Source organism: Pantherophis guttatus, chromosome 1 (genome assembly GCF_059756535.1).
Source record: "Pantherophis guttatus breed Tessera chromosome 1, ASM5975653v1, whole genome shotgun sequence".
Taxonomy (NCBI): domain Eukaryota; kingdom Metazoa; phylum Chordata; class Lepidosauria; order Squamata; family Colubridae; genus Pantherophis; species Pantherophis guttatus.
The window spans coordinates 50,361,074-50,433,162 of NC_142063.1; positions in this window are offsets into that span (position 1 = coordinate 50,361,074).

Here is a 72,089-nt window from a genome sequence, read left to right on the forward strand (position 1 = left end):
CAAAGAAATAAGAAACTCCATAGCAGATTGAGTGGAACTACAAGGAAATCAGACGTGGGGATCTTCAAAAAGGAAGGGGAAAATTGTTCTGAGGAGCTGAGATGAAAGAAACAAAAAAATGAGTTTGGAAAATAGGAAACTTTAGGTGCAAAGGACTTGAGAATAAAAGATTGGACACAATCAGATTTGGGAGAGGGGGAAGACAGAATGATAGAGAGGACATGTCACCATTTAGAGTCCCTGGTGGTAGAAAGTTGATAACAGGCACATTTATATTGAATTGGATAGACCTGCAAAGAAGTTGAAAGGGATGCTGCTGGAAGGTTTCCGGGAGGAAAAAGTGGATGTAATTAAGTTTTATTAGTGCTGTCTTGAGAAGATCAACATGGACATCCAAGTCAGATAAAACAGGGGACCCAGATTTTTTTTTCAATATCCCGTATAAGTACCCTGTTTCCCCCCAAAATAAGGCATCCCCTGATAATAAGACCAATCGGGCTTTTAAGTGCATGGCAATAAGGCCAAGAGCTTATTTCAAGGTTCAAAAAAATATAAGACAGGGTCTTATTTTCTGGGAAACACGGTACATGAATCAAACTACTATTCAAAGCATTCCAGCCAACTGTACTAACCATTCCTGTGTGTGGTGGAAAAATCAGAGCACTCTATTACATTACCTCTGATGTCTTCATCCTCTCTGTAGGCAGCATAAGTCAATCCAGTTGCCTTTGACAGCAACCTTTAAAGCGGTGATTCTATGGGAATTAACTTAAAAGAAAATAATTCCATTACCTAGATATCACAGCATCCTGCATCTATCATCATTTAGAAAAGGACCACAATGTTACCTGAAGGAAAGGTACCATAAGGAGCTGAATAAATGCTAAATTGGTTCTGAAGGCCTTCTGTTGAAGGTTGGCAGTAGATGGTTGTAGGGTTTTTTTTTTTCTTTTAGCATTCCCAGCTATATTCAACATTTATCCATTATTATAGAAGCAACTCAATTAGTGACTCCACTGGGACTCTTGGCATAGCCTTGCTATCTACAATTTAATAGCTACCATATATCAAAGAAATTCAATTCCTAGGTATGATCAGATGTAAATGACAGCAGCCTGTAGATAAAATAAAAATCTTTAAATCATTGAATGTTACCCTAGCTCTTGTAATCTGTTCATGTTTTTCTTCATAATTTACATCACACATTTGGCCAATTAATAGTGCTGACTACATTCAAACATAACTCCTTAATTCTCTGGTGCAGCATTCATTTAAAATAAATTGTTTGTGATTGCCAATAGAAACTTGTTACTGTTATGAATGAGTGATTATCCTATCAATGCGATAAGATTAGCACTGTGATTATCCTATCAGGGTAAGATAGAGAGATTAGTTACCCTGATGACTAATGCTACATTAGGTTTGTGTGTGCATATACATATAATTCTAATTTACTTGGGAGAAAAAAAATCAAAATATACAAGTAGTATGCACGTCTTCAAAATGGCTAGCAAAATTGGAGATAACTGCTAATATTATTTTATAAACTGATGCAGAACTGACAAACTTATTCTTTAAAAATGAAACTCTGAAGCTGAAATTGAAGAGTCTTTCTTGCTTTAACAAAATTTTCTGAATATGATTCCTAATCAAGAAAAAATACATTATGCTTTATAAAGTTGAGGGATATAATAATAATAACAACTTTTATTGTCATTGTACTTGTATACATAGTATACCCATACAATGAAATTCACTTTCGAAAGACCAGGTCCAATACACATAACAATCCCCAAGCACACCCCCACCCACCACAAATTCCCCACCCCTAAACCACCCAAACATCCACACAATGGATATTTGGGTGGTTTAGGGGTGGGGAATTTGTAGTGGGTGGGGGTGTGTTTGGGGATTGTAAAAGGGAAAGCACAGGATAGGTGGGGAACAAATGAATATAAGCCATAAAATTTTAGATTCAGTAAAATTACAGATAATTTAGTTTAGTGCAAGGAAGTATTGTTTCCTAGGCATCGTGTGTGTGTATGTGTCTTTGAAATATTGTTATTCCTGGTGACTATCTGGACCAGTTCCTATAGATGTATACTTTTTTTCTGCAAGGTTTTAGGAGTGCTATGCCATTGTCTCCTTCCTAAGACAGAGAGAATATGACTGGCCCAAAGTCACTAGGTGGAAACCTGGGACTAGAAATCATGGTCTAGCCTGGTACTTTAACTACACCAAACAAGCTGAAATATACACATTTACTCTGAAACATGGATAAGAGCCATACATCATAAAATGGCCCATCCTTGATTTTATTTATCATTTTAGTATTATAAGGCTTATTTATCATTTTTGCTACCTAATAAAAAGTTGCAGACATAATTTTCCCAAGAGACAGGTCAAGTAAGATAAAGCTGTGTTCATGTACCTCTTTTCTAAGACTTTCAAGAGATAGCATTTTAAAAAGAAGCAGCTTGTATTAGATTTTTATAGATAATTGCTACCAGGTAATTTATGGATACTAAATGGCTACTCACAGGACAGAGAATATAGCTATTGATAAATTAAAGCCAGCCTAGCAACCTGTGCAGTGTCTCAGGTTAATTTAATCATATCAGCATACTCATATTATAAAGATCAAATACAAGGGAGAAAGACATAAACTTAAGATGTACATCGATGTATCTCCAACTCAGCTAGTCATTGCTAGTCATTTATTGTATATTGTATATGCACTTTCAAATAGTAAAGGGGAGGGAGGATTGGACTTATCATGGGTGTAGAAAAAGAGGCCATTTTCCTGATGGTGCTGAGTGAATCATAAACAGAAAAGAACAGAAAGAACAGAAACCATGTAAAACAACAACGAAAATAGTACGATGGTATCTTCAAACTCCTTATATCTTTCCTGCTAAACCTTGCCATTTTCATGATTTTTTAAAATATTGTGTGTAGTGTAACATGGACAGAGTAAATTAAGAATAAGAAAGAGCTGCAGCTAAACTGTAAGAACTGATACTGGATAACTTATACGATCTAAGACAAATGCTGTCTGACAAAGCACGTCCTATGCCTATCCTTTCTAGAAGAGATTTAATTTTGAAGATTCAAGATGTGTCAGCAAGAACAATATTATTTATCCCAATAATGCAATAAAGGTAAAGGTTGCTCTCGCACATATGTGCTAGTCATTCATGACTCTAGGAAGCGGTGCTCATCTCCGTTTCAAAGCCAAAGAGCCAGTGCTGTCTGAAGACATCTCCGTGGTCATGTGGCCGGCATTACTAAATGCCAAAGGCGCATGGAATAGTGTTACCTTCCCACCAAAGGTGATCCCTATTTTTCTACTTGCATTTTTTATGTGCTTTTGAACTGCTAGGTTGGCAGAAGCTGGGACAAGTAACGGGAGCTCACCCCATTACGCGGCACTAGGGATTTGAACCACTGAACTGCCGACCTTTCGATCAACAAGCTCAGTGTCTTAGCCACTGAGCCACCGCGTCCCTGTTAATCAAGCAATACCTGAGACCAAATATAACTCCAACCTCTAGCTGGCCAATAGGAAAATCTAATTAGTCTGTGAGATGGCAATGTGACTCATAGAGAATTTTTCCTGATTCTATTATTTTTTTAGTCCTTATAAAATTGACAACAGTTTACACACTATTTGTTCATGGTAAATAGACATATCTTCCTCTTTCCTTGAATCAAATTCCAATCATAGAAGATTATGTGGAGCCCTTGGTGCTCTCTGAGCTTGGCTGTTTTCTTGCAGTTATTTCATTCCAACTAGGTAAAATCTTCAGCCCTGAACTATAAATATCCTCTTCTATTGAGAAGATTATGTGTTGCTGTAGAGAAACAATTAGAGACAGATGGTCATCGTTCAGTCTTACATAGTCCCTAAAACTCATTTGAAGTTCTTCCATCCATCTCAGGTAAGGTAAACTGGTTTGCCTGAGATTTGAGAAGTGATTTTGTGATTAGAATACTCTGATTGCTTTCTGACACAAGTACCGTTGTATAAATTGACCACACAGGGAAAAAAAGCATACACTACATTGTAATAGTTGTAATACAATTGTAATAGTTCTTATAGACATGTAGAGACAGACACAACAATCATTTTTTAAAAAATGAGATAACAAGCTATTTCAAACAATCATCGCTATGAGCATCAAAGTGGATTGTGGCAACCTTTATCTGTATTCAAGTGTGACAAAATTTCCTTGTTGTTTCTTCTTTCCAAATCTCATGAAAGGGAAAGAAAGAAACTCCCAGTAAGGACATTTGAAGATAATCAAAGGCCATTTTTATCTTACTAAAGTGCAGGCAAAAAGTATGATCACCTAATTAAAAAATAATCTTAAAAGATATCCTGTCCTTTTTACTTTTCCTGATTCATTTTGCACAGGAGCCTCCATTCTGTACCAAAAAATTTGTAAAATTCACTTTAAGTCTAATTTTTCTGAGGTTTCAAACCTTCGGCAAGAATTGTTCTGGACCTAACATATACCAATCAGGTGGTGGTGGGTTATCATATTTGAAGCTAAATCAGCATGACATCCAGGTTCACATTATGCAAGATAAATTTGAAAATGAGTCCAGCCTACTTTGCGTATTTTTTTTCTTTTTGCCTTAAATAATCCGGTGTCCCTCCTCCTTTCATTTAGCTCTTCAACAAAAACAATAGCCAAATGCAGACCACTCCAGTGGTGGCCTGCAGCCTGTTTAACAACCGGTTCTGTGAGCATGCGCTTTGCGCACGCACACGAGCTTTGTGCGTGTGCCTAACATGCTTGTGTGTTTGTTTGTTTTGTTTGTTTTATTCGATTTATATACCGCCCTACTCTCGAAGGACTCAGGGTGGTGAACAGGCACAAAATAAAATACATAGATACAAAAGTTAAAAGACATAATTAAAACCAGATTAAATAATTTAGCCCGAGACAATTAAAAATCCCAATAATTTAAAACAGATTAAAATTTTGATTTAAAAGAATTTTAAAACAGGGGAGAAAATTAGGCCAGGCCGGCTTGCTGGAATAGGAGAGTCTTAAGAGCATAGCGGAAAGTGCGCAGATCCAGGATCCTCCGTATCTCTGGGGGGAGCTCTTTCCAGATAGTGGGTGCTCCCACAGAGAAGGCCCTCCCCCTGGGGGCCGCCAGTCAACATTGTTTAGCTGACCGCACCCGGAGGAGCCCCTCTCTATGAGAGCATACTGGCTGGTGGGAGGCTGCTTGTGGTAGTAGGCGGTCCCGTAAATAACCAGGCCCTAAGCCATGGAGCGCTCTAAAGGTGGTGACCAAAATACAGGCGCTCTAAAGGTGGTGTAACGTTCAAAATACAGCAATTTGAAGCTCAGCTGCTTACCTTCTAAGGCAGCCCCGGTAAGGTGGAGGCATGGAAATCAGCTGTGCCACACAAATCAGCTGAGCCAGAAAGAAGGAAATATAGGACAGGATAGGACGGGGGTGGGTGGACGGGGCCAGCTGATCATCAGAACTACCGGTTCATCCGAACCGGTCTGAACCGGCAGCAGCCCATCACTGGACCACTTCAACCTGAGTACTGGAATTCAGTATTTGTCAATGTCAGTGTGATTAGCTATTCTGGAAATCTACCCATACCCCTTTTTGTGAGTGTGTATGAGTTCAAATCAGTCTTCTCCTCTGTCAAATACATGGAGAAGTCCACACAATTACCTTGGCTGAAGTAGTTTGCCCTTACTTTCTTTCTAAGACTGAGAATGACCGTTCTAAAGTCATCCAACTGGCTTCCATACCTAAATCTCCCAGTCTCTAATCTAGTGTCTTTAACCACCATCCCAGATTGGCTGTCTTGAAGGCAATGTGAAACAGAGGAATCCCTGATTCCTTTCTTCATTTCCTATTATCTTCTGATATATTGAATCTTTTTTGAATTAGCTGTCTAAAAACACTAAATGTCCCTTTGGATGCTTCCATTCTGCAAAGTCTGTTCAACATTCATTCATTAATTTTAATTACTGCATTTGTAATAATTCTCAGCAGTACCAGGGGGGTTGATAGTGGCATCTCTTTCCTTTGGCACAAGACATAGAAGAAGCATGCCGTATGCTAAATAAATAAACAGAAGAAGCAATTCTATAAATCTGAATGATTCCATTTTAACTTCCTTGGGTTTTGCAAGTCATTTAAGGTCTTTTATCCTGTTGTATTTTGTGCCAAATAAATAGCACAATATTTCACTTAAAGACTATTCAAACCATAAGAACAAATACAAGAATAATGGTTAAGTAAAACCTTATATAAGGGAGTTTTGTTGTTGCTATTGAGCAGAATATTTTAATGCATGTAAAAAATGGGCTATTCAGAGAGGTCCTATCTTCCATTGCATGCTGATTTCATCCCTTATCTGTAGGTTTGCTGGGTTTAGAGGTGAAATCTGAAGATAGAATTGCCAGTAATGGTAATCTGAATCCAAGCAGAATTCAACATTATAGTAAAGTCCATACATTATGCAATTCATGAGCAATTCAAGACCCAAGCACCACATGACAGGGTGAGCTCCCATTGCTCCTCCAACCCCTGACAACCTAGCAGCTCAAAAACATGCAAATGCAACTAGATAAATAAGTACCACTTGGGTGGAAAGTAATAGTATTCTGTGCCCTTGGCGTATAATCATGCCAGCCACATGATCATGGAAACATCTTCAAACAATGCTGGCTCCTTTGGCTAGAAAACAGAAATGAGTTTTCTGTTGACTAACCCCCTAGAGTTAGATATGACTGGGTAGGGGAAACCTTTACCTTTAAGTATATTTTGTATTCTACAAGTCTGAAAGCATATCACTTCTATGATCTAGATACTACTGTTCATGGCCATTTTGGCCATTTTGGAGCCTTGGTGGCGCAGCAGACTAAAGCACTGTTAAGTAACACCAGCTGCCTTCAATTACTGCAAGTTCAAATCTCACCAGGCTCAAGGTGGACTCAGCCTTCCATCCTTTCGAGGTAGGTAAAATGAGGACCCAGTTTGTGGGGGCAATAAGCTGACTTTGTATAAAAAAGAACACCACTTAGGGAGGGGCCGAAAGCCCTACTAAGCAGGTATATACAAATGTATGAAGGCTATTGCTTAACACATTGTAAGCCGCCCTGAGTCTCCGGAAAAGGGCGGCATATAAATCGAACCAATAAATAAATAAATAAAATTTTATCAGTTTAAGAGTAACCACACCCAGGGCTCCTAACTCAAGAGGAGGCAAACTGTTAATATCTGGAAAATGCATTTAATTGTCTAGGGGGTAAAGGTAAGCTATTTTTGGCTAGAGACATTACAGACATTTGTTCAGGCTTGGAGAGGGTAATGTTTGCTTCTTATTTAAAAGATGTTTTAACTTAACTTTATAGATGTAAACCACAGTCTCTCTGTTTCATATCTATATGAGGCTGCTGAAGAAGCCATTCAACATTTCAGACTGCAATGTCACTAATGCGCTGATTATATGTATCTTTTCATTGCCACTTTAGGCTCAGCTGAAGTTATTGATTTAGGCTCTTTTCTGATATTCTGTTTTGATTACCGTATTTTTCGGAGTATAAGATGCACCTTAGTTTTTGGGAAGGAAAATAAGAAAAAAGCTGATTGGCAGGTGGATCGGCCTCCTGGAATACCCCCAATCAGCTGTTCCCAGAGGTGAATTTTAGCAACAGGTTCCTTGGTTGTGAGCTCTGTGTCTTAGTTTTTTTTTTTTTTTTTTGCTTTTTTTCCTGCTTCTAAAGACCTCTGAAACAGAGCTTCAGAAAAAAAGCCTCTGAAGCTCTGTTTGGGGGCTTCTTTTCTGAAGCTCTGTTTGGGGGCTTCTTTTCTGAAGCTTCTTTTCTGATGCTTTTTTCAGCCTCTGAAACCTCCGTTTGAGAAGCCGGGCGGGGCTACATTCAGAGTATAAGACGCACCCAGATTTTCACCCTCTTTTTTGGGGGAAAAAGGTGCGTTTTATACTCTGAAAAATACGGTATATATTCATCTTTCCATTTTTAAAGTTTATCCATTTTGTTTGTCAGATTATAGAAAAAGCTCTTTGTGTAATCACTCATGTGTGGATGTTATCTAGCACCTTTTCTTTATTCTGTCTGGATATGTATATGTCCTTCAAAACATTGTCCACAATGTATATGTGCTTCAAAACTTTTTAAAAAAAAATTACTAAATTTGGAATAGTAATATTATATCAGCATATAACTCCATTCCATTTTGCTTATAGTTAGGAAAGTATGGATTTGCTAAATTCAGAGCACAATATAAATTAATTTCTTCTCATGCTTATTTTAGGCTTGTTTTAATAGCTTGCTTATGGAGACCTCAAAAAAGAACATGTGGCTTTCCAACCATCCTAACTGCCTTTTGGACAACTTCCTGTAAACTTCTATCAACAAGATTGACATGAAATTTTAAATAAAGTGTGATAATATGCTTGCTTCCAGGATTTATTCATATCTGTTTATGGGCTCATGTCAAAACTCATCTAAACATGTATCATTCCCTGCATTTATTGAACAGCAAATCCATTTTTCATGTAGCTAAAATGACAATATGTCAACAAAAGAAAAATTCTCTTATGAGCATGAAATAAAAAGTGACTAAAAGTGAAATTACACCCTCCATTCCCACTTATTTCTGTTCTTATTATTCATATTCTTTAAATTTTGATGCTAGAAAGGGGTCAAATATCCAATATTTCTAAATATTACACACAAATATCAAACAGTAAGCATTGACTTCAGTTAAACTGAGTTTATATTGAATTGTGTGTCTACAGTGTCTTTTCACATTAAAATGACTCAGGAATTAACAGAAAGGAGTGAGTATAATTTATAATATCCCTTCTGTCTACAAAGATGGAAAGGAATAGCTCCTGATCAGGAAAAAGAGAATCAAGCTTATGATTCAAAAAGAGTTTAACAAACATTATTAAGTTCTTGGATACACATATGGAGCACAGAATATGAACCCAAAAGGACACTGTGAAAATCTACATAGTCACCCCGCATAAGACTTAGAATTTTAGAAGATTTTGCTGTCCATTTCATCTAAAACTTAGATGTATTTATAATATTTTTACTCTGTAGCAGTAGGCTCTCAGTAGCTTATGCATTTCAGAAGAGTGCAGGCAGTCCTTGACTTACTACCATTCATTTAATAACTGTTTGAAGTTACAACAGCACTGAAAAAAAAGTGGCTTATGATCGTTTTTTACACTTATGACGATTACAGAATCCCCATGTTTATGAGATCAAAATTTTGATGCTTGGCAACTGGTTCATATTTATGACGGTTGCAATGTGATCCCCTTTTGTAGCCTTCTGACAAAGTCAATGGGAAATCCAGATTCATTTAACAACCATGTTACTAACTTAACAACTGCAGTGAATGACTTAACAATTGTGACAAGAAAACTTGTAAAATGGAAAAAAAAAACCTCAACAACTGTTTTGCTTAGGAACAGAAATTTTGGGCTCAATTGTGGTTGTAAGTAGAGGACTACCTATACAACAAAACTTCTAAGCTAAAAAGATTATAAAAACAATAAAAAACAACACTATCAACAAATGATGATGATGTTGGCTCATTTCCCCAATAATTCTCTGAAATGTCAGAGTTTTAAATAAAAATAGGGAGGTTCTAGATGCGCCAACATTCAATGCCCACCTTTCTTAGATCATTAAAAAAAATTTCTAGGATTACTACATCAGGATGATAAAAATTGGGAAAAGAAAATGTTTCTTGAAATATTTGGATGTCAAGCCATATACAAATGCAATATGTTCGTGTCAGCAGGTCCTTGCCAATAACAAGATCCTTGCATTCTAGACCAACTGAAACTTACAAATAATCTTCTAAAGTCCAGGTGAGTAGTGATAAGGGCATAAAGTGCATCTTTGATCTCCAGGAAGGGCCACAACTTGTACACCCTCTGAATTGGGCCAAAGATCCTACTCTATCTATTTAGTAATAGCTGTGAGTGCAGGAGGATCCCCAGATTGTGAGGCTTCTCCTTCAGACACAGTGCCACACATCCAGAGACAATGTTGGAGACAACATCAGAGACATCCAAGAACCCTCATGAAAAAACAGCAGCTGTGTCTTGCTTGGTTCAACTTAATCCTATTTTGTTCCATCAAGACCCTAATAGCCACCAGACATTATAGTATCTTAATGACTATTATCAAAAATATATATTATATGATGGTATATATTTTCATGAATTGGACTTCATTAGATGCAATTTAAATATATCAGTTTACATTTATATTGGTATAATATAGAGTAAGAAAATGAAAATTTCCTTATATAATGTCAAGGCACAAAAAAGAGGAAGATTCTCCTGCTATATTAAAAATGAATGAAAAACATAAAAACATAACCCATCATTATGAAATCTGCAGCAGCCATTTCTTGGGACATTTGAGTTAGAGCTCTAATATGAAATCTTAATAAAAGTACATCCTGAAAGGATTGTAGCAAAAAGCTTCTTAAGAAGTTGCATATATTGGGGACCAAATGACCCTTATCACCTCTTGCATTCATTGGGGACAAGTCAAGCCACGGAAGCTATGATGCATTTCAGAAGAACCCAGTTCCATGCAAAGAGAAATGCTAATTGGCTTATTGTACTCCTTTGGTGAAAGTAAATTGTCCCCTTTGATCTGTGGCATGAGATTTATTTTGAAACATCAAAGTGTTCTCCAAAAACTGAACAAGGATGAAAAGCTACACAAGCACTGTATTTTCCTGTCCTTTGAGGAAAGGGGGTGAGTAATCAGTATTCCAAGTGTTGAGAGAATGGAAATTTGTTAAAGAGTTAGAAATGTGAAATAACAGCTCCATAAGGATTTGTTTTTGCCATCTGTATTATGTCAAAGCTATTCAAAAAGTTTTAAAATAGTTATTTTCAAGTCATATCCTCTACAGGAACAATAATTTGGATGCATATCCATTGACATATTTTTTTTAGTTTTAATTTTAGTATAAAGCAGACTTATTATTTTAACTTTGTGTTAAAAAATGTGGCTATTTGCCTTTCAGAACCATCTTAAAAGGCTATGACTGGTATGCAACCCTATTATTGCTTAGAGTCAAGTTTAAGGATAATCTACTTCTGTATGGGTCAGATATGGTGGAATGTAGTGAAGAGATAGATTCCTGGGGGAAGGGGTTGCATTGCAGAGAAATAAGAGATAATTCAGCCCAGATATTATGCATGAGAAAAAGAAGGTAAAGACATTCCCAACCTAATAGTTTACAGTGTATATTGCATATGGAGAAAGTAGACTTCAGTCTGGCAAGATTTTGTCTATAGGTATGAAACAATAAGGATCTCAGTTTGGACGAATTGCCATGTGTCATTCTTGGTTTGGGACTTGGTTCACCTCATTCTGATAGATAATTTTACTCCATGAGGAGAGGATTAATGTCAAACATTTGCTTCTCTGATGAGGTCCATGTGATGCAACAAATAAGCAATTCATATTGATTATTCAGGTGGGGATTCACTTCATATGTCTCTTCTGTCTGTCTTAATATTCTGATTTTTTAACACTTATAGTATAAGTATAGTACAAAAATGGGCTATAATTTATTTTTAACCATGTTTTTGTATAGTGATTTTCTAAGAGTTGTTAATGGTTGGTTTATTAATTTATTTCTAAATTAATAAATAAATTAGGAGTGAAAACTATGTCTTAACCTTTTCTCCTCCCTTGGATTATGGTTGGCCATAATCAACAGGTGGTACTTGTAGCCAGTTCGTCTGTTGGTAAATACTAACCTTTTATCAGATCAAGCAAAAGAGAAACTAAATAAATGAAAATCTATATTCAATGTATTTACAATGTTGAAGACAGGAGAATTAAACCTCACAGGAGAATTAAAGATCACAAGTGGGGGGGAATGGGGTTATTAGCTCACTGACATACAGACTTTTATTTTATTTTAGTATACATCCCTGCAGAAAATTATAGAGCATTTTGAAAAACAAAACAGAATATTTATCAGTATAAAATTGATAAAAGGGTAATGTTAAATAAAATGTCTTAGCATTCCTGTTCCACTAGCTTTAATATCTAGCCCAGCTAAAATTGTGCCCCCACATCTTGTATAAAATGAAAATATTGCTACTTGGAGCTTGTACATGTCAAACTGGACATTTCAAATTCTATCTTTCCTACAAAGATAAAGATGTCTTCCTATGCTAATATCTGCAAATTATATTTGGCAGAGAGCTGTTGTAATAGAAACATAATCATAATTGAGACAGTTAAATGGCCCCTGTACAAGAAACTCTCTCCTGTACATCTGGTACTTCTTGGAAACTCAAACAGCAGAGAATTCATTTTAATTTGTTTAATGCCATGTTCTTGTCTATAATGATGGCTGTGAACTATCCCACTAATTTCTCCACTGCCAATTTCACACACAGTGATTGCAGTTTGAGAATAGATTTCTTCAGGTAAATTCACTTTGCACTGGAACAAACCAACTTTACTGCAAGCAGGACCACCACATATAGAAGCTCTTCTCCTCTAAAAACATCAAGACATTACCTACAGCTTGTTCAATGCAAACAAGTACCTATGAAGGCTAAAATGTGTTTTCTAGCTGATCGTTTTTCAGTCCAGAATAAATTATCCAGCATGAGTAGCCTAAATCCCTTAAGACTGGTTTGTATTATTTTATTGTGGTCCAAAAATGCAAAGCTTAGAGAACCTGAGAAAACCTCTAAGAATCTACCCTTAGCATTAGTTTTTGGCAATGACTCCAAATAGACCTACCCTAACCCTATGTTCATTTTCCCTGACAATGAGATTTTCCAATGTATTTTACTGAGGTCCACATCACTTATATTTAGAAATCCTCTAAGAATTTAACTCTAGCAGTTTTTGGGCATGACACCAAATAGATCTAACCCTAGATACATTTTCATTGGCAAAGATATTTTACTGTAGTCCATAAATAACTTCACATGAAAAGCTGTCCATATCCCTTTCTTTACCAGACAGATAAGAATCTATCCCTACCATTAGTTTTTGAGCCTAATTCCAAGTAGGCCTAATCCTAACTTTAACCCTAACCCAGGATTCATTTTCATTGGCAATGGGATTTTTCCTTGTATTTTACTGGAGTCTAGAAACAACTCAGAATTAAAAAACTATCAATGTGTTTTTTTTCTTAAAAAACTGCTAAGAATCTATCCCTAGCATTAGTTTTTGGGCAAAAATCTATATTACATGCATACTTTATTTTTACTGCATTAGGCAAAAGAATTTATGGAAAGAACTGGAACAGATCTCTATCAAATACTATTAAAAGTTTTGAATATCATCTTGGCTCTAAGGAGTTAAAAGTAAGAGTTAACAAGTACAAGTGTGCAAATAAAGTATTCCTAGATAAGATCAAAAGTCAATTATGTGCTAAACCAGTGGTTGGTTTCAAATTTTTTTACTACCGGTTCTGTGGGTGTAGCTTGGTGGGCATGGCATGGCTTGATGGGCATGGTTTAGTGGGCATGGCTTGCTAGGCATGGCAGGGGAAGGATACTGTAAAATCTCCATTCCCACACCACTCCAGGGGAAGGATACCGTAAAGTTTGCATTCCCTCCCCATTCCAGGGGAAGGTTACTGCAAAATCCCCATTTCCTCCCGATCAGCTGGGACTCGGGAGGCAGAGAATAGATAGGGTGGGGCCAGTCAGAGGTGGTATTTACCGGTTCTCCAAACTACTCAAAATTTCCGCTACTGGTTCTCCAGAACTGGTCAGAACCTGCTGAAACCCATCTCTGTCCTAAACTCACTTTCCCATGTAGCCAGTATGATACTTTTTGCAGTACAAGTCCATATGTCCAACCTAGTAACTATTATCCACGTTTCCAGAAGCCAATGGTTTTCAGAGGGACTGGATGCAAATCCCACAATTTTCAGCAACCACCTGTATAAAATTCATATTAATATATTTGAGGAAAGTTGATCTCTGTCAATATTCCCTAGACTACAGAAGTTCCAGATGTATGATCCAGATCCCAGAATTCCCCAGTCATGGTCTCAATTGCTGAAAAATTTGGGAAGTATAATCCAGAGGAATGATTGGTTGAATCCATTGAGTAAATTGACTTGTAATTACAATGATAGTTTGCCCATTAAAATTAATCCTCCCATGATTGTTCCTACTGATTCAGAGATATGAAAGTTCTCATCCAAAACTTTCACAGGATAAAGAAGGTTAGTTTAAGTCAGGAAAAAAAAAAGGTTGGCAAGCTGTGGACAACAGAAAATAGTCAATAGAAAATTTATAGGAAATAATAGCTTCTTCACTCTGTGATCTTCACTGCAGTACACCAATCCCCATACTATCAGAAGGAAAAATAAATCATTTGAACTATCATTGCATTTCTTTATACTTATTGTACAGACACACATTTGGGTTAGATGAAACAAGAACATATAAATATCAGTGAAAAAGAAAAAAGAGAACATTTCTCATGTAATGATAAATGCAATAATTGTGACACATAATTGGCAATTAATTCACAACCTAAAAAAAAATGAACTTTAAAACAGTATTTTAAAACAAATTTAACAGTATTTTAAAACAAACATTAAAAATAAGGGGAAAAAACGTGAGATAGATGGGGGAGGGGGGGAGAGACTATTCTTGCGAAGAATTTAGAAGTTACCAAATAACCACCAAATTAAACTCTAATATGTAAGGTTACAATATGTTCCATGTATGAAAATTAAATTTAGATGAGGCAATATTATAATCTAATAAGTATTCTAAACTATTAAAATCTTACTCATAATGATCTGATTCACAGCCAAAATAAGCAGATGTTCAAAACACCTGCGTATCTAGATAATCATTAGTAGGATTGTGATAATTAATAAATGAACAGGTTTATTATAACAGTTAATTAACAACTAGTATTAAAATCCTTCTGGATCCCTTATTTCTTGTTCCATCACAACTTGAACTTGAAAAAAATGCTTCAACTCTAGCAGGTCTTGAATTTCCATTAATTTTCACCAGCTTGTTTCTTAAGTAGCAGATTTTTCTTCTGCAGAAGAATATATATTTATGTAAGAAAATTACAAGATTTAAATTGCCTAACCCTGTTAGAACCAGTTTCTACACCAAATTTGATTCCAGATCTGTTGACCAAAATAATAAGATAAAAAATAATAACATAAAAAATAACTTTTTCCCCCAAAATGAGTATCATGTCTTTGGAAATTCCTTAAACTATTTTGAATAGCTGCTAGAAGACATTTCCATGACTCTCAAGCATTCTTTCCTAATAAAACATTCTCTTTTTAAAAAAATTCTTACCAATTTTTCACCTCTGTCCTGCATAATTTGACATTGCCTACAAACTTAATTATAGCACCATATAATTTATGAACACGTTAAAATATACTAGTCTCAGTTACTGCAGTTTTTTCTCAAATGAACCAAAAGAGAGTTTATTGCTTTAATCCAACTTCTTATTTATATTAGACAATAACTGGGGCTGTAAGATGTTGATTGATAGTATCTGCCAAGAGATATAGATAGTAGTGTTCCCTAGACTCACCTGGAGATGACAGGAAATCTTGCCTTTCTGGTCCTGAAATTGTTCAAAAAATATATCTATTTCTAAGGACCCAGAAAATAGACTTTTGAAAAGGGAGTTGACAGTCTTCAATTAAGTGCTTTACTTTACACTGTCAATGAATCACTGACCCTTCATTGACTGATGAAGAAATATCCCTTTAAAATATCTTTAATTTCAACTACAGCGTCTTTGAAAACTAATTATCACTGCCTATCTTGTTTTAAGTTAGCATGATAGAATGCATCAGAAGTGTATCAGGTGGGCTTTGATCTGGCAAGACAACTAACTTCTCAAATCAGTTCTGACCTTTAGGACTGCTAAGAGCTCTAGGCAATTTTCTTCCATATTATACTGCAGTAGTTATATTTATTTTAATTTGGGGTCCCCATTGGTCTTGTGTTATGGGCCAAAGGAAAGATACTAAAAGTTAGCAAAGAGTAAGTACTGTAATATCAGTAACAACTGTCCTCTAATTAGTATAGCAGCTAAGAGAATGAATGGCAGAAGAGTTAATTTATTCTCTATGTGATGTTTGATAGTATTCTCTCCGCCCACCATTACACCCACCACAGCTGCTGTTTGTTTTCATATTCCTTTTTTAAATATGTGAATCACAGGCAAATACAAAGTAATATTAACGTCATGTCTAATTTAACCTTCAGCACAAATGCATGTGAAGATACCTTCTTTTTATCCATTTGTGCAATTGCTTATAGAAAACATATTTCGTTAGAAAATAAATTCTTACAGTGTCATTTCTGAATGGAGTGATAAAAAGAAATAAGAAGGCTTTGAAGGGAATGGGAATGAATAGACAATTGCAAGAATGAATATAGCACTTAATCTATTGAACGCAACCTTGTTCTTTATAATTGTAATAAAGTAAATTAAATAATGTTTGTATGTATTAGCATGGAGCACTTCAGCTGAGTGCATATCCATGTAAGGCAGTTTCAAAGTGACCAAATTCAATAGGCATCTGAATATGGTTAATAGGGCTCATATTTTACATGCTAAACCCTTAACATATATTTTCTCTTTCTGTATCTTTGGAAATGCCCTTGTTAAAATGCCCTTGTTATAATTACTAAAGAATCTTCCCTGCTCCTAGAAACAGCTTAATTGCCTCTCCCAAATGTGACATTTTGTAAAGCTGCTCTATTACTGCATACAGAATTGGAGGAGTGTGGTTTTTGTTTCCTAATTAGAAAATGGGAAACAGAAGCAGTTTCAAGTTTAACAAAGAGACAATGGTTATAAACATTATATACCCTGCATTCATTATTTGATAGAAAGGTTGATTAATTAGATACACTGATAAATAGAGTGTAGTGGTGGCAAAAAGACAGGTGAAAGATCCTATAGATAATAAAGATTAATACACCAGCAAATACCATTTGGGTAACAGGTTCCCAGTCTCACAAAGCTTCTATTTTTTAACCAGCCAGAACCACTGAAGTAGGCAAAGGTTGCATTTAGTTATAAACATTTGTGGTGACATAGCCAATTCCAGAAAGGCTAATGAATAATAAGTTCCTCCCTAAACAGTACCATTCTGCTGTAAATGTGCTAGATTTTAATAGGTTTAAAATATACATGGAGAGGGAGTGTCCCTTAATCGTTTTGTCACATTTTGTAGTTTGGTGGCCATGTACATTGTTTAAATAAGTAAATAAATAAATAAAATAAAGATACAAAGAGATGTAACCCATCAGGTTCCCAATGCTGCAGTTTCTTTCTTCCTAAGAATGGACAATGTCGTGATTTTGTTTCACTGTGTATATGTACTACAGTAAAATTCCCAATAAACTTCCACTAATATGAGTGGCAAAATTATTTTTGATCTCTAATACAGTAATAATACTGGCTATTAGTAACAAGATAAATATTGTGCAATCTTGAAAGAGTCAACATATGAGTCAACATTAGTTAACATGAGAGGGATCTTGGAGTCTTAGTGGACAACCAATTAAATATGAGCCAACAGTGTGGGACACAGCCAAAAAAGCCAATGTAATCCTAAATTGCATTACCCGAGGAATACAATCAAGATCAAGTGAGGTACTAATACCACTCTATAAAGCCTTAGTAAGACCACACCTAGAGTACTGCATCCAGTTTTGGTCACCACACTATTAAAAAGATGTTGAGTCTCTAGAAAGAGTACAGAGAAGAGCAACCAAGATGATTAGGGGACTGGAGGCTAAAACATACAATGAACGGTTGCAGGAACTGGGCATGGCTAGTCTAGCAAAGAGAAGGACCAGGGGAGACATGATGGCAGTGTTCTAATATTTGAGGGGCTGCCACAGAGGGGGGTGGGTCAAGCTATTTTCCAAAGCACCCGAAGGCCAGACAAGGAATAATAGATGAAAACGGAACAAGGAGATATTCAACCTGGAAATAAGGAGAAATTTTCTGACAGTGAGAGCAATCAACTAATGGAACAGCTTGCATTCAGAAGTTGTTGGAACTTCATCACTGGAAGTTTTCAAGAAAAGACTGGAGTGCCATCTGTCAAAAATGGTGTAAGGTCTGCTTGGGCAGGGGTTGGACTAGATGACCCATAAAGTCCCTTCCAACTCTGTTAATCTATATCTATATTCTTAAAACTGATTTTATGAAAGATTTTGTGCCTTTTAAGTAGATAATCATTATCAATTTAAAAAGCAAATCATAGAAATGATTTTTTTCCAATCTAATTGGTTTTAGGTCTTTCCTGCATTAAATGTGTTTCTAAAAAAAACAATTTATTTACATTTACCCTGACTGCAGTTTTTATATCAATCATTATTGAAATCACATCTAATATTAAGAGGGGGAGGACAGATTTTCAGATGGACCAAAAATTAAAGTTATATGGAAAGTTTCAGAGCCTGATCTTGCTTCAAATATAATATTCAGATATGAAATGGATATCATGAATATTTATTTAAAGCTTTTAAGCCAGAACAGTTGCAGACTACAGTAATTGGGAGTCGTGCAAAATCTGAATTTAACTAAAATGAATCTCCTTTTAAATATTACAAACTACGTTTACCTGAGTTCAAATCACTGTTGTGAAAATGGAATGGAAAAGTTCATTCCCTCAACTCTCTGTGTCCTGCCCAACTATCCATAACCTCCTTCTCCAACACATGAATACCTTTCATGTGTGAACATATCCATTATCCATTGCTGGGGAGAAAAAAGGTCCAGGATCTGGAATGTGACAACTTAAGAAAGATTTTTCTATATCTTTTTTTCTATACAGGTTCATTTAATTGTTCAAAAGGAACAATTATGAAATATATAGTCAGTGGATTTATCAGTGAAGGAGACAACAGCAATCCCCAGGCTTCTCTTCATCATCCCCAATGGGATTGCCATTAGTAGGACAGAAAAGTTAAATATACTGTATGTCTTCATTCTCTTCCCATGAACCACATTTAAGTCCTTTCCCTTGCTGATGGATTAATTTGATTACTGAGCAGCAGAATAGAACATAGTTTTCAGATTGCTGCTGTGCGGAATTTTTGCCTAATAATAGCATTAATGTTACATTAGTCATGTTATATGTGTTGTAGAGTTATAACTATAAAGACATGCACTATAAACGAAACGTAATTTTATATTCTCCCTATTAATAATTACATTAACTGCTGTATTTTAATTGCCCTTTTTGAAGAACATCGAGAAAAATGATTTGTAATTTTATGCTTCTGTAGTAATGGTTTCCATGCTGTGTTTTAATTCTAGATTATTATATTAGATTGTATTCATGCCTTTGACTGCTTTAAATTCTATTAGGACTGTGCATTCTTCAAAAAAATATTGAGAAGTACTTCTAACTTACATGAGTTGCTCTTTACTGTTTATTAAAGGAGTCTAATTTTTTTTTCAGGCTATTGTGTGAACCTGAAAATAAGGTGATGCTGCTTTAAATCTCCCCCTCACTCTAATGATTTCATAAAGCTGTGGCATTATTTTCAGGCTTCTGAAGAAAAAAAATAGGCTGCTTTAATGAATTACACTTACACTTCCTCTATCAGGCCTGTCAAACTGGTGGCCCGTGCACAGATATGTCACATGCAGGCCATGCCCATCCCAGCCCTGCAAAGGGAAAAAAATGTCACAATACATCATGATCTGGCCCATGATCGAGTCTGACACCTGTGCTCTAAATCATTTATGAAATTTCCTTTTACTCTGTCTTTTTTCCTACTACCACCACATCCCTTAGTATAGTGTTTCTCAATATTCACATCTTCAAGATGACGGCCTAGGGATTTGAAGTCCACTCATCTTAAAGTTGCTAAGATAGATACTGTAGAGTGATAGAGATAGAGATAGAGATGATAGAACGATAGAACGATAGAACGATAGATAGAACGATAGATAGAGAGATAGATAGATAGATAGATAGATAGATAGATAGATAGATAGATAGATAGATAGATACCGTATTTTTTGGAGTATAAGACGCACCTTAGGTTTTGGGGAGGAAAGAAAAAAAGCTGATTGGCAGGTGGATCGGCCTCCGGGAACACCCCCAATCATACCCCCAATCAGCTGTTCCCAGAGGTGAATTTTAGCAACAGGTTCCTTGGTTGTAAGCTCTGTGCCTTGCTTTTTTTTTTTTTTTTTTTGGCTTTAATTTTCTGCCTCTGAAAGCCTCTGAAACAGCTTGAGAAAAAAAGCCTCTGAAGCTCTGTTAGGGGCTTCTTTTCCGAAGCTCTGTTTGGGGGCTTCTTTTCTGAAACTTCATTTCTGATGCTTTTTTCAGCCTCTGAAACCTCCATCTGAGAATCTGGGAGGGGCTACATTCAGAGTATAAGACGCACCCAGATTTTTCACCCTCTTTTTTGGGGAAAAAGGTGTGTCTTATACTCCAAAAAATATGATAGATAGATGATAGATAGATAGATAGATAGATAGATAGATAGATAGATAGATAGATAGATGTACAGGTAAAAGATTACATTTATTTGTGCTAAATTTCATACTGACAGTTTCAGGTTAGTATTGTTGTTTGTTTATTCCATTCTTCAGTCAGCTAATATCCTTGGCTTCTTGGGCAGCTCCAAGTACATTAACAAATATGGGTGATCATAATTCAGATGTTAGACTGGCCTCAGGGAGACTTAGGTTTTAATCCACCCTCAGTCACAGAAATTCTTGAAACTCGTTAAAACCAATTAAGTGTCTTTGACTGATCAGTTTCTGAGTCCAACGTAATCCTCACGTTTCCAACTTTACATAATTCGTAGGCCCTTTTTGACTCACCATTCTTACTGCTTATTCTTTTTTTTCTTTTCAACTGCCTGAAAAACTATATGCACCAATATTTTGTAGGTATTTTAGTCACATAATTCAGAACACACACCATGTGTGTACACCAGCCAAAGTTCTGCCACTGTGGCTCCTAAAAGACTGTTAGAGCAGTTAAAAAGATTAAAAATTATCATTATGCACTTATATTTCTTTTTATTGATTCTTTAGGGGAGACTAACTTAATAACTTAGCTAGAGTACTTTTTGCTTTTTTTAGGATTTGCTCACTGTTATGAAAATAACAATCAAATGGCTTCATTGGTTCATTGCCAATAAGTTTCCTGACAAGCAGATCTGGAAAGAAAAACAAGAACCCAGTACTGTTCTAGAAAAACAGTGCTAATGAAAGTTACATTTATCTCCAATCTTGAAACTGTGACTCTTCTCTCACTATCACCTATTGTAGACTTTCAATAGTCCCTATTTTTCCAAACTACATCCTCTGTAGATGCTTGTAACTGATCTTGAAAAATACTCTGGATATACTTTTGGACATACCTGGACCTTGATTTACAACCCCAATAGGTACAGGAATATTTCTCATTAAGTGGTTTGGTTGTTAAATTAGACATTACATGACCCACACCTGAATTTATGACTTACTTCATAAATGCATGACAGTTGTCAAGCACCTAAAGCACGATCAAGTGAACCACAGGGATGCTGCTACAGCCATAAGGACAAGTAGTAAATGAAAGTCACTTTTTTAGTGCTGTTGTAACTTCCAATAGATGCTAAAAAAATTGTCCTAATTTGAGGACTATCTGTTCTGTAATTAATATATAGAAGTCATAATTAACAAACATTAATAGCCACATACATTAACTTCTTTGGTCTTCATATACAGTAACAATGTCCTGATTGATTGCTACTGTTTTATTAAGTAATATCAAATCCCACAATTTAAGAATTGACAGGCTATACAAAACCTCCTTTCATCTACCATTATAACAATTAATGCTGCATAAAAGTTAGCCACCAATTAGCTTGACCCAGTGTTCTAAACATATTACATGGAGGGAGGAAGGGGACTCCATTTTCTGCACCAAACATCATTTGAAATATGACACCAAACTCTTCATGTTATTTCCTAACTTAGTTCCTATAGTACTAAGGTTCAGGGATTGAGAAAGAGAGAGTAGCCAGATACCAAAGGTTAAAAACAGGTAAAGCTTTTACCTGCTTCCCAAACATATTATTCTAGAGAATTATTAAAATCGATCTCTGGATTCATGTCCAATAAATACTACTGCTGATATAAAAGATGTCTAGAAGGTCTAGGCCAGGAGTGAAATGCTACTGGTTTGGACCGGTTCAGGCAAACCGGTAGTAAAAAATGCTACTGGTTCAGGTGAACCAGTATTTCCAATGATCAGCTGGGCAATGATAAGCTGTGATGTGCAATTTAAATTAGCTAGAGTTGTCGGATTTCCTGCTTTCTAGCTAATCTAAATTGCATGGTACAGTGGATTTCCCCCACCCCCTCACAGGTCTAGTTACCTTTGCAAACTCAAAAGTCTCCAAAATGTTCCTTTTTAGCACTGTGCTGATGCGCCTCAGGCACACATACGTGCAAGTGGTGTGCTTGATAGCAGACTCACAGAACCAGTAGCAAACTTCAGAGGATTTCACCCCTGATCTAGGCTAGAAGGCAGTTATGAAGAACAATGTAGTCAAGAAATCATTTTGTAGTAACAAATTCCAAATGTGGAATGTTATGGAGGTTAAAACAAAAGTTTACAGCAACAGAGTCTCCCTTTGACACAGTTTTACAAAGTTTCCACAACTGAGTCTCAGCTGACAACCATAATAATTCTGACTCTCAAAAAGGCCATTTCTCCCAGAAAGCCTGACATGTAATTTGGTGTTGTTTCACAACATTTAATCCTCTGTGCTTCCATTCTTCTGCAGCAGTCCTGGACAGCACTGAAAGGTTGTAGATCCAACAAAAAGAAAAGCTGGAGATTAAAAAGTACAAGAAACGTTCATTTGCAGTTCCTAGAGTTCAAGAAAAGTGGGATAAAAACAAAATAGCAAATATAATGAAGATGCAAGCACTTCTTAACATCACATTTTAAAGAGTATAGCTTAAAATCCTTCCAACTGCATTAACAAAATTTGTAGTCTTGCATTGTTTCATAAAATAAAATTTCTTGCAAATGTTGTTCTGATTTTTTTTTTAAAAAAAATGCTTTTTATTTAATTCAGACCATACTCTGGATTTGAAAATCATTTAATTTGGTCCAAAAGAAAAGGACTATCCCAATTTTCTAAATTTAATTTTAAAACATTTTTATGCAATCACAACTATTTTGATCTGCTTTATATTGTCAGCCTTTCTTCTGATTTGTTTAGTACTCTCACTGGCCAAGTATAGTCAGACTACCTGATTTATCAAGTCATACTAAGCATTCATTCTGATCATGCTATCATAAGGTCTGAATCTCAAAAACACTGACTGGCATTATCTTTCTGTTTCAGTGATTCAAAGACCCTGATCCTGCCAAGTTTTGGGGAAAGGTGGAAGTTAGCAGCTTTTTCATTGGTTTCTTCAACTAAGAGGAACTCTGTATTCAAATTTCTCCACTGACAGTCCTAGGATTCATTTGAATTTGGTCACTTTGTGGGACTTGTCTACTTACAGTTGCTTATAAAGATGTAGAGCAGGAGAAAATAGAATTAAGAAGCCTATAAAAACCAGTAGAAGCCTATAAAAAACCACAGTATTTTTCCAAATATACTCATTTTTTTTTTCATACTCCATTTTCTTATTTAGCTCTCAGGTTTACAATTTTGTCATTCTATTTTTTTTAATATATATTAAGAATAAGAAACAATTACAATTCACAAAACATAACACTATCAGAAGCAGCAATAAGTCCACTGTAATTTTCTTCCTATTGCCCTCTAAGTTCTTGTTATAAGCCACAATCTAAGTGGGAAAGATCACCAGGCAGCTCTTCAGTGCTGAGTTCATAGTTGCAATTAGCAACTTATAAATATTTCTATGGATGGTGTGATTCAGACTGTATTCTAAATTATGTTTTTACAAAGACAATACTTTTGTGAGAGGATGGATATAATGGGAATTTAAATAAAGAGAATTGTTCTAGGTCATGTTCTATTTTTTATATTTCATTATGCAGAAAAAATACTTCATATTACTATAGTGCAGAAAAATAAGCAAAATATTTGAAGTACTGATGGAAAAATGCTCTTGAGGACTTTCAGCAAATCCTATAGAGCAGGGCTGTCAAACTCCTGGCCCACAGGCCACATGCGTCATGCCCTGGCTACACCCACACCCAGTTTAGCAAAGGGGAAAAAAGTCCTGATACGTCACTGACACTGCCGTGACGACGTGAGGTTGACACTCCTGCTATAGGGGTTGAGAAAACAGTTCAGCTCCTTTGCCCTGAAAGCAAATATGATGGACTTTGAATTAGGTTTAGAATTTCCTTCACTCTTTCTCTTTTTAATGTAAAGATCCTCTTCTAATAAGAAAATCTTGCAGAAAAGTCAAAGCAAAACATGTGTACAAGACATCAACTAGAAATTGATAGTTCCCATGTTTGTACTGATTAGCTAACTTTTGAAGATTAATATGAAAACAAGAATGCTATTTAGGCATCCAAAACTATGGATATACTTCCCATCCTCATGGTAATGGAAACAGCTACTGCCCTTGTGACACTTAAAATGTAAATTAGAATATTTGCAAGAGAAGTGCAGATTTACATAGCAAACTCCTTTCTCACTGTGCAGGTGTTGGAAGAAATATCCATCTTGTTCAGTTCAAAGCCGGGAAAAAGGAACTGGAGAAAAAATGGAGGCTGGAGGCTGATTGGAAAGAGGGTCCATTTATTGATGAAGCAGAACCACCAAGCACCAATTCTGGGCAGCTGACTACATGGAGTTAAGAGTGGGGTTTTTTTTTTACCTTTACATGTTGATATAATAAAGATCTGAGACCAGATGCTGAAGATCCCTCTATTTAAATTGCTTCAAAACCCAGCAATTCAAAAGAAGAAAGCAGTTGCTTTAGGCCTGCAGAGAGCTTACTACTTAAATATTTCATACTGCATAAGTAATATACCCCATCAATCCAGTTGATTCATATTTACAAGCAGAATTGTTTTTTTCTTTGCATACTTTGTATACTAAGGATTGTTTTAAATGCATGCTGTAAAATCTGGAGGAAAGGAAACTTAATTTGCATGATATGAGAACCATGCTTGCAAATATATTGCTTTCTTCTGCATATAGTAAAAGTATAGGCTGACCTATCTGCTTATTTTAATAAGGAAGTCAGAGGGTCCCCATACTGGAACAAAACAGCTGTTAAATGTTAATTTCATCTTGTATTCTCACGGATGAATTTATAAAGAGGATTTTACATTTGTTTGCTTGAGCTAAATACAAAACTGCTGCTTGGATCTATTACTAAGTCAATAAAATTCAAATTATGAATCACAGCAGAGCACTCTAAAAGCGAGTTCTTGATTTCAGCTTGAATCCAATAGTATAATAATAATGAAAATCCTCTGCTAATATTGTTAGCAGTATCACATCATACTGTAACTGATGAGGTATGAATGTATTACTTTCCATTTTACACCAAACTACAGAGATAATACATTGGATTAAAATTATAAATGATCCACTTAGCAAAGCACACACACCTGCCACTTATAATAAGATGTTAAGACATTTCTAAATCACTAAAATTTATTTAATGGATGTTTATTACAGATTTTGATGTCTGATAAAGCAATTTTAATCTTGCTTGAATTAGCAAAAGAAATTAGCCAAATCCTACAAATTCATATTCTTAAATAAAGCTTGACATGTCTGTCTTATTTCCAGGACTGGGCTAAGAAATTAGATGACTGACTATAGGGAATATATATGTGAAAATATAAAATATTGTAATGCTATATGCGTTAAAAAGAACAATTAAAACTGTGATTAGAATATACATACAAATCTGTTACAAGTATCGGTAGGTATCTACTAATGAGTTCCATCACTTTACAGCCTATTATTTCTGTTTATATACTGAACTAATCAAGCAAACTAAAACATGCTAACCTACATCCTAATTCATTCTTGCCTTTTATCAGCTTAGCCCTGAATAGGATAGTAGCAGTGACCCAACCCATATGGGCTTTACAGAGTAATGGTCAATGGATGGATTCAATGGAATTGGAGACATGATAGCAGTGTTGCAAAATTTGAGGGGTTCTTACAAAGACGAGCGGGTCAAACTATTTTCCAAAGCACCAAAAGGCAAGAGAAGAAACAACGGATGGAATTTAACCAGGGAGAGAAGCAACATAGAACTAAGGAGAAATTTCCTAAAGGTGAGAGCAATCAACCAATTGAACAGCTTGCCTTCAAAAGTTGTAGATCCTCCATCCCTGGAGGCTATCAAAAAGAGACTGGACAAATATTTTTCTGAAATAGTATATAGTCTTCTGTTTAGGCAAGGGGTTGGACTATAACCTTGGCAACTTTAAGACTTGTGGACTTCAACTCCCAGAGTTCCTCAGCCAGCAAAGCTCTGAGAGTTGAAGTCCACAAGTCTTAGTGTTGCCAAGGTTGGAGACACCTGGACTAGAACACCGCCAAGTCTCTTCCAATTCTATTATTCTATGTTCTATGAATTGATCCTGCAAACAGTTTGGCAGCTAATGTAATACTCGTGATACAAGTGTTAGTATACTAAATCAGCTCTATCCCATTAGCAATCAAGCTGCTTCATTCTGAAACCATTCTGTTCATTCTTATAACTTTTAACTACTGCTCAAAAGCAGCTTTAAATAAGGCATGTTACAGCAATCCAAAGATAAGGGGTGATTAGGGCATGAGTGACAGTCATAAGAGCATTCTTCTTTAAGAATAACTGCATCAGATGTATCAGTCAAAGTACGGAAAGACTCTCTTGCCACAGTCCCTATCCACTGCTATAATTTTACTGCATTCAAAAATGCATGCGTCAATGCAGTTGCATGCATCTAATCCAAAGAAGGTTTGATCACTTGATGCATTTTAATGTGCATGAATTCATTTGGGATTAAAATTACCATTGGAGTTTATACTGGCTGATTTATTAATATAAGGTTACCAAATTGCCACCTTCTTCTCTTCTTCTCCTCTTCTTAACCCCGATAGGCAGAAATGTATGGATGAGAGATACTTAGTGGTCCTCCATAATGAGGCATTTATCATGATCCACAACATTTAAATGGAGGTCCTTGTCCTCTCTGGCCAATATATAAATATTCTTCTGCAAATAATACTGTAGTATTTACCCATCAATCTGATCAAAATATTTTGCACTGTCTGACTTAATTAGTATCACAGAATCATAGATGTGTAGGGAATTCAGAGGTAATTTAATAAAAAATTTCTGGTTACTGAAGGATCTGCTGTAGCATTTTGGACAGATCAGCTTCTGGGTGAAAACTTCTAATGAAGGGAAACAGTTTCATATAGCAGTATTCTTGTTTAATATATAATTTGCCTTATAAATATATAATTATAAATTATAAATATATAACTTAATGCATAATATATCTTTCCTGTAGTCCAGTGGTGGAATTCAATTTTTTTTACTATCCGTTCTGTGGGTGTGGCTTGGTTGGCATGGCAGGGGAAGCATACTGCAAAATCCCCATTCCCTCCCCACTACTGGGGGAAGGATATTGCAAAATCTCCATTCCCTACCCACTCTGGGACCAGCCAGAGGTGGTATTTGCTGTTCTCTGAACTACTCAAAATTTCCACTATCTGTTCTCCAGAACCTGTCAGAACCTTCTGACTAGCACCCCTGCTGTAGTTTCAACCTATTGGTTGTGGTCCTGCTTTACATGGTAACAAAACAAAACTGCTCTCTCCTTTATATGACAAACTGTAAATATCTGAACATTGCTCTTCAGTTTTCTCTTCTGCAGATTAAACATGCCCAATTATTTGAATTGTTTCTCATGGGACTTAGTTTCTAATACCATCACCATCTTGACAGTTGTCCTCTGAATTCACCCCAATGTGTCAACATACTTTTTACACTATGATGCACTTAACTATAAAAGACTGTGGCTAAGAATAGTAATTAGGAATTCAACAAAGAAACTGTCATTTAAAAGCTAGAAAGAGCTCAAAGTTCTGTTTGGAGATAGGAATCTCTCGAATGTCTGCCTTGTCTTGCAGATGGAATCAAGTCTGCCTGAGGTTTTGCAAGGCTATTCACAATTTGCAAGATACCATAGAATCTCTAGATTTGTAGTGAACATCAAACAATGCCTTCATTATTATGTAATTAGAGCAATATGGTTATTTATGCCGAAATACAAATTTCTCATTCTGGCTTCAATTTTTTGTTTTATTGATAAGATAAAGGAGCCATTGAAGTGTAAAGCAGTATTTGGGACCTGCATCCTGGAATCTTCTCCCTGCAAGAGATGAGGTTGGCCTCATTGCTTCTGAATTTTCAAAAGTCCCTAAAGACCTGATTATACCAATAAACCTCTGACCCTTGTGGAAAGGTGAACTCATGTGTTGGCTCTGTCATTATTAACTTTCCTTCATCTATTGTTTTTTTTTTTTGCTTGTTTAGTTCTGCTTTTATAGTTTTAATGTTTCAAATAATTATACATTTTATTTTATTTTATTTTATTTTAATTTAATTATTTTATTTACTGTTTTATTGAATTGGTGTACAATGTCCAGATTTATTTTCTTTGAGATGGGCAGCCATATCAATTTGATTAACAAATAATAATTTTTTGTTCTCAAAGAAGCAAAGGTGAATTATTTCCTTTACATATAATTTCTGCTTTATTAACACCAACAAGTTTTGAACTATCTTTTTTTTAACTTGATACTTGCTCTACAAAATGATAAGTGATATAATTTATAATATTCTTTATAATTTTTTTAAAAAACTATAATTTAAAGCTTTGTTGCCTTGAGATTGATGTAATTAAAGATTAACATTTCCAAACTGACAAGCTGGCTTTCCTGATCATATTCTTTGCTGAGACATTAAAATTATATGACAAACTTGGTTTGATTAAGGTTCCAACTTAGGTTGATCAAATAAATCAACCTTATATTCCTTCCTTTTACTTCTAACCGTTTTGGTCTTTAGTTTGTTCAAAGATTGTCATAGGATTTGGTTTATCTTCATTTCTTTTTTCTCCCATCACACAGAGTTCTTTGAGTAAATCTCATTTGTAAATCCAATAGAAAAAAATGATCCAGGTCACTTTCTTGGTTTACCATTTGGATTCCCCTTTTAAATTTTAAAACCTCAGCCAGTTTCTTTTATAGATCCAGTAAAACATCCCTTTCTAAATCATTATCTTGACTGTCAATTGCAAATCCATTTTTGATACCGTGTCTACCTTGTCAGCTGAAATTTGTTCTACATCTGCCATTTCTTCAATAACATCTTTTGGACATAAACAACCCTTTACAGAATTTCTGCTGACACCAGGATGATGTTTTATAGTTTTGTCTATAGATCAAAAAGGATATGGAATGAAGAGACAAATGTTTCTAATCTTAAAGAGATGAAGAGTAACAAAATATGTTTATATTTGTAATAAAAGCTGGAACTCATTTCCTTATATATTTATATCTTTATATACTCTTACCTTTATTCTTTTTTGCCTTTGCACTTTTTACTTCCTTCTATTCTTTTCTTTGTTTAATTTGTATTAGATTTTACTATTATAATCAAATTACTTAATAAAATTATATATTAAAATTTACATAAAGTACATTAAGTCCTTGAGTCCACTGTTTGACATCTGAAGTATTATTTTCTTTCTGGATGATTTTTTTAGATGATACCCAGTCTCATTACAGCGAGAATTCCTTGCAAAAAGTCAAACTCCATATTTTTGGACTCTGCTTCAATATCACATTTACATCTTTAACAACTTTTTTTTTTTTGCTACAGTTGTATTAATTTAAAAGGAATCTTAAAGGAATTTGACCAAATGAATCAGAGCACCCTCAAAATTCTTACAATGCCAACACACACCAAAAAAGCTGATATCCATTCTTTGGAGAATCCAGTAAGCACCAAATGAGATTTTCTGGTGAATTAATTTTATCCATAGAATTATATTTAACAATTGTTAACATTTGGGTGCATTGTTTTTCCAGATTTTTATTCCCCAAATCAAATATTTTGTTAGCAATAATGATTTTTGACTTATTGAGAGAACAATAATAATAGAACATCTTATTTGTGTGTTAAACTCAAGTAATACTGTATTTATATTTTCCTTAGGCATAGGCCTTAGGCATAGAAATTTACTGCCAGAACATTTATTTGATCCTCTAGTATCTTCACGATAGATGAAGCTGTCTAAATCAGAAGAGGAAAATTACAGTACTTTATTTTAAGTCAGACCTCCAATCCATTATTGCCTATAATACTCCTTTGTTTTAAATTCAATTTTTCCCTCCATGCTTACCGTGTTTTTCGCACTATAAAACACATGAGACCATAAGACACATATTAGCTTTAGAGGAAGAAAACAAGAAAAAAAAATCTGCCTGTGCTTCCCAGCATCCATCTGGTATTCATCTGGCTAGTGTCCTTGCAGCAAACAGCAAACAGCCTGGTCAGCTTCAGCATGTTATTGTGGCCCCAGCACGTGGCTCATCAGGGCTCTGCTCCATTGCACCCACCACCAGTCAACTGAGCTGAGCTGCTGCCACTGCCGGGGAATGCTGGAGCCTTCGTTACTGAGCAGGTGATTGGCAGTTGGATTGGCCTTCTAGAATACTGTTGATTAGCTATTCTAGAAGGTGGCGATTGGCAATGGCGGCGGGCAGCAGCGGCAAATGACGGCGACAAATAGCAGTGGCAGCGATCCCCGCCACCTAGAACAGCTAATCACAGCATTCTGGGAGCAGATCCAACCACCAATCAGCTGCTCAGCAGTTGGATCGGCCTCCTGGAATACCGCCAATCAGCTGCTCGACAGTGAAGGCTCCAGGATTCCCCAGCGGCTGTGAATGGTGGCAGCGGTGGCAATGTCAGCAAATGCTGCTGCCACACCAACCTCTCTCCCCCTACCACAATATTCGCTCTATAAGATGCACAGACATTTCCACCCACTTTTTTTGGGGGGGGGAGAGTGCGTCTTATAGTGTGAAAAATACAGTACTTAATGAAGATGATAACTGTACAAATAAAGTTTTCTAAATGCAATATGAAAATGTGATATGAGAGAGCTATAGATAATAGAATTGCACAAAATTTCACTGGAGTCATGCTTCCATTTTAAATATTATTTTGAAACGGGGATGAAAACATCTGCTTACTTTGAGTTTATTTCTCTTGCAGTCTTTTATTAATTAGTCAATGTTTGCCTTGAACATAGTAAGTGTTAAGCATTATTCACAGGCATTTACAGGTGTAATCTACTAGAAGAACTTGCTGGCAATGCAGGAGGGCTTTGTTTGCAAATAATGTTTGCAAACCCCTTCTTAGTTATTCTTTGCAACACCTTCTTGGTTCTTTAATAGCTGATAATTGATACAAACTGTTGGAATGTTGTAAATACTTTTGTCTCTGGTTATTAGCACCTTAACTAGAAAACCTGACAATTTCACCCCAACACTAAACTGTTTATGAACAAGTTTTAAAAGCACCTATTTTAACACACGTTTAGCCCCTGCTCTAACCAAAATTAAATTTTCATCCTTGAGAAACTGGTTTAATAAAGCATGTATAATTTTTTTTCCCATTTTTGCTTTGGTAGAAAAGGAACTTTTGCTTCTCAGCATAATTTGACATTCATATTAATGATTGTAAACTCATCTTCCAGTTTGCAAAATTAAGGGGGAGAAAGAAGAAAATGAGAATTGATTCTGCTCATTTTCCATTGATCAAATGTCAGTCTATCATTACAATATAAATAATGATGATTATGTCATGTGGTTAAGATTTAAGATTTATTCAAAAATTCAGCTGCATAATAATTGTGATACTTTTCTTCTTTTTTGTAATATGTTTTCTTTTTATTTTCTTTGTTACTTTTTTCTTCTTTTTTCTTTCTATATTTTTCTTTTGTACCCAAAGAAAAAATGTGTATCTCTCAGAAGACATTTCTAGCATTGGTCTATAAATGTAGTGTATTGATTGTTTTTGTAATAAAATATTTCACTTGGAAAAAAACATAGATAAAATGTCAGCTCCATTGATCTGCAGCTTGTTGGAAAAAAGAGGTTTGGGAAGCTTATAAATGCTATAAAAAGAGATCAGGCTTGTGATCTAAGTCATTCAAAAGCTCACAGGAAAGATTCTTGTGATGATACTATACAGATTCTATATACCCCTGTTTCCCCCAAAATAAGAGATCCCCTGATAATAAGCCTAATCGGGCTTTTGAGAGCATGGCAATAAGGCAAAGCACTTATTTCAGGGTTCAAAAAAATATAAGATAGGGTCTTATTTTCAACGAAACACAGTAATATGTATTGTGTATAATACAACATTTCTTTGTTTGTTTGATTCTGTCTTTATTCATCGAACTGTGAAGGTTCCCAATCCATTAAAAAAGATAGGTAAAAGCAATAAAATTAGTTTCCACCTAACTCCAACATACCTTTTCATGGGATTTCTAGTGAAAAATAAAACAAAATGAGAACAACATCAATTCCAATAGTAAGTTAACCCAATGAATAATTGTTTAACTCCCAAATGCTTGGTAAAAGAAAACACTTATCTTAAATGGCAACTGTGCTGACCTTAATAGAAAACTGTTTCATATTGATGGAAGAACCATCATCAGCATACTGCTAATTCCCTGTTCCCAATCAGCAGACCACCTCTCCCAACAATTTTACAGAAATGTTAAATAGTGTTGGAGAAAAAGCTCTATTACATATAGACCTAGCATTCATCAAAGGCAGCCTGAGATCAAAATGCCCTGCAATCCAGCCCTCTAGATTGGTTTAGGCAACTGGGTTAGAACACAGGACCAGTGATGGATTCTCAACCCCCTTGTCCTGAAATGCCCAAAGTCCTAGTCCTGAGAATACAACCTTCTAATTCACTTTTTTTTTTTTAGCTTGCCAACTTTATAACACTTGACAGTATGTGTGTGAATTAGTTCATTGCATTTGTTTGCAAAGTGCAGACACTGAGTGCATCATATAACTTTTTCTCTCTCTGAACATCTCCTGGAATTATTCAAATGTTACATCTGGATTTGCTAAGATTTTCCATTATTTTCAATGATGGAACCCCAACTATACCATACCAAACCTAACTCCCATTAGCATCATTGGGAAGAATATGCACCAGTGGTGGGTTTCAAATCTTTTTACTATCGGTTCTGTGGGTGTGGCTTGGTGGGTGTGGCATGGCTTGGTGGGCATGGCAGGGAAAGGATACTGTAAAATCTCCATTCCCTCCCCAATCCAGGGGAAGGTTACTGCAGACTCCCCATTTCCTCCCAATCAGCTGGGACTCGGGAGGCAGAGAATAGATGGGAGCAGGGCCAGTCAAAATTTTTACTACCGGTTCTCCAAACTACTCAAAATTTCCACTACCGGTTCTCCAGAATTGGTCAGAACCTGCTGAAACCCATCTCTGATATCCACTCTATAATATGCTTATTTTAGGAGAGGCCATTAACAGCCACTCTCTTTCCCTCACCTAGAGAACTGTAACCCCATTTAACCACCCTCATTAGCCAGTGAGCACAAATAAGTGACAAGCAAAGTAGCTTCATGTGCCCATCACCTCCAACCACAATAGCAAAAATCATGGCAGTGGCAGTGATAGGAAATGTACTTGACAAAACTTAACATAATCAGCAGTTCTTGGACTAATTCCCATTACTTTCAATTTATGTATGTTTCTCCTAACCTATCCAACTCTCATTTACATATAGCAACATAGAAAGAAGCAGATTGTCAGCATCTCAGAACTGACATAGAAAAGGGAGGAGAAGCCTGAACTTTTGCCTGCTAAAGTCCTTTGAAGATTTGGTCTCCTCAGAGATGGGGAGGGGGGAGACATTCCTGTGACCTGACGAAGAAGAAATCAGGAAAGTGACTTGGAAGATAGCCAGTGAGAAGCAGAGAATTGGGGATTGGAAAGGGAGGGATTGGGGGGCAAAGGTCAGTACTGACCGCGAAAAGAGTCAGGATCAGATTGCTGTGCTCAAATAAAGAGAAAATTTCCTTAAAGATCGGCAGTTTGGAAGTTCATTTATTTTGAGATAGCATCGAAACCTGACACAGATTCTTATACAGAAACATTTTTCTTTCAATAAACACTGTGGGCAATGAATCATATACTACTTACTATCTTTCAATGGGCATTTACACATCTTAAAATTTCTTCATCAATTTTCCCTCTTTTAAACTAAATATTCAATTAAGATTTGCAATTTCATCTATTTACTCTAATTGTAAGTACTCATCAGTCACTGCATTTTCTCTATGAAATCCAATTTCCAGGAACTTTCAATAGTACCCTTACTGTTAACAGGGAACGCTGCATGTGATAGTAAAGTCTACAACTGGTATTTCCAAACGAGTAGATTAGGGTAGATTTTGATCCTTAAAAGAAGATAAATAATCTGAAGATGCACAGTGGAGCAATTACTTTAATTAGACTGCCGTTCCACATGATTTATTTCTATAGTTTTTTTTTTAATGGGCAGCAATTATTTTTCTCTACAAATGAATATAAAAACAAAATAAAAGAATGGAGTGATTGAAAAAGAATCATTGAAAAAGATTTAAATGGTTTCTGAAGATAATAGGTATGCTACTTTGTATTTTGTAAATCTTTAAGAATCCTTGCATTCCATATTGATCATCATGTTCAATAATATGATCAAACACTCTGAAAAATAGATGTAAGGTTTTCTACATAAGCCTGAGCAAAATGCTGCCTACATATAAAATAGAATAGAATAGAATAGAATAGAATAGAATAGAATAGAATAGAATAGAATAGAATAGAATAGAATAGATCCATTCCAGTCGGGTTTCAGGCCCGGGCACAGCACGGAAACTGCATTGGTCGCGTTGGTAGATGATCTCTGGAGGGCTCGGGACAGGGGTTGCTCCTCTGTTCTGGCCCTGTTAGACCTCTCAGCGGCTTTTGATAACATCGACCATGGTATCATGCTGCACCGGTTGGAAGAGTTGGGGATCGGGGGCACTGTGTTACGGTGGTTCTCCTCCTTTCTCTCAGACTGGTTGCAGTTCGTGTTGGCAGGGGGGCAGAGGTCGACCTCGAGGCCTCTTATATGTGGAGTGCCTCAGGGGTCGGTCCTCTCGCCCCTTCTGTTCAACATTTATGTGAAGCCACTGGGCGAGATCATCCTTGGCTTTGGGGTGAAGTACCATCAGTACGCTGATGACACCCAGCTGTATATCTCCACCCCAGGCCACCCCAACAATACCCTTGAAGTGATGTCCCAGTGCCTGGAGGCTGTGCGGATCTGGATGGGGAGACACAGGCTCAAGCTCAACCCTTCCAAGACTGAGTGGCTGTGGTTCCCGGCATCCCGATATAGTCATTTGACTCCATCACTGACTATTGGGGGCGAGTCTTTGGCCCCCTCAGAGAGGGCTCACAATCTGGGAGTCCTCCTGGATATGTAGCTGTCCTTGGAGGAAGAACTGATGGCTGTTGCCAGGGGGCTTTTGGTCAGGTTCGCCTGATCCGCCAGTTGCGGCCCTTTCTTGATCGGGATTCCCTGTGCACAGTCACTCATGCCCTCATCACCTCTCACCTGGACTACTGCAATGCTCTCTACATGGGGCTCCCCTTGAAGAGCACCTGGAGGCTCCAACTGGTCCAGAATGCGGCCGTGCGGGTAGTCACGGGAGCCGCATGGTGCTCCCATACAACACCTCTCCTGCGTGAGTTGCACTGGCTCCCAGTGGTCTTCTGGGTGTGCTTCAAGGTGTTGGTTATCACCTTTAAAGCACTCCATGGCATAGGAGCTAGTTATCTTCGAGACCGCCTGCTGCTACCGACGGCCTCCCATCGACCTGTGCGCTCCCACAGAGAGGGCCTCCTCGGGTGCCATCAGCCAAACAATGTAGGCTGGTGACCCCCAGGGGGAGGGCCTTCTCTGTGGGGGCACCTACCCTCTGGAATCAGCTGCCCCCAGAGATAAGGAGAATCCAAGCCTTCTGCCGTGCCCTTAAAACCTTCTTTTTCCAGCAAGCCGGGCTGGCCTAACACTTTTTTAAATGTTTTTAATTGTTTGTTATTGTTTTTAATCATTGGGCCAAATTTATATATATCTTTTTAATTGTATTTTAATGTTTGTAGTTTATGCTTTTACTTGGCTGTTCATCACCCTGAGTCCTCAGGGAGAAGGATGGTATACAAATTTAAAAATAAATAAATAAATAAATAAATAAATAAATAAATAAATAAATAAAATAGAATAGAATAGAATAGAATAGAATAGAATAGAATAGAATAGAATAGAATAGAATAGAATAGAATTTTTTATTGGCCAAGTGTGATATTTTTCTTTACATCTCTATTCTGTAAGACATAAAGTCTTGTTTTGTTCGTTCTTAAACAAAAGTGATGAGCCGTTTAAACAATATAAAAATAGTGATTCTCTGTGAAGTTTCTATTAAACTTCACAAAATAAGCTTTTTTAAATTTAACTTTGTCAGACATATCAATTCAGTTCAATGAGCAAGTTCCGATGTTTATCCTAGTGCTCTGTATTTCATATTTCAACAAACTCACTACCAAATTAAATTTAATTGCTTAAGTTTCTTCATTATCAATTTACTTGATTTGTTCTTCTATATTCATTAAGGTGACTTATGAATGAAAGTATCTACCCCTTTTGTCTTTCCTGCTTTTCATCTTGTCTGTTTTCAGTATTGAATGTTTTGTTTCAAATTTTGCCTTCAACCCCAAACCAAGTTTATAATATAAATCTAATTCCACTGTTCTTCATCACTATTGGGAAGAGCCTAATAAGAGACCTGAATTACTATATAATAATTAAGGCATCAGAGAATTCTTCAGTTAGTATTGCATCTTCTTAGTTTATATAGAATTTTTGTAAAAAATGTTTACACTGAAGTTGTTAAACATTATATAATATTAACATATATTTATTCTGCCCTTATTTGTACAACTCAAGGCAGCATACATAATACTTTTCTCTCCTATTTACCCCACAATAACCAATCTTTGAAGCAAGTTGGGCTGAAAGAGACTGAGTGACTAGCACCAAGTCACCCAGCCCACTTCCATACTTAAGGAAGGGAGGACTAGATCTTCTGGTCTCTGGGTTTCTAATTCAGCACCCTAAATATTATATTTCTCCTTTTTTGAGGGGTGGGTCATATTTTACAGCATAAACATACACCCCTCCATTGTGAAATGGAATGTTTTAGGTAATTCCAAAATGTTGACTATCCTTTCACACCATATCTCCACAATAAATTAGACCTTTCTAAAAGTAGTTTGGTGGTTTTAAGCAGGAATTCGGAATCAATTCGAAATGTTCTGAATGCCAACTCTGGATCTCCATTTGGAAGATTTATTTCTGAACACTGTTGAACTTCCTAGAATATTATAATACAAGAGTACATTTGACATGGGTGTGGACTTCTCTTAAATGTTTCATTCCCAGTTTTAAAGCTTTGGTATGCTCTTAATTTGAACAAACTGAGCATAGTGCAGTGATTAAGGCACCGGACCAGGACATATTTTAGTCTATACTTGGCCATCAAAATTCATTGGACAATGTAGTCAGCCTATATCATATGATGTTATGGGTATAACATGAACGGAGACATCCCCTTCTCCCATGTACATTGCTTTGAACTCTTGGAAAAAAGCTAGGACATCATGATCATAATCACTTTAATGTTTATAATTACTTATACTGTTGCTTCCTGAAACAAACTGCAATTGCGCACATCATGGAAGCCAGTAGAATCAGTAGATTCAGTAGAGCAGAAAAAGAAAATACCTAATTATAGGAAGACAGTAGCTGGAACCCAGGAAATTATCTGGAGATACAGCTTTCTGGCCTCATATGACATGCTACTGTTGATACAACAGCTAAATCCATGAAGAGGTCTGTTGTTTGCAAAATGGATTTATCTACAGTACAGGTGTGCAGTTCTGAAGAGGCTGAACACAGAAGCTGAAAAAGCCTTCTCTTTTTCAAGTGTATTTATCATCACATACCCATGGTTTTATTATAAATTAAGCTGCCATACAGATGAAGAAAGCTATGGATGTGTTTCCTTGGCTAATTCCATTTTTTATCATAGAGTAATTCTTCTGGCATATGTTTGTTACTCCTCAAAGACTGGAATTCAATATATAAAAATGCTTCTTGAGAATTTATTCAACTTATAATGTCAAATTCAATAAACCCAGTCTCTACATTATTCATAGGAGGGGAGGAAAAGATGTCCCAAATCTAAAGTATTTCAGTACTGTTGTGAATAAGAAAGTGTGGATGCATTATTGAAGTGTTTAAAAAGCAAATTGCTATTCAGAAAATAGAATCAACATAATGATTTTTTCATCTAGTGGATTTGTTCTAAATCCAATGGTCATTAATAACTTTAAGCTCAGAGGGATGGAGGCTGTACATGGAAAATAGTCTATGTGGTTTGAAATTGTGATTGTTAAAAATATATTGTTTGTTAAATAATTTTATATTTTTCAGTGCTAAATTAATGCAAATTAAGAAAAAAGAATACAAGACATTATAAGAAAAAAAAAAGAACACAAACATTAATAAATGCAATGCTCTTTTTGTTTTATATTTTGTACTTATACTCTGTTTTCTTGACATTCATTCTTTTTTTCCCCCAATGAATTATTACAGTACTGTTTTTTATGTGGCTGGGAGCAAATTTGTTTGATTATTATTTTAATACAAACTTATTTAAACTGCACTTCCTGAACTTATACATAAACCACAACTATTGGTAGTCCTATTTTTGTGAATTTTGCTATTAAGGAAAAAAAAATCACTCTTTCTTCTGATAATAGAAAAATATGAACATAATGCATATTCTTGGAAAAGAGTGCATAGAAAACACACATACATTTGGTGTAGTGATTAAGTGATTACATCACTTAATCCCTAGTCAAGAGACTAGGGATTCAAATCCTAGTTTAGCCATGAAAGCCAGCTGGTGATCTTAGGCCATTCAGTCTATCTTAGCCCAAACCACCTCACAGGATTGTTGTTATGGGGCAATAAAAGGAGGAAGGTGTAATGGAAATGTTCACCCACCTTGAGTTATTCGAAAAATAAAGTTGGTATACAAAATAAATAAACAAATAAATTGTAAACATTGATGCAGAACTGGATAAAATCATACTTTAGCATCTTTTGATGTCCTCTAATTCTACCCTCTATTCAGTGAAGAGATGCTCATTCAAATCTTCACTCCAGACAAATGACCGTCTAATATTTTTTTGGAAAATCGAGGTAGCTGAGTACCCATGACTTCAGAAGGAAGGCTATTCTTAACTACCCTCTGTCAGGGTTCCAAGTAACACCCCCAATGAAAAAAAACTCCAAGGCTAGAAGTTCCTCGAAGTTCCATTTTATTAGAGATGTCATATTGGCACATCTGGGAAAACCCGAATCTGAAAGCTTCCAGGTTTTCCCCACCCAAAAGAAAGAGCAAGTCCCTGCCCCAGCACCCACATGTCCATCACATGGTCCAATCAATGCACCACCCCAACTGGAGATGCCTCCCAGTCACACCACTACAGGTGCTGTGCAGGATGTCCTTGAATCTCAAGAAAAGAATGTTATTATGGCTACATATTTCTCCAACTCCATACAATCCCCCCTCTCAGTTTCCCACAGCACTAAATGTGGCAGCCCTGAAGATCCAAAGTAAAATATGGCTTCCAGGACTGACACTCGCACAGTCAGAAAGATGGAAGGATCACCTTCAGACAATTTTAATAACTGTGCAGAAAACAATTTATTCAGCCCAAAACCAAAGTTGCCTAAAAAATCCAGAATGTATTTGACCTTTTGGGATACTCATAAAGGCTTCTGTTGATTAGACTGTGCCTTGTGATGATTGTACTAGCATTGGCTAACAGCTTCGTAACCCAGACAAGGACATTTCTGGGTCTTCTATTAGTGCAGGTCTTATAATGAATACCCCTTGTCTTCTGAAGCTGAGCAGAAAAATAATAACCATTCCAAAGAAAGATGGAAAAGAACAACTAATAGACAGAAACCGCAAACTTAGGTAAGTTATGTACATAAAAAGAGCAAATTGGAATGAGTAGCTTATACCCCTGAACATTAACAGTAAAGAAGTTTCCAGACAGATGGCACTGAAGGAGGCAGCCTGTTTTTCAATTTGGTAACAGCTTTTTGTTTAACCTTGGCCTGTTTATTTTTATTTTGTCTATATTCCAAATATATTAGCAGTAAATATTAGAAAGCCTTAAGCATGGTTTCTGACTCTTCTCCAATGACTCAATAGCAATAGCACTTAGACTTATATACCACTTTACAGCATTTTTCAGCCCTCTCTAAGCAGTTTACAGAGTCAGCATATTGTCCCCAACAATTTGGCTCCTCATTTTACCCACCTTGGAAGGATGGAAGGCTGAGTCAACCTTGAGCCTGGTGAGCCTGGTGAGATTTGAACTGCCAAATTCCAGGCATCTGACAGTCAACAGAAGTAGCCTGCAGTACTGCACTCTAACCATAAAAATTATATTTCTATGACTGCTACCTATACCTTTCTCCAAATAAATGCCATTTACAATGGGGAAATGGAATGGGGAGATGGAGAGAAATGGATCCCAGGGAACACGTAGGTAATAGTGAAGCTTTAAAATCTACTGCCATCATTTTATTGGATCAGATGGAGTCCCTGATGAGAGCAATCAAGCAGAGAACAATACCCTAATCAAGGAATTACCAAGAAAAAAAGCAAATCCCGGCCAACACTGGGAAAGTAAACTACTATGTACAGTAGTGTGGAAACCTTTTGGGAAAAGTGTATTTTTGAGGTTTGATGGCTAATAACACCACTTTTTTGGAGGAGTTTCAAGATAATATTATTCCACTACTGGAATGGCCTGGGAATAGCCCAGACCTTAGCCCAATTGAAAATCTATGGAGCCAACTAAAGAAACTTGTTAGTCAGAAGTGACCCAGCAATAAAACCCAGTTAATAGAAGAAATCTTTCAATCTTGATTTCACATTATAACAGGTGCAGAACTAAAAGACTTGGTTCACTCCATGGGAAGATGTTGTAAGGCTGTAATTCATGCTAAAGGTTACCCAACTATTAACTGATACCGTGATAACTTTTGTATATCTCCTTTTTTTTTCTACGTGTTTCACTTTCTTCTTTATACTGTAACTGCTATTCTAATAGCAAATCCTTCATAAAAGTTATTGCAGTACATTCTTGATTAAATTATCTTTCCATTGATATATAATTTTATGGTAGTATTCCCCCCCCAAAAAAAGTGGTGTTATTAGATAGTTTTGGAAAATACACTTTTCCCAAAAGGTTTCCACAATTTTGGCCACTACTGTATATATACAGGTTGCCCCCGGTTTGGATCGGTTCAATAGAACCGGTAGTAAAACCAGCAGGAGGCTCTGCCCACTGACCCTGACGTCACCAGAAGCGATCTGCGCATGCGCAGAAACAAGGCACATGCGTGAGTGAAGCGATCCCATTGCAAATTGGTAGTAAAGGTAAGTAGAACCCACCCCTGGAGCAAACCTCACACTTACTAGATGTTAATGACATGGGTGATGAAATGTCTGCAAGCAAACAATCAAACTCAGAGAGTACCAAGGACTCCACAGTTCAACCCTGAGCTAAAGATAATCTCTTCTGTTGAAATATAGAAATCATTTCCTGGCAAACAGGTTATTTCCTGATATAATTTCTTGCCAAGTGACAATTCATTCAATTCAGAGCCTGTCAGAGAATCTATCCCCTATTCCTGACCAAAAAAATGTAAAATGTCTAGAGAAGATACAACAGTAGACCTATCAATGAAAATCTGGGGGTCCTATAGAATCAATGTAAGGGGGCTGCTTAGTTTACCTGCTTTGGAGTTTTTCCTAAAAATACACCAAAAATTCTTTCATCCTACAAGTCAGAATTTATATCATTGCATTAATGAAACTGCAGGGAAGAGGTTGGTAACCAAATAGAGTCCACAGGTTGCTCACATCATTATTCTTGGCTTGAAGACTATTGCAATTGCTTATTAAATTTCACTGCTTCATGGGGTGAATGTCCAAAAAAGTCAACTTGTTCATTTTATATCTTGTTCTGTCTAAGCCTTGGTATATATTCTGTTCAGTGTAAGCATCTATGGCAAGATCTAAACTTGGCAGCTTTAAAATGTGTGAACTTCGACTCCCAAAATTCATGCTGGCTGGGAAATACTGGGAGATGAAATCTACACATCTTGCAGTTGCCAAGTCTGAACACTGGTCTATGGCGCTGTAGTTCATCAATATTGATTGGTCAATAAAAACAATCATGTAATTCATATGATGAGCCTGTGGTAAATATATGTGCCTCCAATATTTAGCAGAAGTTGCTCATGGCAGGATATGTTAAGATATGTTTTAATCAAGGGAGAGAGATAGTATTTTGATTGCTTCAAGAAAGAAGTTTTAATAATTTTAACAAAGGTACAGGGACAGATAAATCATCTGTCACATAATTAACTCAAAATTACAATGGCAATAAAGGTACAGTTAAATTCTTATTGACACATTAAAATTGTGGGGAAATGTTAATATATTTAATTGGCATTTAACAAGATAGCTGCAGCTAGTTAATTAAATATCAATTTACATACTTAATAAATGCCAGCACATTTAACGATTGTGTCCACATACATAGCAAAAGGCTTATCTATGACTGGATCTCCTTGCTCTTATTTTCATTTAAACTATTGTCACCAATGTGATCGCCAAATTGTAATCTGTGCAGGCTTCTAAAACAAAAGCTGCAATTTCTTGTACATTGATAATATTCTTATTCTAAATGTGTATGTGATACACAGGCATTTTGATACAGCAAAAGAAATTATCTATACCATGTTTTATGTATTCAATTAAAGTTTTAGAATAAGCTTTGTAGCACTTTCACTTGTTCTTTATTATCTGGGTATAAAAATATACTTATTAATCCAACTCATAGTGGTAGCATTGGAGACTTCCGGCTGTAGGAATATAAATTCACTTTTTAATAAGCATAACAATCTGTCTGCTTGCCTCAGCCTTGCCTCAGTTTTTTTCTTATAAGACATAATAAGAGGATATAAAAGATACTGCAATCTTTGAAACCAAGAAAACCCCTGGACCAGATCAATTTCCTATTGAATAGTATAGAACTTTTATTGCCTCACTGGTACTTATATTATTGGAGGTCCATAATAAATAATTTAATGTTTATATATTTCCCTTAATATTTTTATGATATTTATATCACAGTAATATCAAAAACCAAGAAAGATTCCACAAGCTATAGTCCAATATATTTGCTTAACGAGAGTCTAAAATATCAACACCATCACTAGCTAGAAAATGATTGACAATAATATCATCAGAAATACATCTATCTTAATCTGGCATCTGACAACATTTGCCTAATGGTTGATATTATGGATATAGTTGGCAGATAAAGTAGAATTGGCTATTCCAATTTTGTGGGATGCTGAAAAGGCCTTTGATTGATTGACAGATTGAATATATGAAGTGTGTTTTTAAAAGTTACAGGCTTCCATTATCTTTTGTTTGGTGAATTACCATTTGATACTTTTATCTTATGACTAGAGTTATCGCAAATGGATTTCTCTCAACCTATTAAATTATATTATGGCACTTAATAAGGATGTCCCTTGTCTCCCTTAAAGCAATGATATTATGTCCATTATTGATAATTATGGAATGTCATTACTACATCTTATTGAAATTATATAGCAATATAGTTTATATGGTACTTATGCTACTAATTGGAGTGAATTTAACTTGTTGAAATATCCATCTATAAATTATTTTATTTTATTATTCATTTTATTTATCAAATGTATATGCTGCTCATCTTGGGGTTTGAGACCAAATAGGATTTACAATTTGTACAGATAAAATCAAATTATTTGACTTTTTCATACAGGGTTGAATATAACTTTTTAAAAATTGCAGATTATATCAAAGTAGTTGCTGTATGATAAAGGTTTACAAAAAGAATAGTATGTACATTTTTTTTCAAATTATAACTGAGTGTAACTTAGTGTAAATTTTATAGAATTCATCCATAATTCTTCCATTCTTGTGTTGGGTCCTCATTTTACCCACCTTGGAATGATAGAAGGTTGGGACTTTAGGAAAGGCAGCTGTAGATTCATAATAGCATAGCAGAATCAGTGAAAAACTGGCAAAAATGCAGCAATTTGGTTATCTATCTATCTATCTATCTATCTATCTCTAATCTAATCTAATCTAATCTAATTTCTATATCCGTCTATCTGAACAGGTGACTCTGGGTGGCATATATCATAAAAAATAACATAATTAAAATATAATTAAATTAAATAAATATAAATGGTAGTAGTATTTCATAGAAACAGTAATGGTTCAGCAATGTTGGAAAGGATCAGGTTTTAATATGGGAGACCCATAGTTAGGAGAAACATTTTATCATAAAATCACACTCTGCAGCAGAAATAGGAAATTGCAATGGTCCCTCAATGTCTAATTTGAAGCCTTCAAGAATCTTGACATTGCATTGGAGAAGTTGGGTGGAAAATAGACAACGTGTAAGGAGCCTTGGTGGCACAGCAGACTAAAGTATTGTTAAGTAGCACCAGTTGCCTGCAATTACTGCAAGTTCAAATCTTACCAGGCTCAAGGTTGACTCAGCCTTCCATCCTTTCGAGGTAGGTAAAATGAGGACCCGGATTGTGGGGGCAATAAACTGACTTTATATAAAAAAGAGCACCACTTGGGGTGGGGGGTGGGGGCGAAAGCCCTACTAAGCAGGTATATACAAAAGTATGATGGCTATTGCTTAACGCATTGTAAGCCACCCTGAGTCCCCAGAGAAGGGCGGCATATAAATTGAACCAGTAAGTAAGTAAGTAAGTAAGTAAGTAAGTAAGTAAGTAAGTAAATAAATAAATAAATAAATAAATAAATAAATAAATAAACAAACAAACAAACTTGAAAAGAATAAAAGTGGGAGGCTTCTGGGTGATAAGTTGCATAATTCAATTGTCTTAATTGCACAATGATCATCAAAGTAGAAAAACAAAATATAAATAAAATACTTTGTAAATAAATCAAAACTCAAGTTGCACTACTGAATTTCAGTCAGTTTGCAACCAAATGTAACATAATTTAGAACTTTGGGGGGTGGGTTGTGTGTGTTTGAAGATGCTAAAGGGAGAAATGAGGTGAGAATCTATCTTGGATTTCTGCTTTCTACTTTCAGGTTTAACATTGGTTCAAGCAAATTCTCAAAATGCAAATCAAAATGAAGCCAAAACGGTGTGGTGGAAATAGATCAGAATAATTTTGCAGATTTCCTGAAAGTCTGTCTGGACTTTTCAGGGAATGTTGTGGCTCCCAATCCTTCAGTTCTGTCCAGCTGTGATATTCAAGAAAGACAAACAAGCAAACCTTCCCCACAAACCTGACATAAATAAACCACAGTCGGAATTAAACCAAAAAAGCCAGTTCTGCTTTATAAACTTCTGGGAACATTTGTATTTTTATGCCAGAAGTTTAACAAAGTTAATATATATTTTTTTTCTTTGTACATGCATGTTGGGGAAATGTTCATTAAAAACTGAAGATGGGGGACCACAGGAGAATGATAGTTGCTGTTACAAATGAAACTTTCAATGGCCTTTTGAGCACCCCATGCCCACAAATTAATGAGTAAGAATTCATTTTGAAAGAGTTCCAGAGAGAGAGCTGTTCTAATGGAAATAAAGAATTTGAGAAGCACTGAAGGTTAATTGTCAATTATCTGGAGAATTATGTCAAAATGAGAATAAAAACACTGTTTAAAATATAATTGTCATTTCCTCGTTTGTGCCTGAGTGTTTGATTGTACAATGCTAAATTGGTTTAGTTGCTGTCATTAATGTTTAATTTTAGGAAGGATTTTTTTTCCTTTAAGGAAACAATTATCATGGCATTGGAGTATGTTCACGGATCAAAAGAAATGTCACTTGAATGTTATATAGAGAAAATAATAATAATAATAATAATAATAATAATAATTATTATTATTATTATTATTATTATTATTATTATTATTATTATTATTATTATTATAATATTTAACCTTTGAAATCTCCACCACCAAAGAATCAAATTGTTGGATTTTTTTTAAAAAAAAAAAAATCAACAAATTATAATGATGTGTGATAGCCATTGTGGATAAAAAGAATAAAACAAATAAAGTGGGGGGAAATGATTGAAGCATATTCTGAGCATAAAAATGAGCATTTTATGCCAAAGGGAAGCTAAATACACATTATTTATGTCAGAACTAAGATATGTTTTCCTCATATTCCACACATATATAAAATAAGCTAGTCATAACTTTTCATATTGAAAATTACCCTTAAGAAGCAAAGAATAAGATAAGGAAAGGAAAGTTCCCCGTTCTCCCCATCTCTCATGTAAGCAATCCATTTTCATTCCTTGGTATCTTCTTTTCTTCTCCAGGAGATAGTCTCTAGGGCTTGCAACATTTGGGAGCACTTCTGGAAAATGAAATTTGAAGACTGGCAGGAGTCATCATTTTCTACCATGAGCAACTGATGCAGTGGTGGGTTTCTACTGGTTTGCCCCGGTTCAAGTGAACTGGTAATGGCGGCGGCAGAAGGCTCCGCCACCCACCTGGACTTCATCATGGATGCTCTGCGCATGCTCACAGTTCCGAACCAGTAGCGAAGAGAAGTGGAACCCACTACTGAACTGATGCAAGGTAAATATTCTCAAATGTAAGCTGGCAATTGAGCTGGATGATTCAAGACAAGATTTGAAGGATTCAAACTCTTGCATTCTTTTTAAATAATTTTCAATAGCCTGAAAAATTAAAAAGGGAGAAACAAATTTAGCAGTGATTGATTAAAGTAGCGTAGTTACTACTGGAAAGACAGGATAATATAGTGGAAATATGATGATTGGAAATGTCCAAGATGAGCAGGGATCCATCTAGTACACTTCTTGAGTCTCAAAGACTTACTGTACATAGCTAAGGCATATTCAGTCTCGTTCATCAGTTTCTGCCTTTCCTATATAAAATTTATAATGAAACAATTTTGGTGCTTACATGATCATTCAAACTGAGCGTTCCAGAGAGAGAGAGAGTATAGGGGAAGGAGATAAAATGCTATCAGGCTTGCAAGATTGATGTTCAGCTTTCAAGGTAAACCAGATTAGAAAACAGACTTCATAGGATGACTAGAACCATATTTTACTGAGCTATCTGGCCAAACCAATGAACTAATATTATATTATATATAAGAAGGGAAAGGAACGAGATAAATTATTAATTTTCTTGGATATATTTCATCAGTCAGGCTCCATGTTCAATGTCATTTGTGTCCCTTTAGTGTTCTTTGTATGATTCTATTGTGCCTGTCAAGTTTCCTTTTTTGCAGCTAAGCATGCCCAGAGGAAGTTTAAGTTACCTTTATTAATAAATCAATGTCTCTTCCTTTCTTTTTTCACTTGTCAATCTCTGTATGAAAACATGCAGTAAGCCTTTAAAATACTTGTTCAGATGAGATTTTTGCTCTCTAGTGTTTCATGTACAGTTTGACAAATTATAGCTTTCTATTTTTTTTTCCTTTTACTGAAATGATTCCATAATAAGATTTAAAGCCTTATGTATAGTTTGTAGACTATAGTGCTCATGCCCTGCTTGATAGATTCTCAAAATAATGGACAATAGGCCTTCAGACAGATCCATCATGACCTTCCTTCCTTAAAGAGAATACTGATAGACCTAGTATATACTAATTTAATTGCATATCATTAATTGCTTTACAACTATTACCTTCTTACATGATTATCATCCCATACAATAAAAGTCATTAAGTTGAAAGAATAAATCACTAACAAATCATGCAGCTGGCCTTAATGATTTGTATACTTAAAAATCAATGCAGTGCTATTGTAGATTCTCGGTAATTACAAAGAAAGTCCATTTTTGAAACATATAATCTGTACATTTTTTACAAGACCAGTATAGAAACTCTTATGTATGAAAGAAGCTATAACTAGGATTCTATATTCCTTGGAGACATACATGAAAATAAAGGGAGGGAGGAAGAAAGATTGATTAAAAGGCCTTGCTAAACATCACTGGGATCAAGTGATCATGGAATCTAGCATTGAAGATTATTTTATTGACAGAAATGGAGAGAATGTCACAGAAACAATATAGTCCTCTTGTTTCTTAGCAAGTATGAAGCATCAAGGCAATTCTAGTGCAAGAAAAAACAACCTTTTCAGGATTGTGGCAGATTTGGAAATATGGAAGCATATGGTAGACAAAATGATTACCATGGGATTCTTGCCTATTCTGTTCACAAAATATTTGGCATAATATGAATAGTCATTTTTAACAGAAAACAAACTAAACCCATGTAATCGCTTTTATCAATCTAGCGGGGTCTGGGATTTTCTGAAGCCTAAATAAATATGATGCTACAAACTGATTGTTTTTAATCATGGGGCCAAATTTATATATATCTTTTTAATTGTGTTTTAAGGTTTGTAGTTTATGTTTTTACTTGGCTGTTCACTGTCCTGAGTCCTCAGGGAGAAGGGTGGTATACAAATTTAAAAAATAAATAAATAAATAAATAAATAAATAAATAAATAAATAAATAAATAAATAAATAAATACTGTTCTTTCAAGCATACCTATTTATGTATTTATTTATATATTTACAGATAGTCCTTGAGTAACAACCACAATTGATCCCAAAATTTATGTTGCTAAGTGAAATATTTGTTAAGTGAGTTTTGAATTTTTTTTCAACTTTTCTTATCACAGGTATTAAGTGAATCATTGCATTTATTAAGTTGTTAACATGTCTGTTAAATGAATCTGGATTCCCCATTGACTCTCCTTGTCACAAAGTTGCAAAAGATGATCACATGACCCTGGGACAGTGCAACTGTCATAAATATGAACCGGTTGCCAAGCATCTACAGAGAATCATTAAAGCTGCCCAGAATATCATCAGACTCCAGCTACCAGCCCTGGATGACATCTTCGAATCTCGCTGTTTGAGGAAGTGGCATAATATTCTCAGAGCCTCTTCCCATCCTGCTTACAATCTTTTTGGACTGTTGCCTTCTGGCAGAAGATACAGAACAATTAAAACTCGGACCACACGTTTTCTGAATAGTTTTTATCCCAGAGCTATAATTGCACTCAACAATTAACTAAAGGGCCACCATCAGTGAGCTGTTGGACAGTATTACTTGGTTTGTTGTGTGGATGTTTGGGTGGTTTAGGGGTGGAGAATTGTGGTGGGTGGGAGTGTGTTTGGGGATTATTATGTGTGTTGGACCTGGTCTTTGGGGGTTAAATGAATTTTGTTGTATATACTGTGTATACATGTACAATGACAATAAAGTTATTTATTTATTTATTTATTTACTTACTTACTTACTTACTTACTTATCTGAATGTTGAACAAGTGACCACGGGTATGCTGCAATGGTCGTAAGTGTGAAAAATGGTCATAGGTCACATTTTGTCAATGCCACTGTAACTTTGAATGGTCACTAAATGAACTGTTGTATGTTGAGGACTACCTGTATTTAGGTATTTATTTATATATTTCTTTAACATCCACCTGGGTCTGGGTGGCTCACAATACAGCAAAAATATAAAGTACGACATAGCTCAAACACAAATCAATGAAAATATAAGAAAGCAGGTTACACAATTTTAAAAGATAGTTAAACAAGAGGCTCTGGCCACTTTAGTTCAATGGCTGTCTCCAAAGCCCCCCAGAATCCCCTCAGGATAAGAGCTTTCTGAACTTCATGCAACAATATGACATGTGATAGAGAAGGTGTCCCTCTTGGGTTCCAAAATATGACCCTCTTTAATTGAAGGGACTGGAAATGCATCAAACCTATCAGCTGGCATTGGCCAGACAGAAACGAAGTGAGATAGACAGTTCCTCAAATAACTAGACCCTTTAAAAAGTACATTAAAAGTCAGCAATACGTTTTATGGAACTATGGAAAGTATATAAAAACATCACATGGCTTATTCTTATGGTATTTTACGTCTGTTGCCAATGCCTAAAGCATGGAGCCTAACACTAATAGTTAAGAACAGAATCAATTATTTCATTTTCTTCATTTGTGATATCAGGTTTTTGAACAGCCTTTAAAACAAAGAAAAAACAACACATGAGCAGTGAAAACCACAGGGTATCATTAGAGAAGCAAAAGATAATCAGCTTTGTAGTAAACTCTGTATTAACCTTCTTACCATCGGGAAAATAAGCATCAGATTTCAACAAGTAAAGGTTAGAACCTGTGCTTTCTTATGTAGCAATTTATCTGGGCAATGTGCCCAATATTAATTCTGTGGGGATAAGTGCATTACTATCTACTGAAACAGTAGCATTATTATCTATAGCAACATTTGATTTTAAGGTGGAATTCCACATGAAATATTGACTATTTCTTCTACCTTCCTAGGCTGTCAAGTTAAAATTAGAGCAGAGTTCTAGTGATTGCTATTTTTAAAAAGAAATAGCTGGTCTCTCTCCGTCCCTCTTTCTCTTTCCCCACCCCTTGAATAAAATGTTAAAGTGCACATACAGTACATACAGTATGTATGTGTAGGGTTATTTTTAACGGCAAAAAATACAAAACACCAGACAAGAGTAACTATTATAGCTATTCTGAAATAAATCTAAATGTGTTTATTGGAATTTAAATTCATAAATTATAATTCATAAAAGTTTCTGGATTGTTACTTTCTAGTGATGACAGGGTTTGTATGTATCAATCAGTGGTGGGTAGCCCCTGGTTCGCACTGGTTCTATAGAACCAGTATTAAAACCAGCAGGAGGCTCTGCCCACTGACCCCAATGTCATCAAAATGCCTATGCGCATGTGCAGAAGCTTCTGCGCTTGCCCAGAAGTGTGTGTGTGTGAGAGAGAGAGCGAAGTGAGTGTGTGTGCGCGTGTGGCCCCATTGTAAACTGGTAGTAAAGGTAAGTAGAACCCACCCCTGATATCAATGATGTTATGAGCTATATATATTATAAACAAAATCTCCCAGAAAAGTCACTCAATATAGGCAGGCCATAGTTAGAAGAGAGGCCAGATTAAATATGAACTGGAAAAGGAAACAGCAACCCAGTCCAGTCCAATATTCTGCCAAGAATATGAAATTGACACCGACAGAACAGTATAAACATAATTCTACAAGATGAATCCTCCAGGTCAGAAGGGATCCAATAAGAGTGGAAATTAGATTAAGTGGCACAACAAGAACAAAATCCTGTTGCCGCATCATCTCGGATCACTGCTTAACTGAAACAAAACAATCAGAGCAACAAGATATGACCTTATTCCACATGATTATGTGTTGAGGATAAATAAGATTGGAGGTGATAGATCAGAGGTGTCAAACTCAAGGCCTGGGGGCCAGATCCGGCCCACAGAATACTTAGACCTGGCCCACAGGGGTTACTGACTCATTGGCAGTTCCTCACTGGCAAAGGGTTGCAGGAGGCCATCGTAGCCAAAAACAGAGCTCAGGAGCCCATTTTCTCTGGAAGAGTGCTCAGGCCACTACAGGCACCCCTGACACAAGTGACAGTGAGCTGGCCATGCCCATCCTGGCCATGCCCACTCCAGCCCCCAGAAGTCAAACACAACCCTGATACGGCCCTCAATGAAATCGAGTTTGACACCCCTGTGATAGATAGATACAGACAGCAGATAGATAGATAGATAGATAGATAGATAGATAGATAGATAGATAGACAGACAGACAGACAGACAGACAGACAGACAGACAGACAGACAGATAGACAGACAGTAGATATAGATATATAGATGTAGATATATACATTTGCAAGTTAACCTCTAGGCCTCTTTACAAACTTTTTAAAAAGAAAATGTTAGAATTAATTACATCATTGGAGGGTCTGGGGAAAATTTACTCTATATGGTACTCCTAAAGTCATTTCTGGAAAAAGTAATTAGAGTAAAAGTTGCAAGTAACACAGCAGGCTAATGACAAGGTCAATTGAATGTGTTCAAGAGCCAGCAGGATACATAGAATTTGGCTTGAAATGGAATTATCACTATTTCTCTTAGGTATTCACAGGAGGGCTTGTGCAAGAAGAAAAGAGATGCCACCAGACTTTGATTATGTTTTATGACCAGTTTGGGGACAGAAAATTTTATGATGAGGGACAATCTGTGGAAACATGTATAAATGGATAGTTAGATATTTAATAACTGAAAAAACAAGATGTAAAAAGTGATCCACCATTAAAAATTGAATTGCCATATGTCAGTCAACTGAATATAAACATGCTTTTGAAAAAAAAATTCTCTCTTAATAATAAAGTATAAGAAGTCATGAGTTGTGAGGCAGTTGTAAATAGAAGTTAAAGGAAAAGTTACATTATTCCTTGATGGTGCAGAGGTTAGATTGCAGTATTGCAGGCTAACTCACTGCTCACTGCCAGAAGTTTGATTCTGAACAGCTCAAGGTTGACACAACCTCCTATCTTTCTAAGGTCAGTAAAACAAGGACCCAGATTGTTAGTGATAGGTTGGCTCTGTAAACCATTTAGAGAAAGCTGTAAAGCACTATGAAGTGGTATTTAACTCTAAGAGTTGTAGCTTTTCACTCATCTTATCTATTATTAATTCATCTGGAAAAAGCTTCTTGAATTGGAGTAAGAATTATAGGAATGGATGTTCTACTTACTATAAGTAGAATAGATGTTCTACTTACTCATTCATTATCTGAAATATCTTTTGGAAAGGAAATGGGGACACATATAACTCTGACCTATAGACAATGAAAGCAATTACTTTAAACATTAATATTAATAGAAAGGGATAAAATATTGTATAGCTATTTGCTGGACCTTTCTGCCTTACTTGCCACACAAACCTCAAGAACTACTTCTGTCCATTTAAATAAATAGTTGATTAATTGAAAGTGAGTAGTACTGAAACCAGCTGGTGAAATCCAGCAGGTTCTGACAGGTTCTGAAGAACCAGTAGCGGAAATTTTGAATAGTTCAAAGAACTGGCAAATACCACTCCAAACTGGAGTGGGAATGGAGATTTTGCAATATCCTTCCCCCAGGAGTGGGGAGGGAATGGGGATTTTTCAGTATCCTTCCCCTGGAATGGGGTGGGAATGGAGATTTTGCAGTATCCTTCCCCTGCCACACCCACCAAGCCACGCCCACCAAGCCACACCATGCCCACCTCCAAACTGTCCCAAAGAGGTTAATAAGATGGTTGCAATCTATAGCAACTTCTTCAAATGGTTCCACAGATAAGAGAGTTCAAATTGCTTGCTTGGTATGATTCCTTTCAGATTTAATTTGAGACTGTTTCTGTGCAGGACCCTTCACTAAAAATCTAAGAAGTTATTTTAAGAACACAGTCCAGGACAGTCAAGGTCATAAAAAGCAATAAAAGACAATAATAATAATAATAATAATAATAATAATAATAATAATAATAAAAAAAACAAGACTGTCTAATCCAGTTAATGTGAAATATTTCCTTTTAAAACTTTATCTCATTAAAGCAAATATTCAGATTCTCATGATAGGCATATACTTGTATATTTAGATGTTTATTTCAAGGGATCTGGGATTCATATGCTAAACATAAGGATTCTGAAATAGATATGGATTACATATTTTAAGAACAAGCAAGTTCAATCTGAGAAGATTCTGAGGCCCAAGTAAGTTATTATAAAATGTCATTCTGTCCTTAGTTATTCATCAGGCATATGGGACCAAGTTATCCGAGGGACCAGTTCTTGCCTGTCACATCCACCTAACCCACTAGAGCAGGGAGCAAGGAATGTTGTGGGTCTCATCCCCTAAGGAGCTACATCTGGTGAGAGCCAGAAGATGGACCTTCTCTGTGGTGTCTCCCTCCCTCTGGAACATTACCCCTTCGGAAATTAGACTAGCCCCCACTCTAACTCTCTTTCAGAAGATCCTGAAGATATGGATTTGCCAGCAGGCCTGGGGAAACTAAAGCAGGATAAAGCCCATTAAATGGCTAGTATGAGTGTGTGCTGTCACCAGGGTGGGGGATGGGGAGTTATTATTTTTATTTTTAAAAATTGTTTTTTTTCCCCTGTAAGCTGCCTTGAGTTTCTGTGAGTGAATAGGCGGCAATATAAATTTTCCAAATAAATGAATAAATACAAACATTATTTTGCCTACTATGACGGTCAAGGGGAAAAATAAAATGTAATTAGCTATGTCTCAAGAGGAGGAATGTGTTCTATTGGAAGCAGTGATATTAGTGATTAATCATAACTGTAAAATGATCATAGACTCAGTTCCACAATCTGGTGCAGATTAAGAGTACCAGTTTATCCAGAAGAAAAACAAGTCAATGCACTTGACCTCATGGTCACACATGTAGCATCTCCTGCTTCCAGTTGTAGTTGTTTTTATATAGTCTAATATTGAATGAAATGACAATTGTACAGACCATACAAACAATGTATCTATAGCAATAAAAATAAATTATGACTAAAAGATGGGGAAGGAAGGAGAAGGATGTGCAGGCAGGAGGTGAGATCTGCTATTAGTCTACCAGTCACATCCAATTTGAAACACTCCCACTGGGGCCTCGAACCAACTGGCACAGACATGTCTTCAGGCTCTTACAGAATGTCAGCATGGTGGGAGCAGACTTCACTCCTTATATCTACCTACCCTGACCCATGGACTGTCTCTAGATCACTAGTATTAGAAACCCAGAAACGGCCGATGGTACTTCTGCCAATGAGAAAGATCTTCAAGAAAAGAATCCCCAAAAGTCATCTAAAAGTGTGCCTCGAAATAGCTTTATGGATAACCTGAAATCATAAAAGGGATCAGGACAAGTCACCTACCCATCTCCTTTGATTTATTTTTCTTTATGCATAAAGTCATATATCAAATATAAAAATCTATAAACCACATCATTCCCACTGGCATAAAAAGTGTTAGCATGTCATCACCTTTTCTTGATGCTTTGGATATACTTAACGGCCTTTTTAAGATTCTGATATTTTCCTCCTAGGATTACAGTATTGGTCATCTTACTAGTGGCTTGTAGAATAAAAGAGTCTTAGGGGAGTTTTAAAACCACTTCATGATTGTGTCTTTAAGCATTTTATGATGGATACTTATGATGCTTATGATGGATGAAGGACAGTTCCATTAATGTGTGAGCACACTAGCCAGCCTATACAAACAGCACTTTTTATTTTCTTAATTTTCAAGAGCATTCACATATGCCTGCTTTTCCTCAAGTGTTCCAAAGCTCACTTCTCTGGTTTTGCTGGGAAGCAGAGCAATTAAAAATGAAAACATCTTGAAACACTCTGGCACACAGGTTTCTGAGTTTCACATTGCTAACTGCAATTACACAAATCATAAGAAGCACAAGAATTTTCAGCTTTGTGGGGAGAAGGGAAGAGAGGAAGGGATAGATTTTTTTTTTGTTCTCTGTTGTCACTTAATGGCCCACACAGAAGGATCTGGAAGTGCTCTAGGGAGTACAGAATGTTTGAACATAGACAACATGCCAAGATAGGATGAATTGCTGTAATTCTCTGTGGATTACACTGTTTGAAGAAAACAGATCTTTTCTCACTGCTGCATTCCAAATGTGTTGCTACAATAGCAGCGGAACAGAAATTATTTGCGTAGGGAGATAAGCGAAATCAAAATGCAGTGCAAAAATTAAGGTAGACTTAACTGTATAATAGGAAAAAAGAGAAGATTTTATTTTATTTTTTTTAAAAAAATCCTGTTTTATGAATAAAAAGCTATTGAAACCGGGATGGTTAATCCACATTTGTACCTAGTAATAAGACATTTGATTACAGATAATCCTCAATTTATGACCACAATTCAGCCCCAAATTTATGTTGCTAAGTGAGACATTTGTTAAGTGAATTTTTCCTCATCTTAACAACCACAGTTGTTAAGTGAATCATTCTAGTTTTTAAATTAGTAATACGGTTGTTAAGTGAGTCTGACTTCCCCATTGACTTAGCTCATCAGAAGGTCATAAGCTGTTCACATGACCCTGGGACACTGCATCCATCATAAACATGAATCAGTTGCCAAGCATCTTCATTTTGATGTGAACCTCGGGATGCTGAAATGGTCTAAGTGTGGAAAATGGTCATGTCACTTTTTTCAATGCTGTTGTAACTTTGAACGGTCCTTAAATGAACTGTTATAAGTTGAGGACTACCTGTATCTATTTAGAATATGGGTTTTCATGGGTCCAACTCAGTGTTAATGGTAATCAGAAACTAAGCAGGCGTTGTACCTCACCAAATAGTAACTTTACTCATATTGACCCATGTACTAGCGAAAAAGACAGATTTTAACTGTCTTTTAAAGGCTTGCAGAGTTGGGCTAATGGCATAGGAGATTGTTACAAAAGGCAAGAAGGGCCACTGAGAAGATATACTTTCTAGGTCCCACAAGATGACATTTCTTTAAAGAAGGGATCTGGAATGTGTGTTTCCTGCTGGAGTTTGTGGGATGGGCAGATTCCACTGACAAAAGACAGTCCTGAAGGTAACCCAGTCCTGGAACATATTAGCTACAAACTGTTTTATATATACTTCCCTTCTTCCCTGAAGGTTTGTTAACCTGGAAGCACAAGACCTATGCATATTAGTATTGGGGCAAATGCAATAGATGGTTGATTTCTATACCGCCTTTCTCCTGTAGGACTTAAGGCGGTCTACAGTCAAGAAAAATATAGACACACAAACATCATAAAATTGCTAATTAAAATTATTACTTAGTTTGGTCAATTAAATAAAACCCAGAATTAGATAATATATATATAATATAATATAATATGTATATTAGATAATATAATATATTATATTATATATAATAATATATAATATAACATATATATATATGATCTATATATCTATCTATATCTATATCTATATCTATATCTATATCTATATCTATATCTATATCTATATCTATATCTATATCTATCTATCTATCTATATAATATATATATATATAATATATATCTATCTATATCTATATCTATATCTATCTATCTATCTATCTATCTATCTATCTATCTATCTATCTATGTATGTATAAGTGATATAATTAATAAACTGTTAAAATCTTAGAGATTTGGACAAAATAATTAGACACACACCCATAATGAAGAAAGTATCTGAGGAATTATCTGACAGTGGCATAGCTAGAATGAGTAATATATAACTATTCTTTGCTTTAACAAATAAGATATAGGTCTGTTTATAGTATTATCCCATATCACACCAATCACAAGCCTATTTGCAAATGAATTCACAATGTGATGCCCTAGCAGGGATCCTAATTCCAGGCAAATATCAATTTCAGGCAAATAAGCTTGGTTTAATTAGTTTACATTTCCCCATATCTGTTCTGGTTGGGTAATATGTTTGTGCCACAGGGAATGACATTCACCCTCCACGAGGCACTATATATGTACAAATGTCCATCCCCACAAAATTAGGAATGAAAAACAAATATTCCTCTATTACTTCCTGAACTACAACTGCCATCATCCTTCCCATGCTGGCTGGAGAATTCTATAGTTGAAGTCCACACATCTTAGAGTTGCCAAGTTTGAAAAACACTGCAATTATCTCTTTCTAGAACAAAGAAGAAATTAAGGATTTTTAAGTTTATATGGTAACCTTCTGAATAGGAGCTACAGCTTATGTTAAGAGAACCATTGACAAAAATCACTATTAAGTCTTCAGTTCTTAACAATGTTTCATAAGTGCCCAAGTTCATAAGTTGAAACTGCAGAACTTTCAAGAGCTACATTCCCTGGAATATAACTAGAAAGATTCAAAAGTTTGTAATGCTGATTTCTAGGAGCAGAAACATTGTTAATGCTTATTGGAATTCCTCCTATTATGCTTGAAGAGTTCTGCCTTCCTTGTTCGCAACCATTTCACTTTGTCTATTCACTGAATCCACAGATTTAAATTGCTTCTCTAGAAGAAAACTGCTGATTCAAAGAGCAATGAAACTAAAATATATGCAAAATCCTTAGTGGGTTTAATTGAACAAGGAGGAGGCAAAAAGTCAGTTCCTTGTTCATTTCAGGGAGGCAGTAAAACTCCCGTGTCAACACTGAAGTGAACCTAGTTGAAGCCATCTTGTCCTGCCTCACAGTTGCCATGAAGCCTGAGAAAGAAGGGGAGAGGGGAAGTAGATACCTCAGCTTACAGTCAAAATAAAGTTTTCCTGTGGGAACTAAGGTCTTCGTAACAGGTGGCTGGTGAAAGAGGAGAGAAGCCTGCCAGCCATTTTCATTGGACAATGTGACTGATGACACTGGGGAGGGAAGGAAGTGTTAATCTTTTAATTAGGTGAAAACTGTGGGAACTTTCAGAGTTGGTTTTCACCGGCTGTGCCAATATGATGTATCTTAGAGGAATCTACCTGCCTTGGAGTTCTGCTTTCAATGGGTGCATTACTTGGAACGCTGACATTCCAACTTCCACTAGATAGTAGCAAAGAGATGCTCCATTTCTTTGCAGTCATCTTTTTTTTCTCTGAACCAGATTTGTAGTTTCTGTAACTGTAACAAAACTGAAAATGAACATATTATTTATGAGAATTTTATACGGCAAGCCTTTTAAAAAGATCCACTTACTAGGAATAGGAACAATTTTATAGTAAGCAGATCCTGTGGGCTAAAACATTAATATGTCAACCCTGGAGGCCATCTTTTATTTTGGATCTTCAGGGTTGCCACACTTAGTGCTGTGGGAAAATGGGAGGGGGGTTTATATGGAGTTGGTAGAGTTATTTAGCCATAACAACATTATTTTATCTAAGAATCAAGGACGTTCAGCCTGCACCTGGAGTGGCATGACTGGGAGGCATCTCCAGTTGGGGCAGTTCATTGATTGGATCATGTGATGGCTATGTGGGTGCAGGGGAAGGGACTTTGACTTTCTTTTGGGTGGGGAAAACTCAGGAACTTCAGATTTGGGTTTTCCCAGATGTTCCAATATGACATCTCTAATAAAATGGATCTTTGAGGAATTGATTGCTTGGTTGGGGGTATTCCTTGGAACCCTGACAGAGAGATCATGATGGTGGCAAGGACAAAGTGTTGCCACTATCATAAAAGAAGAGAAGAAAAAATTACTATTAGGGTTAGTAAAGTTGGTAGAAAAGAGGTTGTGCATTGGTACAGAGGTATCAATAGGTTGGGTATAGTTTGAAGGCCATAGTCTCCTATTACTATCTTCTAGTTTTATAGCTTGAAAGTGAAACCAAGCCAAATAAGCACCTGTACCTAAAATTATATATTGCTTACCCTTTGGTATCCCTCCTTCATGTACTGAATTTTAGTTTCCAAATTGTCTGGACATGAACATTTCATTTTGTATTGTGTGTGTGTGTGTGTGTGTGTGTGTGTGTGTGTATGTGTGTGTGTGTGTATAAAGAATTGTCCTAAAGATGCGAGTTCCAGCTATAGTTATAGAAGAGGCGATAGACATCACGATCTCCGGAATGTTTAAAAGTTTAAAATTTTTTATTTTAAAACTTGTGCTAAGCTTTCGTCGCCCCTACCGACTTTGTCAGAGTATAAAATCCCCATTGATGAGCTGCTTGCTTTTATGTAATGCTGATCAATTTAGTCATTGCGCACGTAATAGGCCCACACCCTTGCGTTCCCCCTGTAATTATCTTTTTTTCTGCCTTAGTCATGCTAAAGATGACGATGCACTTCCCCCTGCCTCCTTCCCCATTGTATGTTGCCTCTTTCTCTCCCTGGGGGGGTAACTCAGGGTTATCAGGCATTGCTTTGAAGGTATTTCTCCTGGCTCTCTCTCCCTCATTGTTATGCCTTTCCCTTTTAGGCATACACGTTGCCTCCTCTAAACCCATTTGTTTTGCCCATGATCTTGTGATGGGTCTGCGTTGTTCTTCCTTACCCCTCCCCATCTTCCTCATTCTGCTATTTCCCTAACCTACTCTCTAGCCCTCTATCAGGGTTTATCACACCTTCATTGGGCCAATCTCCATCCCTAAAGGAGGAAATTTGTCCCTGATCTCCATTCAGTCTTAGTGATCGGTCCTTCTTAAGTCTTTCCTGGTGCCGTAAAGCCTGGTATGCCGGTGGTATGTCAATATGTCTATTGAGGGAGTTGTTGTTAGAGAACCAGGCTTCTTTCAAGGGGCGCCCTCCTTTTGTTTCGTCGTGGGCAACAACTTCGGTCTCTTGGAAGTTGAACTCGTGACCATGCTCCTCCATATGCATCCAAATCTGGGAGTGCTGTTCCTTACGTCTGACCGCTAGTTTGTGCTCATGCACCCTCGTTTTCAGTCGTTTTGATGTTTCTCCTATGTAATGACCTGCGCAATTGTTGCAGTTAATACGGTAGATTATTGAGGAAGTCTCTTCCTTCGGCAAAGCTTCTTTCGGGCGCATTACTCTCTTCCTCAGTGTTTGGTCAAGTCTGTGTGCCACTTTAACCCCATGTGGTGCAAGGATGCGTGCCGCAGTTTCGGACACCCCCTGTATGTATGGGAGCACCCTCCACATTGATGTGCGCATGCGGAACATGACTAAGGCAGAAAAAAAGATAATTACAGGGGGAACGCAAGGGTGTGGGCCTGTTACGCGCGCAATGACTAAATTGATCAGCATTACATAAAAGCAAGCAGTTCCTCAATGGGGATTTTATACTCTGACGAAGTCCGTAGGGGTCGACGAAAGCTTAGCACAAGTTTTAAAATAAAAAGTTTTAAACTTTTAAATGTTCCGGAGATCGTGATGTCTATCGCCTCTTATATGTGTGTGTGTGTGTGTGTGTATATATATAATTCTGCTGATGGATTTTGTGTTATATCTTGTACATCAAATGTGTATTTCATTCTGCTTAATTGGAGATTTTATCACAAGATGTTTCAAAGATGTATATTTTTAATTTTAACATTCCAAATAAGATAACTGTATGTGTGTGTGTCTAGAGAGACATTTCATTGGGGATAAGCATTCTGTTTTGATAAAAAGGGAAAGCAAAGGGAACAAGTTGGCCAAGAAATTAAATATGGTACTAGTCTGCTTGGCAAACTTTTTTTATTCACCCCAAATTCTAGCATGCTTAGGCAAAACTGTCATTGCTAATATATGACAATGCTTGTATTTAGACTCATATAAATTTCACTAGTGGCTCATAGCTTAATCATAATCATAAGTTTATTTGTCAAGCATATATAAGATAATAGGTAAAAGTATAAACATAATTTGAGTACATGAAAAGAGTAAGTAAAAAGAAATATTAGGACAGGGACGGTAGGCACCCTGGTGCACTTATGCACGCCCCTTAATTTGAAATATTGATATATTTGCTTCAATTGAAGCATGTAGCTTTCTCATATTGCTCCCTTGCAAATTTTGTACCTTGCTCAATAAAACTGAGAGATACATATGTAGATAAAACCTTTGAATTTCATTGGAAAATTGCTTGCCAAGCTCTAAGCATGTATTTAGTCACTTCTTAGATTTAAAACAAATTATGAAAGAACTCTTGTGAGTTGTGGCTTTTTCATAATACCTTCTAGAAGTTTTATTGATCTTCTGTTCTCATCCTTGAAATCTCTAAAACCCAGTCATTTTATACTTCCCAGTCATAATCCTGACAATTTTTTTGAACTATATACTGAAAAATGTAACCTACGCTGAATATTTTTCTCAATTTGTTCTACTACAAGCTTATTTTTCTTTTCTTTTTTTTTTCAAAGCACTATTTAACAATCAGCTGTCCATTCTTGTTGGGTTTCTAAAAAAGTGGGTCTGCCAGAACAAAATTGGTTGCTAAATATCACAGTCTTACTATGGTATTTTGCATTTTTTTCGAAGGTTTGTTTAGCCCACCTTCCAAGCCTTTTAAAATGAAAATGTTGCTCTTTAAAATACTTGCTATAATAAAAATGCAAGATCAGAAAATAAATGGAAAAGCACAACATTTAAATATTTTTTTAGTACAAAGCAATGATTGATATAAAGTAGGATTATACGAGGAAATAGAAGTAGAAGAGATTGGCAATTTTACCACTTGATAATCCAAATGAAAATAGCCTGTATTCAATTGATGAAGTTCAACTTCTGATATGAAACTATATTTTCCTTTTACCCATCTGTTTCTTCAACATTTTTCTCTGCCAAAAATGAAAATTGTTCTTTTTATTGAAGCTCTAATCCTCCAAATATTCTGTCTATTTCGTTGATAAACTTTGCAGTTCTTCAGCTGCAAGAAGTTCTTTAAGAAATATTTTGTGTTGCTGTAAGAAAATAGCAAAAATAATTACTTCCATTTCAAACTTCAAAGCCAGAATCTTACTTAGTGTCACTGAAAGCAATGGACACAGGCAAACCAGGTTTAAAGGCACATAAAATATAAAATTATCATGGGTTCTATTAAGCTAATGAGACAAAGAGGTTTTCTATTTATTATCAGAAATATTATAATTGTGGTTGCTCCTATACAGCATTTGCAATTCCTAATCCAAAATTTAAAATGGATGAAATGTCATACAATAAGCCATTTTTCAAGAACACATCATTCAGTAGTTTTGCATGGAATTTCTTGCCTGAGAGTACCAAGACAACATGAGATTCCAGATGATTTCTTTTTTAAAAAAAAATAAAAGGAAACCCCACACAATCACATGAGATAATACAATAATTCGTGAAAGATACTGCTTCCTGATGTACATGATCTCTTTTCAAATTTGCTGCAATTCACTAGTTGGTGTTTATGATGGCAGCAGTTTTTTGTTTTTTTTTTAGAGTTGGGCCAATGGATTATGAGTGCAAATTTGAAAAGTTTATATTAATTATAAACCAATTGAGCTGTATATGTATTACACTTTTGAGTGTAATACAATACACTCACAATACCTTAGTCACAATAGCTCATCCCTTGTTTTCTCTCTTTGTTAAGCATGAGTTGGGAAATAATAATCTTGTCTTTTTATGTACATTGAGAGCATATGCACCAAAGACAAATTCCTTGTGTGTCCAATCACACGTGGCCAATAAAGAATTCTGATCTGTTCTGTTCTATTCTATTCTATTCTATTCTATTCTATTCTATTCTATTCTATTCTATTCTATTGAGTTTTTTGCTCTGACCGCCCTTATATAATTAGTTAATGATTTTTACGCATACAGAATTAATCAATAAAGCATTGAAAATCATATTTCTTCTGGTTTCAGTTGTTCATTCTTTCTCTGAAATCTGAATTGTGGCTCCCGCAGCTAGCAACATGTGTGAACTTGCCTTATGTTTATGTGTTGGGACAACTACCAACCTTCCTAAGCAGATAACACTCTCTACATGGAGCTGCCATTGAAGACCATTTGGAAAGTTCAACTGTGCAGAATGTAGCTTCTTGTGTAATAACTGGTGCCAAATATACGGCCCATGCAAACCACTCCTGCTTGATCTTATCTGGTGTGTTTCTGGGTGCAATTCAAAGTGCTGGTGATTACCTATAAAGCTCTACATGGCTTGGGACAATGGAATCTGAGAGATCACCTTTTTCAAAGAATATAGATTAGATCAAATAGGATGGCCATGCTGCAGATCCATCAGCCAAAGAATGTCAGCTGATGAAGACTAGAAGATGAGCTTTTTCTGCAGCAGATCCTGCTGTGTGGAACATTCTCCCTTCAGAGATTAGAATGGCCCCACTCCTGTTAGCCTTCTGTAAAACTAACCAGAGTCACCCATAGCCACCCAAGAGTCATTTGCTGAGATGGGCAGCTATAGAAAATCAATCAATCAATCAATCAATCATAGCAGTGTTCCAATATCTCAGGCTGTCACAAAGAAGAGCGAGTCAAGCTATTCTCCAAAGCACCTAAAGGTAGGACAAGAAGCAATGGGTGGAAACTAATCAAGGAGAGAAGCAACTTAGAACTAAGGGGAAATTTCCTGACAGTTAGAACAATTAATCAATGGAACAACTTGCCTCCAGAAGTTGTGAATGTTCCAACACTGGAAGTTTTTAAGAAGATGTTGGATAACCATTTGTCTGAAGTGGTGAAGGGTTTCCTGCCTAAGCAGGTGGTTGGACTAGAAGACCTCCAAGGTCCCTTCCAACTCTGTTATTCTATTCTAATCAATCAAGGAAACAAACAAGCTGATTATTCTGTGAACTGTAAACCTAACACATCTTGCTACCTTTGGAGTCATCAAAGTCCTGCACATTCTAATAGAGGGTGCTTTAGGAACTCAGCTTGTGACACATCAAGGGAATTGAATGCAGAAAATGGCATTCTTAGTTGTAATCTTCTCTGGATCAGAATCCACTTGAGATCAGGCCAGCATCATCTTTTAATTTTTTAAGGTGTGGGTTTTTTTGGGTTTTTTTTTTTTTTTGGTTTTTTTTAGAGTTCCAGTGAACATATTTTATGCCTGATATTAAGATTCTGCTTCTTTGGGTATTGGCTGCTGGAAAGGAGGTGTTTTGGTCTTTTGTTTCTTCTGAACATTTTTGATTGACTCCTTTGAATGGTGTGTAAAGATGGTTTATTTCTATGTGTCTATTAATAACTGATTTCTTATTGAATGCAAAATGCCAGGAATTCCCTAGCATTTTTGAGTTTAACATTTTTATTGAGTTATAAAATATTATAAAATACAAAAGTAAATAGAAAAGCAGTGGGGAGGAAAAGGGGAAGAGAAGTGAGGAAGGATAAGAAAAAAAGAAAAGAGAAAGAAACATTGACTTCCGGCTCTCTGTTGCAGTAAAATAAGGCATTAACATCAAATTACAACTTTTTGCTTTTTCATAATAATATGAACAAGCCATTTTTGTAAAGATCTATCAATCTACTCGTTAAAACCCAAAATCAAAGTTTCATTCTTTTCTATGTCAAGCACAAAGTTCAGAAGTGGTCTCCAAGTGGAAACAAAAATACTTATGTTTTTTTCTTTAATCAGAGTAGCCAATTTTGCCATTTCAGCCAATTCCATCAACTTCTGCAACCATTAGTCCATAGAAGGTATTGAAGTGTCCTTCCATTTTTGTGCATTCAATAGTCTTGCTACTCTCAATATATATAATAACAAAGTTCTATTTTTTTTCTCCAGTTTTTTTTCCATTAGGCCCAAAAGGAAAAGTTCTGGTTTCATTTTTATCTCCATTTTCAAAATTGTCTATATTAAAATATGAATCATTCTCCAAATTTGTTTTTGCTTTATTGCATGTCCACCATAGATAATAAAAAGTCCATTCTTTACCTTTACACTTCCAACATTCATTTGATATACCTTTATACATCTTAGATAGCTTATCTGGTCTTAAATACCAATGATACATCAGTTTATAGAAATTTTCTTTTAGATTATAATTTAATGTAAATTTTAAACCCTTTGTCCACGTATTTTCCCATTGTTCAAGCATCACATTAGATCCAAAATTCCTTGCCTAGAATTTTTGGACTTAACTTGGTCTCAAATTGTCCCAGTTGAAACTATGATTGAGTCTCTTCATTTGTTGCCATATTAAGAAGTTTTCATTGTGTCTTCTGACTGCTAGTTGGTGTTCATGGATATGCTCTATTAGTCTTCTGTCTGTTTATCCTACATAGTAGCTGTTGTAGTCCTTATAGTGCATGTTGCAGATGTCTCCTGTTTCTTCTTAGCTACCACATCTATACTAGCTACTTTAGATATTTTGGAGGATTTGAGTTGATTTATGTGCTATGATGAAGCTTTGTAGTAATAATAATCTGTTGCTTGTTTCTGAAACGTTTTTCATGTATGGTAGTGTTATCATTTTCATATCTTGTATTGATTGTGCTGTAGGGGGTTGAGCGGTCAGGCACTTTTTGATAAAGTTATATGGATACCCATTTTGTTGGACAGATGGTCCAACAAAAGTTGAATAGATGGTCTATTTCCTTTTTTGTGCATTCTGGGTTGTTGCAGTGCATTTGTACCATCTGAATAATATTCATATACAACTCCTCTTGTTGCTTTATTATTGCTTTATTGTTGTTGTTTCATTAATGGAGCATTAATGAAGCATTTGATTAGTGTGGTTTGTTCTTTTGTTAGACTTACATTTCTAATTGCTACCATTTCATCTGCTGATGAGGATATCCAGGAAGGATAATGTGTTGTTGTTGTGAATATTATTCCTTTGATAGTTTCGTGTGTCTTCTCTAGTTTTTCATTTTTTATTATGATAACATAATATGAATGAAGAATATTATAGTTTATTATTTCTAAACTATAACACTATCACACATACAGTCAAAAGTATGGATCTGGTATGTAGACAACACCTTCATCATTATACCTCTAAGTGCTCATTCCAACCTGATGAATTATCTAAAATTTAAGCAAGCTGTTATTTCACTATCTTTTTTCAAGTAAAAATTTTTGGAGCTGACCAATCTGCAACCTTTTTTTTCTAACCTTGACAATCTGTATCAGAGAGAACAGGAGAGAGAAAGAGAGAGAGAGAGATACTAGCTATTTTATCAACTTAGTCCAGTCAGATCTTCTTTCAAAATGATTTTCATTTTTTAAAAAAATATTAGTTTAAATGCTTTACTGATATCACACCATTGTTAGAATGATCAATCCTACATGATATTATGGTGGTGCATAAGTAGTTGTGTCTTTGAAAATGATGTAAAACTCCCTTTGCATCTGAAGTGGGGCCAAGAGGTTTATTACCAAGGAAGCAAAGTGTGTCCAGACCAAACATAGAAGCAACAAAGAACAGCTGAGAATTCAAATGAGCCCAAATAGAATTCAGCTTTCATTAGACATGGACTCAATTGGATCAAATCGTGGCACTTAAAATTGGGGTGGAGAGGAAGGAGAATCAGATAATACATTCCATTTTATTTTTGAAGATTAATTTTCACCAGTGGGAGTGAGAGCGGAAGATTTTTTTCCTGAACTAATACTGAAAATATGTTAAGTGTTAACACAGAATATAGGCCAATTTCACTCTTAGTAACATCTGTTCATTCTGGTTCAATGAATTCTAAAAAAAAATTAAAATACTATACTGATTTTTAAATAGGGAATTTTATATGTAGGGCATTATTAGATTTAGCTAGAGTTCTTTTCTTTTTCTTTTATTTCTTGCTTTTTTTTTTTTTTTTGCTTACTACATCTCACTTTCCTGCACCGTTCATATTATTACTTACCTGAAATAGCATGATAGATACATATTTAGGAATCAGAATAATTCCTTCAATCTGATAGTATACCTTTCAAGCGGGAATTATAATTCATTCAATCAGTGAACTAAATTTAAGTCCACAGTGTTCCAACATGATCTGTTCATCATGGGTAAAAGGGTTGAAAATTACATCATTTTTATTGATTTATGTTTGTTTTTAAAAAATTCTATACTTCTGGTTTTTTTATTAACAAAATATTTTTTACATTAATAACATATGAGCTTTCAGGCAAGAAAATCCAAATTTGTGAGATTTGACAATCTTGTGAAAACTGGGCCTTTTCAAATAGTGATATTTTTCTAAAAAAAAAAAACCTAACTTCTGTATGTTTGGGATATCTTGAAAAGATTAGAAGTGCAGTCACTTATGTCACACCATCCATACTTCATTGACTTTGATTAATATGATATCTGAGTTTTGATTACTTCAAAACTTTATTACCTCAAAACCTTTCTGCAATGATGTAGTAGTCTTTGGAAATGAATATTTTGAGAAGGACAGAGTTAGTTAATGAAAACTTCAATAAATTTGTTAGTCTTTGCGATGGTATGTGGAAATAACCTTGGAAGATAAGAGGAAGATAGGAGGCAGCCAGAAAGCATGGGAAGGGTTTCAGAAGGGACCCTCTCTACCCTAATTTCCCAGAGACTAAAAATAGTGGAGGAGAGAAATACTTTCGGTCTTGCAAGAGTCTGTTTAAAGGATCCTTACAATAAATATAGTACTGATGCTTCTATCTGGGTTTCTTGTCTGGACTACCTCAAAGGATTAACATGTTGCAAGATTGAAAGTATTTCTCCCCTCCGCTCTTTTTATAAATAAGAGAAAGGAAAAGATTTCCAGTTCTGGCCTACAATAATCTAGATCACTGGTGTCAAACTTGCTGCGTCACATTGCTATCACATGACATTTCGCGACATTTCCCCCATTCATGGATCTGGGGTGGGTTGGCCTGCACGTGGCCTGCTGCCAGTTTGATACCCCTGGTTTAGATGATCATGTGGTAACAGTCAAGAGTCAGAATGTCTGCATATTTTTCTAGTGGTCTTCCAGGGTTCTGCAGACCAGTTTTGATAACCCTCCTTTGACTTACATTTTAAAGCAAGCAGTTTCTTGATCTGAAGTAACCAAATGACCTTGAGCTCCTTGCTTGAGACTGAAGCAATAATAAAATCATTTTCCCACACTAGTGCTTTTTCATTCATCCTTCACAGAAGTAAAGCACTGCAGTTTTCAAGAAACCATGCTTGATAAGCAAGAAATTTAATATAAAGGAAGGTTATCAAAATACAAAGCAAAATACCATCAAGTTAACTATATAATATAAGATAGGATTGGTGCATTCACTAAAGTGTAATGAAGTGGAAGCAACAACAAGTTTCTCCCTATGACTTATTTGTGTTGATGTTTCTTTTTCTCTCTAAGCGTGAAAGAAATGGGATACAGTTTATCAAGTATTCAGTAATCAGATTTCTAGGAAAGAAGGGCAAAATATAATCTGAAACAAGATGGATAACTGTTCCAGCACTTGGCACACAATTTCATATAAACATGCATTGCATTATAGCTTCACTTCAGATTTCCTTATAATTTGTATAACCAGGATTTATTTCCAAATAAAAATGCCTCAGGCTACAAATATGCATATTAAAAGTGGAAGGGCTCGGATTTCAATAAACCAATTCAACATTCTAAATTGGCCCATGGAAGTAATTGTTTACTATTTCCTAGATAACGTAAGAAAATCATCCTAACTGAGGATGTAGCAGCAGGAGCAGGAGCAGATTCTATAAAGTTCATGCTCTCATGGAAACTACAATTATCTTCTGTGTACATCTTTTTAAAGGCCACTTTCTCTTATAACACATTCTCTATGCTCTAAAGGTAACTGACTCTAGGGGGCAGTGCTCATCTATTCCAATTCAGAAAAGATGCTCTGCTTCAATGAGAAATTGCAGCTCCACATATCAAGGTGCTCATTCTGATCAATGACCTGATGCAAGGATGTTCTACCTTCATCTGCTACCTCTTATAAGATCTGGAAATGTATAGAAGGTCCATTTATAGCAATAGCACTTAGACTTATATATCACTTCACGGTGCTTTACAGCCCTCTCTAAGCAATTTTACAGAGTCAGCATATTGCCCCCAACAAACTGGGTCCTCATTTTGCTGACCTCAGAAGTATGGAAGGCTGAGTCAACATTGAGCCTGGTGAGATTCAAACTGCCAAATTGCAGTCAGCCGGCAGTCAGCAGAAGTAGCCTGCATTCTAACCACTGCACCACCACAGCTCTAGAAGCCCCATTTATTGAAAATATATGTTTGGCTCCATCCTATGCTGGGAAGCATGAGGCTCCATTCATTTATTTAAGTGCTTCTGTGGTTACTTTGATTGAAGTTTTGGCTAGAGAGATGCAACATATAACTTGAGAGCTGAACATGAAGAAACTGATAACATTTTGTCCCCAATCTAGGATAGTGTTACTGAACTCTCAGCAATGACAGCTAGTGTTGTATTGACCAAGAGATTTCTTTTCTAAACAAAATCTCTGCATTATTTTAAAAAGGCACTGGTTATTCTTTAGCGATATTTCTAGACAATCAGCAATGAATCTTGGTCAAAGTTGATTAGGAAAAAAAAGAAGGAGCAAACATGGCTTTCTATTCTTCCTTTTTAATTCTTATTATTTGTCTAAGTTTAAGAGAAAATACAAAAGCTTTTCGTTGAGTGGGTGCCTGCTATAGTGGTAGCTATAATGAATTAGGCAGTCATTTCATAAATGGACATGATAGGCATTTTCTAGGCAAGGAAATTTTGGAATTTTTGTTTCTTTTAAACTGATTTAGAGTTTCTACTAGCATACTAAAAAGCAGAGACCTCACCCTGCCAACAAAAGTGTGTATAGTAAAAGCTATGGTTTTCCAAGTTGCAATATATGGCTGTGAGAGTTGGACCATAAGAAAGGCTGAGAGCCAAAAAATTGAGGTGCTGGAGTCCAAGGGATCAAACCGGTCAGTCCTAGAGGAGATCAACCCCTGACTGCTCTTTAGAAGGCCAGATCCTGAAGATGAAACTCAAATACTTTGGCCACCTAAAGAGAAGGAAGGATTCACTGGAGAAGAGGCTAATGGTGGGAAAGATTGAGGGCAAAAGAAGAAGGGGATAACAGAGAATGAGGTGGCTGGATGGAGTCATTGAAGCAGTAAGTGTGAGCTTAAATGGACTCCAGAGGATGGTAGAGGACAGGAAGGCCTGGAGGAACGTTGTCCATGGGGTTGCGATGGGTCGGACATGACTTCGCAACTAACAACAAAAGAGTTTCTACTTCAGTTTTAAATTGTTTCCTGCTTGAAATGGCAGCCAACTCTGTTTTCAGTCATGATTAGAAGTGGTTCTAAAAAAATTAACATCTATGGATGGGATCTGTCTCTTTTGCTTTGGGGACAGATGTGGGGAAGTTTTATTCACATTTAGTCACTATTTTTTTTATTTATACTAATAAAATCATTACCAAAGAGTTGCCTCTGTTTGTAAAAATGTCTTAAACATATTAAGTATGGATGTTTAGCATGTTGCATCCCTGTGAGACTGTCTTATTTCTTTTTGAATTTTTACTCTGCCTTTATATTTGTTGTAATACTAGGAATTGCCTACAACAATTAAAAAAAACCCCTAAAATATAAAATAAACAATACAATTAAAGTAAAACAACAAACTAAAAGCAGGGATTAAAACAATTTATAATTAGAAACTTAGTGAAAGAATTGTTCATTTACCCTCAGGGAGAATATTTAATTTGTTCACATATTCGTTAAGTTTCTTTCCATGTAATTCAGCTTTTTTCTCCTTAAGTTTTAGTAAACTTTCTGTTGTGTTAGTTAGCCTTTTTCTTGTTTCCTTTTTGTTGATGTCCCACTTGTTTAAATTAAAAACATGAATTAAAACATTTAGAGTTGATGCAAGAGGGATTATTTACTATAGTGTATCTGTAAGTAGGAGGTGAGTTTTTTTTAATGAATTTGTATTGTTTAAGAAGATATTTTTACATTTCGCCTCTTGCCTTGATTACTGTAACGCTCTCTACATGGGGCTCCCCTTGAAGAGCACCCGGAGGCTCCAACTGGTCCAGAACGCAGCAGCGCGGGTAGTGACGGGAGCAGCATGGCGCTCCCATGTAACACCGCTCCTGCGCGAGCTGCACTGGCTCCCAGTGGTCTTCCGGGTGCGCTTCAAGGTGTTGGTTATCACCTTTAAAGCGCTCCATGGCATAGGGCCTAGCTATCTCCGAGACCGCCTGCTGCCACCGACGACCTCCCATCGACCCGTGCGCTCCCACAGAGAGGGCCTCCTCGGGGTGCCATCAGCCAAACAATGCAGGCTGGTGACCCCCAGGGGGAGGGCCTTCTCTGTGGGGACTCCCACCCTCTGGAATCAGTTGCCCCCTGAGATAAGGAGAATCCATGACCTCAGTGCCTTCCGCCGTGCCCTTAAAACCTTCCTTTTCCAACAAGCCGGGCTGGCCTAATTCTTTTTAAATGTTTT